This window comes from Cajanus cajan, chromosome 3 (assembly GCF_000230855.2).
Source record: "Cajanus cajan strain Asha chromosome 3, NIPB_CcT2T_4, whole genome shotgun sequence".
Classification (NCBI taxonomy): Eukaryota; Viridiplantae; Streptophyta; class Magnoliopsida; order Fabales; family Fabaceae; genus Cajanus; species Cajanus cajan.
The window spans coordinates 10,973,184-11,045,272 of record NC_138519.1 but is presented as its reverse complement, the minus strand read 5'-3'; the positions used below and the strand labels follow the sequence as shown (position 1 = coordinate 11,045,272).

General features: G+C 36.5%; 8 protein-coding genes across 12 annotated transcripts in view; 4 read left to right on the top strand and 4 right to left on the bottom strand.

Annotated features, from left to right (window-relative positions):
* The window catches only part of LOC109814585 (TMV resistance protein N), a 9,102-nt gene extending 3,705 nt beyond the window's left edge, over nucleotides 1-5,397 (top strand). For all 5 annotated transcript variants that reach the window (XM_083070383.1, XM_083070381.1, XM_083070380.1 and 2 more), the window contains 2 exons: nucleotides 585-1,409; nucleotides 4,449-5,397. In XM_083070383.1, coding sequence (XP_082926509.1) covers nucleotides 585-1,409; nucleotides 4,449-4,979 — 1,356 coding nt within the window. In that variant the 3' untranslated portion in view covers nucleotides 4,980-5,397. The remainder of the gene's footprint in view (nucleotides 1-584; nucleotides 1,410-4,448) is intronic.
* A 761-nt stretch (nucleotides 5,398-6,158) lies between these two features.
* Nucleotides 6,159-8,026, bottom strand: LOC109814573 (retrovirus-related Pol polyprotein from transposon TNT 1-94). The gene is made up of 3 exons (XM_020379032.2): nucleotides 7,841-8,026; nucleotides 7,152-7,736; nucleotides 6,159-7,082 (listed from the first exon to the last, which is right to left on the bottom strand). The coding sequence occupies exons 1-3, from the start codon at nucleotides 8,024-8,026 to the stop codon at nucleotides 6,159-6,161; spliced, it is 1,695 nt and encodes a 564-aa protein (XP_020234621.2).
* Nucleotides 8,027-8,645: 619 nt separating this feature from the next.
* LOC145956044 (uncharacterized) lies at nucleotides 8,646-9,386 on the bottom strand. Its single transcript, XM_083071599.1, has one exon. The coding sequence runs from the start codon at nucleotides 9,384-9,386 to the stop codon at nucleotides 8,646-8,648; it is 741 nt and encodes a 246-aa protein (XP_082927725.1).
* Nucleotides 9,387-19,302: 9,916 nt separating this feature from the next.
* LOC145955534 (uncharacterized) lies at nucleotides 19,303-24,602 on the top strand. Its single transcript, XM_083070386.1, has 2 exons — nucleotides 19,303-20,218; nucleotides 21,566-24,602. The coding sequence occupies exons 1-2, from the start codon at nucleotides 19,394-19,396 to the stop codon at nucleotides 22,094-22,096; spliced, it is 1,356 nt and encodes a 451-aa protein (XP_082926512.1). The 5' UTR covers nucleotides 19,303-19,393; the 3' UTR covers nucleotides 22,097-24,602.
* Nucleotides 24,603-26,218: 1,616 nt separating this feature from the next.
* LOC145956043 (uncharacterized) lies at nucleotides 26,219-26,794 on the top strand. The gene has a single exon (XM_083071598.1). The coding sequence runs from the start codon at nucleotides 26,219-26,221 to the stop codon at nucleotides 26,792-26,794; it is 576 nt and encodes a 191-aa protein (XP_082927724.1).
* A 16,957-nt stretch (nucleotides 26,795-43,751) lies between these two features.
* LOC109814586 (small ribosomal subunit protein eS27y) lies at nucleotides 43,752-45,060 on the top strand. Its single transcript, XM_020379044.3, has 4 exons — nucleotides 43,752-43,908; nucleotides 44,198-44,299; nucleotides 44,427-44,455; nucleotides 44,556-45,060. Exons 1-4 carry the CDS (start codon nucleotides 43,906-43,908, stop codon nucleotides 44,680-44,682), a joined length of 261 nt encoding a protein of 86 aa, XP_020234633.1. The 5' UTR covers nucleotides 43,752-43,905; the 3' UTR covers nucleotides 44,683-45,060.
* A 10,982-nt stretch (nucleotides 45,061-56,042) lies between these two features.
* LOC109814574 (cytochrome P450 94B3) lies at nucleotides 56,043-58,399 on the bottom strand. The gene has a single exon (XM_020379033.2). It carries the CDS (start codon nucleotides 57,869-57,871, stop codon nucleotides 56,354-56,356), a length of 1,518 nt encoding a protein of 505 aa, XP_020234622.1. The 5' UTR covers nucleotides 57,872-58,399; the 3' UTR covers nucleotides 56,043-56,353.
* An 8,391-nt stretch (nucleotides 58,400-66,790) lies between these two features.
* On the bottom strand, nucleotides 66,791-68,164 carry LOC145956042 (uncharacterized). The gene is made up of 3 exons (XM_083071597.1): nucleotides 67,744-68,164; nucleotides 66,968-67,626; nucleotides 66,791-66,853 (listed from the first exon to the last, which is right to left on the bottom strand). The coding sequence occupies exons 1-3, from the start codon at nucleotides 68,162-68,164 to the stop codon at nucleotides 66,791-66,793; spliced, it is 1,143 nt and encodes a 380-aa protein (XP_082927723.1).
* Between the last annotated feature and the right edge of the window lie 3,925 nt (nucleotides 68,165-72,089).

Below are 72,089 nucleotides of genomic sequence, written 5' to 3'. Positions count from 1 at the left end.
TGCCTCTCTACTTAAAACATCTTTCCAATATGCTCAATATAATTAGGAACTCAAGAAATTGCACCTTGCAAAAAGAATTTAGTCAAAATAGCTAGTCACTGCATATGTAGAGGAAATTACTTAGTGATTAGCTAACTACAGTTATATATAATCAGCTTCTTAGTAAAATATACGCAGACTTTATAATAAAAAAAGGGAAAGGTAAGAATTGCACTTTTGACTACTAGATTGAAGAAGTTTTAAAGAAGCTCATAAGGCTTTTGTTGTTGTTGTTGTTGATTAAAGATGTAATTTTAAAACTAAAATATATCTATCATCCCAAAATTTTAAACTCTCAATCAAATACTCATAAACAACTTTGAATACTTGATGTGATATAGATACATATAAATTAAGTCTTGGGTGAAAGATTTTGAAAGCAAAAGTAAAACTAAACAAATATATATTGGCAATAAAAAGATAACACTTCATCACTACAAATACTTCATTTCCTACTTGCAAGATTTGTGATACATTGTAATTTATTCCATTTATTTATTGTTTTATCTCTAATTTTTCTCTATGATATTTTTTTTTTCTTGCAGCTGATGGATAAACTAAAAATTCTCAATCTTAGTCATTCTCATTATTTAAGACAGACTCCAGACTTTTCAAATTTTCCTAATCTTGAAAAACTAGTACTCATAGATTGTCCAATGTTGTCTGAGGTTTCCCATACCATTGGATGTCTCAATAAAGTTCTTATAATAAACTTGAGAGATTGTATTGGCCTTCGTAACCTTCCAAGAAGTATCTATAAATTGAAATCTCTTAAGACACTCGTTCTTTCTGGATGTTTAAAGATTGACAAGTTGGAAGAAGATTTTGAACAAATGGAGTCTTTGACAACCTTTGTTGCAGATAAAACGGCAATAACAAAAGTGCCATTTTCAATAATAAGATCAAAAAACATTGGATATATTTCATTGTGCGGATATGAAGGGTTCTCCCGTGATGTGTTCCCTTCTATCATTTGGTCTTGGATGTCACCAATGAGTAGTCTCTCACCTCACATTGAAACATTTGCGGGCATGTCATCCGTCATTCCATTAGATTTGGCAATTAGTAATTCCCATCATTTATTATCTATTTCCAAGGAACTTTCAAAACTTCGAAGTCTTTGGATAGAATGCGACTCTGAACTTCAACTATCTCAAAATGCAACAAATATTTTAGATGCTTTATATAACACGACTTCTAAGGATTTGGAATCATATGCAACTTCATCACAGATATCGAATATGAATGCTTCAGCCTCGTGCATCCGGAAAATGCACTTTTCAAGATCAAAAAGTTCCATAGGATCTCTTTTATTTCAAATGGGAATGAGTTGTGAAGTGACCTGTACTCTGGAACAGAACATTTTACAGGTTTTTCTATCTCTCTTTTACTTTTAGATGTATCTAATTGTTATTTTTCTCATAAAATCATGTTTAAATATTGCTTTATCATCTTTCAGTTGAATTATTTTTCATACAAAAATAATATGTGAAAGTGTATATTATTAAGCCATCAGTATAAAATATTGAAAAATATAGACATGAAATTAATGTCAATATTGCAAGATTACTATTAAAGTGACTAGAAGATAAAATAAAGATTTAAATATATTTTCTCTCCTTTAATGAGGTATACACAATAATATAATCTAATAAATTAATATTAATTAATAGACAATATTTACCTATTTTTTTTAAAAAAAAGTAAAATAAAATAAGGTAAATATTTAAGATCAATCGCTTTGAGCAGTAGATGGTAGAGACGTGACATTTCAAGCTTGGATGGCAGGTGGAGTCACATGGAACCGTTGGATAAAGGTGGGTGTGAGATAATTGGGAGTATGGTATTCGATATTTATGTGGTGCTGCATAGGAATGTTGTTATTTATGGGGATGAAATGTGAGGTTGTTAAATGTTGGGATAGAAATAAGGTTCCACATTAGTGAAATAAGAAGAGAAATAATAATTTACAAAATATATACATATTTTGATGATTGAGAAGTCTTTTGCGTTATAATTAAAAGTAAAATTGTGAGGCTTTAGATCTAAAATGGACAATATCTCATAAAATAACCTTATAAAAATAATAAATATATAATCCTTATAAAATATCATCTTAGACAAAATTCATAAAATATCTTCTTAGACAAATATCATAAAATAACTCAACAGTGGTTAGGTTCCTTGTTTGAGGGAAGGATTAATTACTGAAAGGTCTTTTGTTTGATATCCAAAAATAAAACCATGAGGATTTAAGCCCAAACCTTTTTAAATTCAAAAGCAAAACCATGAAGGCTTAGGTCCAAAGCAGATAATATCTCATCATTATAAAGTTGTGTGAAATGACCTTATAAAAATAACAAAGTTATAACCAACAGTGGTTAGGTTGGGTCCCTTTTTTACGAAGAAGATTATTGGGATACAAATAAGATTCCACATCGATAAAATAAGAAGAAAAATAACTACTTATAAACTACGCAAATACTTCAATGATTGAGAGATTTTTTTGGGTGATAACAAAAAACAAAACCGTAAGGGCTTAAACCCAAAGTAGACACTATGAAATAACCCTTATGAAACCAAAAGCAAAATTATGAAACTTTAGGCCCAAAACGGACAATATCTCATCATTGTGAAATTGTGTCTTAAATAACTTTATAAAAATAACAAAGTTATAACCCTTATAAAATATCCCTTCAGACAAATATTATAAAATAACTCTAACAGTGAAATAACTTATAAAGTATACATATACTTCAATGATTAAGAGGCCTTTTGGGTCATAACCAAAAATAAAACTATGAGAGCTTAAGCTTAAAGGAGACAATATCTCATCATTGTGGTAAAATAATCCTTATAAAATATCCCTTCAGACAAATACTATAAAATAATCCCAACTTATAAAGTACACATATACTTCAATGATTGAGAGGTCTTTTGAGTGATAACTAAAAATAAAACTATGAGGACTTAAACCCAAAGGGATAATATCTCATCATTGTGAAGTTGTATGTATATTAACTTTTACAAAATATCTCCTCAGATAAATACCATAAAATAATCTCAACTTATAAACTACACACATATTTTAATGATTAAGAGGTTGTTTGGGTGATAACCAAAAATAAAACCGTGAGAACTTAAATCCAAAGGGGACAATATCTTATTATAGAGTAGTATGTGAAATAACCTTATAAAATATTCCCTCAGATAAATATCATAAAACAACCTAAACACCAAGATGATATGTTGGAAAACAATGAAATTGGACAAAGATGAATTTTTTGGGTGGGTGGAGGTTGAAGAGAATTTTCTTGAAGGCAAAGGGTCTTTTGAAATGTGAAGGAATTAGACAGTGGGGTTGGGGGAGGAAATTGATAGATATAAGCCTAGCTATCAACCTGTCCATGGTGAAAGTCAGTGGCATAATAGAGGTCTTTTAGTTGGTGGTGATGAAGCTTGGATTGTAGAGCTTTTAGTTGAGCAGAAATGGTATAGAGGTAATCATCCATGGAAGGTGGAGTAAGCTTATGAAAGCACCCAATAATATATTGCTAACACTACTCCTATTGAAAGTACTCTTAAGGCTACTATTAGAGAGAATAGAAGACAAAGTAAAGATTCAAATATTCCTTTCATCAATAATAACTTCTAAAAAGAAATACACTTATATAACTTAATAAATGTTGGACCAATAGATAATATTTATTTATGTATCAACATTTTATTATTTTAAAAAATGTAAAACAAAAACAAAAGAAATAATTAAGACAACCAATGTCGTCTTTTCACCATTTTAATTTCAAGATATGTTTAACCTCTTAAATCCCATCCTAACATAGCCTAAGACAATGCTTTCTCATTAATACCATAGAGTTGTCAAAGTGGGTTTCAGTTTGTTGATCAATTCGACCTACCTTGAAAACAGACTTGATTGGGCCAAAAAATAAAGAAATTTATAATTGGTCATAAAATTTAACCCAACTTACTTTTGACCTGGTCTATCCGACTGAACCCGTTGGGTGTCAAATTGTCTACCTAATCCACTTATATCCTATATCAACCTAACCCACTAACGATCCACTTAATCATTTGTTATTATATATTTATTATGTATTATTTTGAATTGGTCTAACAATCTTTATTTAAGTAATCGAAGTTAATATTTTATGCATAACCTAAAAAATTTCAATGATTTTTTTCTATAACATATTCCCATTCAGAATATTTTTTTTTCCAGAATCAAATGATCATAATTTTTTTAATTTGAAAATGAGTTATTAACTTGTTATATATTTTTTTCAATTTTTTTAAAAAGAAATTGTTATATATTTTAAGTTTTGAATTAATTATAAGGTGGTATTAATGTATTGTTAAATAAACTTCTGAGCATATTTTCATTTTTACAGAATATGTCTAGTAGTGAGCACGGTGGTTGTTTGGTCCCCGGTGATAGTTATCCAGATTGGTTAGCTTTCAGCAGTGAAGGTTCATCTGTGATTTTTGAAATCCCTCAAGTGAATAGGCATAACTTAAAGACAATGATATGTCATGTCCATTATTCTTCCCCAGACAATGTAACATCAGATGACCTAAAAAATTTGTTGGTGAAAAATCACACAAAAGCCACCATTTTCCTTTACAAGGGAGATGCATTGGCCTCCTTTGAAGATGAGGAGTGGCAGAGGGTAGTATCAAATATAGAGCCTGGTAACAAAGTGGAAATTGTTGTTGTTTTTGGGAAACGGTTGATTGTGAACAAGACAACAATTTACCTTGTATATGAGCCAATGGTTGAAAAAGTGGAGCACTGCCGTTCACCAAATGAGAATGTCATTGCTTCTAGTGATGATGAAATGAATGAGGTCAAGTCGATCTGTTCTCAAGTGGAACCCATGGATGACTTGAAGCAAAAACACAAAAGAAGAAAATTTGAGTAAAATTAAAAGATAGTGAAGATGTTTAGGTCAAAATTGATTTTTCTTGTACTGATGCAATTGTTTTTGGTGCATTGATTAGTGATTGTTTTGGGCAGTTAAGTAGTTGTTTTACATGTAGATTTGTGGCTACTAATGCTCTGGTTGCTTAAGCATAGGGTGCTTGGGAAGGTCTACTTAGCTCGGGATCTTAGCTTTTGAAGATTCCAACTTGAGCATGATTTAAAGTTGATCTTTGCCTTTGAATGCCTCCTATTCTGGTAATGATGCTATCACTTTGCTAGTTAAAGTTGTTCTGGGAGATCTTACTGTGTGCCTAGGGTTTCTTTTCTTCTTTTGGCTCATCTGAAAAGGAATGCATTTATTTGTTTTTCATTGTAAAATCACTATTTAAACAATAGTTGAATATTCATTTTCGGTACTTGTACTCGTAAAATAATTGTTGTGGAGACAATTTCTTGAACAAAATAGCTTGATGTGTGGGCTGATTATTTAGAACAGTGCGATATTTTGTTAACATTTGTTAGTTTATGAATTATCAAATAGTAAAAGCTTATTTGATTGGTAGAAAGAATGAGGAGGCAAATTTATAATAATAGGCTTAGTTGAGAGGAAAACTAGTTTAGAGGAATAATTGGAATAAATTTGAGTAGTAGAAATGGCTTACTAGTTGCTTGGTACAAATGTTGAGTACATGACCTATTTATAGGCCTCAACACATCATTCATGTTTTATGTAGAAAACTCTAGAAATATCTACTCTAGAGTTTTCTATCTATATGTAATTTTCTACATGATTTTAGAATTTGTATCTAGTAATTACTAGCATACCTATGTATTTTTCTATAAGAATCTAGATTATTCTAGAAGTTTGTATCATATTTTAATACTCCTCCTTGATACAAATTTCTCTAACTCCTATCATAGTGCGAAACTGTTCGAACCTTGCTCTCGGCAGTGCCTTTGTGAATATGTCAGCAACTTGCTCTTCGGTCTTGCAATACTCCATCTTGATTTCTCTAGTTGTTTCTGTTTCTCTGATGAAGTGATATTTAATTGCAATGTGTTTTGTCCTGCTGTGATGTACTGGATTTTTTGTCATTGCGATTGTTGATTTATTGTCGCAGTAGATTGTAGCAGGCCCATCTTGTTGTTCTCTCATTTCTGCAAGTATTCTTCGTAGTCAAATTGCTTGACTTGTAGCTTCAGTCGCTGCAACATATTCTGCCTCTGCAGTTGATTGTGCAACTGTTGCTTGCTTTTTTGATGCCCAAGAAAATATTCCTGATCCAAGTGAGAAGGCATAACCAGAAGTGCTCTTCATGTCATCTACCGATCCTGCCCAATCACTGTCGGTGTATCCGAGCAAGCTTGAGTTGGTCATTGTTTTGTACCAAATACAAAACTCCTTCGTGCCTTGTAGGTATCTTAGAATTCTTTTAGTTGCTCCAAAGTGAATTTGGCTTGGTTTTTGCATAAACCTTGATAAAAGGCTTACAGCATACATTATGTCTGGTCGTGTGGCTGTTAAATATAGTAAGCTTCCAATCAAACTTCTGTAGCGAGATGCATCAGCATCTGGTGCTCCATCATCTTTTTGTAGCTTCTCCTTTGTCACAAGCGGAGTAGTGACAGTCTTGCAACCACTCATCTTGAACTTCTTCAAGAGAGCTTTAGTGTATTTCTTTTGACAAATGAATATCCCTTTCTTCTTTTGACTTACCTCAATACCAAGGAAGTAGTTCATCAAGCCAAGGTCTGTCATTTCAAATGTCTTCATCATGTCTTCTTTGAATTCTGTCATCATCTTCATATTGTTCCCTGTGTAGATAAGATCATCTACATATAAGGAGACAATGAGAGTGTCATATTGACCTTGGGTCTTGATGTATAGTGTTGGCTCACTCTTACTCCTCCTGAATCCATGATCGGTGAAGTATTGATCTATTCTGCTATACCATGCTCGAGGAGCTTGCTTCAAACCATATAAAGCTTTTATGAGCCTTAGTACTTTGTCTTCATTGCCCTTGCTTATGAAACCTTGTGGTTGCTTTACATAGATCTCTTCTTGTAGTACTCCATTGAGAAAAGCGGACTTGACATCTAACTGGGAGATATTCCATCATTTTTCTGCTGCAAGAGCTATTAGAGCTCTAATTGTATCTAGGTGTGCTACTGGGGCAAATGTCTCGTTGTAGTCGACTCCAGGTTTTTGTGAATAGCCCTTAGCTACCAACCTTGCCTTGTGTTTTTGTATGGTGCCGTCCGGATTGAGCTTTATCTTATAAACCCATTTTACCCTAATGATATCTTTGTCTTTTGGATAGTCTACTAGATCCCATGTGTTATTTTTCTCAATCATTTTTATCTCTTCTTCCATAGCCTTGACCCATACTTGTTGCTTTGATGTTACTTCAAAGCTTTCAGGTTCAAGTATGGCCAAGTTGCAAGTTTCATATATATCCTCAAAGGATCTAACTCGTCTTGGAGTAGACTCTGGTGATGAAGTTTGTTGTTGTGGAGGAGAATGAGGCTCACCTAGGACTTCTATAGTTTCTTCTTCTGGTTTTTGAATTGAGATAAGAATGTTTTTCTCTACTTTCTCATCATTCCAATTCCAAGCTGCATTTTCATCAACTTCAATGTCTCGGCTAATAATCAGCTTCTTGGTTTGCAAGTTGTAGATGCGGTAGCCTTTTGACTGTGTGCTATATCCAAGGAAGATACCTCGTACTGTCTTGTCTTCTAACTTGTGCCTTTTCTCTTCTTGAACGTGTATGTAGCAAATAGATCCAAATACCCTTAGGTGTTTTGCTGATGGATTTTTCCCGCTCCAAGTTCAATTGGAGTCTTATCTTGGACTACCTTAGTTGGGCATCTATTAAGTATGTAGACAGCAGTATAAACTCCTTCAGCCCAAAACGTGTTTGGTAATCCATTCTCCTTGAGCATTGATCTGGCCATCTTCATTACTGTGCGGTTTTTCCTTTCAAATACTCTATTTTTGTTGTGGAGAATATGCAACTGTAAGTTGCCGCTCAATGCCTTCATCTTCACAAAATTTATCAAACTCATGGGAAGTGTATTCTTTGCCACGATCACTTCTAAATACTTTTATTTGTTTGCCACTTTGCTTTTCGACAAGGGTCTCAAACTTCTTGAAAATACCAAAGACTTCTGATTTTGCTTTTATGAAGTAGACCCAAGTCATTCTAGAAAAATCATCTATGAAGAGAATGAAATACCTGTTGTTATGGAGTGACGACGTCCGCATTGGTCCACATATATCTGTATGGATTAGCTCTAACAAGTCCTTTGCTCTCTATGCTTTGCTTGTTGAAAACGGCAGTCGATGTTGCTTGCCAAGGAGACATCCTTCACAAGCTTCACTATTCGCTTTTAGGCATGGGAGATCTCTCATCATATTTTTTTGATATAATAACTTTAAGGCATGTGTATTAAAGTGGTCAAATCTTTGATGCCACAACCAAGAGTCGTCTACTTCTGCTTTCATGGCAATGTTAGGGCCTTGTCTCAGGCTTATAGGGAAACTCCTATTCCTTTTCTCCATTTTTACTCTGCCAATTTCTAGTTTTTTACTGTCATATATTTTACATGTGTCTCCTTCGAAATGGAGAGTATAACCTTTCTCCATCATTTGGCCAATGCTCTAGAGATTTTCTTTAAGATTGGGAACTAGTAGAACATCAGTAATAAGTCTCATACCTTTCTTCGCCTCCACCATAACTGTGCCTTTGCCTTTTGATTCAACGACAGTGTCGTTCCCCATTCGGACTTTCACTTTGACAGATTCGTCAATATCCTTGAAGATGCTTGCATCTTTGGCCATATGATTGCTGCAGCCGCTATCCAAGTACCAACTTCCAGTTGTTTCACTATTGGAATCTTGGCTAGCATAGAAAAGATGTTGCTTACCATCTTTCTCTTCAGCAAAGTTTGCTTGATGCTTATTTTTGTTGCGACAATACTTCTCCACATGCCCAAATTTTTGGCAGTGGCGGCATTGTGGCTTTCCACGATATCGACAGTCTTTCTCGGCATGATTTGTCCTCTTGCAAATGCCGCATGGAGGATATTCATTCTGATAATTTCTAGAGAAATTTCTAGAATTCTCTTCATTTCTAGAAGTTTCTCCATTATTCCTTTTATCTTTATTTTGAGACCGTAATTTGAGCTTTGATTGAAAGGCATTTTCAGTTGAGTCTTCATTATGCCTATTCAACCTTTGCTCATAAGCTTCAAGTGACCCCATCAACTTTGTTACTGATAAGGTAGATAGATCTTTTGTTTGCTCAATTTTTGTCATGATTGGATCATATTTACGGGGAACACTAATTAGAATTTTCTCCACAATTTTCTTGTCAAGAACATTTTCCCCGTACGCTCTCATTTAGTTAACTATTTCTTTTATCTTAGAATAGTAGTCCTTTACGGTCTCAGATTCCTTCATATTTAACAATTCAAAGTTACGCCGTAGAGTTTGTAATTTTACAGCACGTACCTTTTCACTTCCTTCGAACTCCTCCTGCAACGTAGTCCATACTTCTTTGGCTGTTGTTGCACGCATTATTCTCGGAAAAATTGTATCGGTCACAACTTGTTGCAAAATAAATAGCGCCTTTGTATTCTCTTGTTTGTTCTCTTTCAACTCCTTTTTTTGAGTTGCAGTAAGAGATGATGTGTCTTCTGGAGTAGAAAATCCTTCTTCTATCGTGTCCCATAAATCTTGGAAGGTGAAATATGTCTTCATTTTTGTACTCCAAAAATCATAATTTTCACCATTAAAAATGAGAATAGGGATAGATGATGGTTGAATGGTGTTAGCCATGGATTAGAATTTGTTTTTTGAAAGTGGGTAGAATATTGGGAAATTTTTTTTGGAAGTAGTGGGGTAATATTTCTATGCCCAGTAGATGACCGAACGTAGCTCTGGTACCACTGTTAGTTTATGAATTATCAAATAGTAAAAACTTATTTGATTGGTAGAAAGAATGGGGAGGCAAATTTATAATGATAGGCTTAGTTGAGAGGAAAACTAGTTTAGAGGAATAGTTGGAATAAATTTGAGTAGTAGAAATGGCTTACTAGTTGCTTGGTACAAATGTTGAGTACATGACCTATTTATAGGCCTCAACACATCATTCATGTTTTATGTAAAAAACTCTAGAAATATCTACTCTAGAGTTTTCTATCTATATGTAATTTTCTACATGATTCTAGAATTTGTATCTAGTAATTACTAGCATACCTATGTATTTTTCTATAAGAATCTAGATTATTCTAGAAGTTTGTATCATATTTTATTGAATTGCAAGAGATTATTAACTAATACTGGGACCTAATTACATGAATTGTTGTTTTTCTTTTCCCTTGACCTACTCCAAGATAAATTAATTTAATTTTAAGATAATTCAATTATGAGGAAATTTAGATATATGATGTAAGGTAATAAGGCATGCATGCATGCATCTCTAATGCAAAGCATTAGAAACTTTAGACACTGTCGTATGGTAGTAGCAAAGGCTTTCAAAGAGGCAGAACCAATAGCGATGGAAAATAAATCCGTACCCGTGGGTAATACCCAAACCCGTCCTGACTTTGACGGGGAATACTCGTTTTGATCGGGTATGGGTAAAACTCGATAAATTAAACCAAGTACGGGTACGGGTATGGGTATATACATACCCGCCTTGTACCCGTACCCGATTTAATTATATTAAAAAAAATTAATATTTTATTATGTGTAATTATTTATTATAATGTAAAATATTTATAGTTGTGTAATTATTAAGAAATCTCTTGATTAAAATATGATATAAAGAAATAATCTAATTATAATTATAATATAATAGAAAAATAATTTAAAAATATTATATATTTTTTTGTAAAACAATAAAAATAATTTTTTACGGGTACGAGTATACCCGATATCTGACGGGGACGGAGATGGAGATGAAAATCACATACCCGACGGGTACGGGGATGAGTTTGTGTCACGGGGACGGGTATTATAAAACCCATACCTGACCCGCCTCGTTGCCATCCCTAAGAACCAACTCCATTTAATTTGTTGTGCCAGTTGAAAGATTTTGTAGTTGGTACAACTGATTAATCCATTGTATGCCGAGCTTTTATTGAGTATTGACCCATTTTCATTTGACAATTTCTTTGATGCAAGTTCTATTTAAAGGATACCAAGACTCTCTTATTAGGACCATTTCAATGATGCCATATGTCTATATTACTTACATGTCTCTAACCTTTTGATTTCATTATCTCTCATAAAAATATTTCTTTCTCTTCTCTCTTTATGCACCTCTCACACTTCTGCTCCATTGCACACTTACTCTGCTCCAAAACCTACTCTTTCTCTACCAAAAGCATCAAGTGAGGCGCTAATTTCATAGTCTACAACAATGGAAACTTCTTCAACTATGAAACAAGTCAACTTGGCAGACTCGACTCCTTCAAGACCTATTATGATAATCAGTGCAAAAACGACTCCCAAAATGATTTTCGTCAATACAACATGCCTCCACAAACCACAACGACACTTTCTTCAACAACGGATCCTTCGACAATGTCATAAATGACACCTTCCGCAGCTATGGTAGTGGTGCCATTGTCGACACCTCCACTTTCAATAACTACGTGGAGCCTGTTAACAACTTCAATGACCTAGAATTTGCCTCCTACTCCGACGATGTCAAAGGAAGATCCCAATCCTTTGTTAGATACATCGAGAACGATAACGATAGAGAACAATCCTTCATCGGTTACGGAAAGCGCGATAACGAAATGTAAAACACGGATGTTGGTATGAAGAAAGAGGGTAAGAGAAAGAAAATGAAGAATAAAAATAAATGAAGAATGAAATCCGAATTTGAGTTGAAATCCTTAGCTAAAAATTGTCGATGTTAGAGAGAACAAGAGAAAGAAATGTTTTTGTGAGAAATGATGGAACCAAAAGATCAGACATGTAAGTAATGTCTGACTATTCTCCCAAATGTAATAAATTAAGGAGGGACTAATTTGTAAAAACTAAAACTTATAAAATAAGAAGTTTGATAAAAATCATTCATGACATCATTTAAATAATCCTAGTCAGAGGGGACATTAGTAGGGATGGAAAAATAGGTTGTAACCCATGGGCTGGCCCGTTAGCCCACCAATCAGACTCATTATTTCAACCCGCCAACCTGCCAAACTCGCCCCGCCAAACCCGCCAGCTCGCCGGGCTAAATAACGGGTTGACCCGTCACAACCCTCCAACTCGCATACTTTAATTTTTTATAATTAATTTTTTTTTATGTTTAATTTATTTTGATGTAGAAGATGAGGATGAAGATGATCAACATAAAAATGTAGAGATAACTTCTTTCAAGGGAACTTCTAATGTTCTTGAAATAGAAAGTTAAAGTTGATTAATTGTGTTTGGACTTGTTTTGTAGACTATCAAAAATTTAGTTTATTAGTAATTTGTAAGTTTATAATTTGGTTTTGATTTTGGTGTAAGTGGACTAATTTCTATTTGATTTTGTTATAAGTTTGTAATTTGCTTTTGCTAAACATATATTATGTATAATATGTATACATTTTTAATTTCATATGCTTATATTTATTTATTTGTAGCAATTTTTTTATTTGAACATAATTTTTTTTGTGGTATGCGGGCTGGCCCGCCAATCCGCTAGCCCGTCTTTAGGCGGGACGGGCCAGCTATCCCAACCCGTTTTTTATTGACAGGCTAGGCTGGTCCGGCCTGATTTTGGTGGGTCATCGACAGGCTGGGCCAAAACGAGCCAGGCTGACCCATTTTGCCACCTATAGACATTAGTATCTTCTAAATAGAATTTGCACCAAAGGAATTGCCTTTTCATTTCCCAGAATGTTGAAGCTAGCCAAGAGTTAACTAATGATTTAGAAATCAAAGAAACAGAAGTTGTGTCAAAGAAAATATCAACTAATTCATGACATATTATTTCAAGTAATTGTAGTTTATGAGTTTATGAAGGAACCTCGTTGAGACACATTTTTAAAACAAATCTTTCGAATCCTAACACCTTTAGTGGTGTGCCTAAGCACAATTAAATTAGAGAGCCACTTAGAGTTCCATTTTTAGAGGGTACTAATTTTTTATAATTCATATGAAAATAAAAATAAAATTTACGTAACTAAATTATAAAAAAAAATATTATTATAAAAAATAAATTAATCAAGAACTATTAATCAATTGATATGTGATGTGTTTCTATTTCTTAATAAAAATCTACTTATGATTTTAGAAAAATAAATTGGTGGTGTCAAATATAAAGATGAAAGTGTAATATATATTATATATTATTGACTTATTTCTTTTAGTTTTTTATTGTTAATAAATAAGGATCATCTTAAAATTTTCTTTTTTCCTTTATACAAACACACACACACACACACACATATATATATATATATATATATATATATATATATATATATATATATATAATTCACTGTGATCTCTTATACTCTACTAGAATCTTAAAATTAAATTGAAAACTTATATTTATTAGGTACATTAAATTTCTTGGTGACATGTAGCCATTGTTATTTTTTTTTCTTTCATTACAACAAATAAATTGAGAGTTCAAGCTGAAAGTTTACAAATAAACAATTATATACTATTATTTTAAGTCATTGTCATTTACTTATTAAAGAATCATAATTTGAATAGATTATAATTTAATTTTTTTGTTTATATATTTGTCTAATTGTTTGGATTAGAACATGTTGCAAAGAGAACAATCTTCTAGTTATACTCTTGATAAATTTTTTTTATTAAACATCCTTTAATTTTTCTTCGAAATGATACAATAAACTCCAAAGCTAAAAATTTTGAGAATATAGAACTACATTAAAATAAATGAAGAGCTTGATATTTTAGTTCAAAATAGTGAAAATGAAGATAATTATTATCATAAAATTAAATATTTTAATGATAAAAATTAACATATTCATGCAACCTAGTTAGAATAGTTCATTAGATATTTACAATCTAATTACATGAAATAACTTTAGAAGTGATTTACAAGATGAATTAGTAAAAATGGTACTAAATGTGATATCTAATGTGAATTATCCTAAGAATAATTTTGATATTCTAATAATCTTGCAATAAAAAAAACAAAAAAATATTTAAATAATTGAGGACATTATGTTTTTGTTCGTCCAAGGCCTTAAGAAACTCATGGTCGGCCCTACTAACACTAATCTAATAATGATACAAGGTTAAAATATTTTTTTATTCCTTATACTTTCATTTATTTCAACTTTTAGTTTTTATAGTTTAAAACAAATCTTTTTAATCCTATACTTATCTTTTTCAATCCTTTTTAGTTCATATAGTTTAAGATAAATTTTTAAGTCCATATACTTATGGTTTTGTAATCTCTTTATTCTTTATTGTTATTTTATTTTTTAATTTTATCTATTTTGTATTGATGTCATAGAAGTCTTTAATTTTTTTGAGGGTAAAAAAAGATATTTTAACAATACGTGTTGCAAACAAGGATTTAAAAGAAATATGAAGCATATAAAAAATCTAATTTAAAGTAATTTTAACAAACTAAATTTGACATCAAACATACAAAAGTAAATTAATACATTTATCATGTCGATAAGTACAAAAGAGATAAAGTTATAAAAATTTAACGAAAAATATTAAAAAGATTAAAAAAAAACTGTAAGTACAAAGATTATAAAAATTTATTTTAAATTATATTGATTAAAAAATTTAAAAAAATATTAAGAATAAAAAAATCTATTTTAATTTATAAGAATTAAAAGATAAAGCAAGTTAAAAATATTTTAAGCATGACATATTTATGTGGCCTTATTTACCAAAGGATAGAATTTAGGAATGGAGTTGATTTTATTTTGTTAGATTTTCTAATTTTTCGTAATACGACAAGTTTTGATTCTCACAGTAATATAGAAGTTGAGGTGGTTTTAAAATAGCTTTAAGAACTGTTCATTTTTAATTGTGTTGCTTTTAGAATGTCGAGTAGGTGATGAATGCTTGTAATTTTTAAAAGTAGGATATAAACCCTGTTCGATAATTCCTTTACTATATGATGGAACTTGTTTAATGTCCGTGCTAGCGATGTTTTCTTCACTTGCTCCCTATACCACTACTTTTTCTTTAATAGGATCAGAGTTTTATTATTCTAATAAAAAATTTAGCACTACTTTTTCTTTAATGAGAACAGAGTTTGATTGTTGTAATAAAATTCCTTCTAATAAATTATACTTTTAATTTTCGAATTCAATTTGGATCCATTATTTTTAAATAATTTAAATTAAATTTAAAATTTAAAAAATATTTAATGTTATTTTTTTTATTCAAATTGACACGATGAGATTAATGAAATGAATAAAAAGGTAATATTAAATTTTTTTCAAAAATTAAAGAACTAAATTGAACTATTTAAAAATAAAATCAAATTAAGCATTCAAAAAATAGGGGGACTAAAATGAATAATAATTTATCTAACATTTTTTTTGTGTGGATAAATTTGAATTTTTATTTACTTATTTAATATATTTTTTTAGATATTTTGATAATTTTTATTCACTTTAGAAACTCTACTTTTAAAATATTCAATTTAGTCTTCTTATTTAAAAAAAATGTTTAATATTACTCTTGTATCTGAAAAAAATCTTGGATTCGAAGTCATCCGTAGAATTCAAGTTGCTCGCACTTTTTTTCCTCTTCCAAAAGTGGTGACTATACTTTTTAAAAAATTAACAACAAATTGTTAATCTAACTCATCAATTCATGATTCATTGTATGGCTCTAGTGGAGAGTGTAAGATGAATATTTTGGACTACATTAGAAGATGTATGTCTAGTAATTTATTTCCTTTTTATTTTGTTTTTTTCCTTGTTTCCCTTTAAAGGATAGTTATATACCCGTTGGTTAACTCTTGGAAGAAATTTTTTACAAAAAAAGCTAGAGATTTTACTCTAGATAGAGCATTGAACCTCAGTCCTATAGGTTTTTAAAAGGATAAATAAACCATTACACCAGGATGTTTCTAGTTGTAAAAAATGAGAAACATAATTTGTATACTATATCAATAATAGATAATATACATTCAATAATACATTGTTTTATGTAGTTCAACTAGTGATCCACTCATCAACTAACAATTCATTGATCATATCTAAGTCGATCACGAGTCTGGTTTAACACTGATTTTATCCCTTTGAGAGATGTAAGAACACCTTTGTCAAACATTCTTCATGATGAGAGATTTTGCTGCATGATATCATACAAAATTCTATGACTAAGGTAGTGGTTTAGAATTATATGTTTTATTTCGTTGTAGGTTAGATAAACATTCTTCATGAAGAAAGATTTTGCTGCCTGCTATCATATTGAGATTTGAGAGACAAAATTTTTAGTACTAAACAAGGCACACTCACCTTGACAGAGTACTTTGGGATCCTAAAAGGGTTATGGATCGAATTATACCAATACTATTATACTAGGCTTGAAGATGTGAAAAGTTAATATAGTTGCACACACAAAGTTCTTTGAACAAAGGAGAATATTTAAGTTCCTTAGTGGATAATGAACATGATCCCATTCATATACACATTCTAGGCAAGGGGAAACTTCTTTTGCTATTTGAAGTCTTCCATACTTTGCAAAGTGAAGAAACTCGGTGATCAGTTAAGCTTGATGGAGGGAATTTTGGCATAGGATCTGTTATAGTTACAGGAAAGAGTTCTAATAAAAGATCAAACCCCATCGGGAAATCCTCCACTAAGAGTAGTTGTGGGGAGTAGTATTACATGTTTTTCCACCATAAAAAGGATAGTACATGTAATGTAAATGACCAAGTCATCCCAAGGATACATGATATAATCATCCCAAGCCTCTCTTGCAGTTTTGACAGTGCTGAGATGAGTGACTACTATAGCTGTAACAAAGCAGACAATTCTATGAAGGATTAATTGATCATGTTGAACCCAGTGAGTGTATGTGTAACGAGCATAAGGCTAAGGAGGGGAACCATCCCTCAAAAGCCGGCCCAAGAGGTTGGAGAACCTCCCGCCTTATAAGGACTCCTTGGTGAGGAGACCTCCCCGATGTGGGACTTGTTACATTACCACCCCCTTCGAAAGCCAGCGTCCTCGATGGCTGCACTCCACGGTACTTCACTCACCGGCACTTCACTCGGCCTTCTTGCCGGTCAGAACCCTCTGATGGTCAGAACCCTCCATGGGTAGCCCTTCTCGATTTGGCTGGCTCTCAATGAAAGCACCATTGTAACGAGCATAAGGCTAAGGAGGGGAACCATCCCTCAAAAGCCGGCCCAAGAGGTTGGAGAACCTCCCGCCTTATAAGGACTCCTTGGTGAGGAGACCTCCCCGATGTGGGACTTGTTACAGTATGTTGGGTTGGTGACATTTGGATCAGCCACCAAATGCTTTGATGGGCAGAGTGTGCTACCATCAATATAACTAATGAGGCGATAGCCTGTTTGGAGAGCAAGAAATTGAATTTTCCAAGCAGGGTAGTTGTCACCATCAAGTTTGATGTATAGTTGAGATCCCGCATTGAGGACAATAAGTATGTCCTTGTAGGTGGATAAGGTATTGGAGGTATTTCAGATTGAGTGGTGGAAGAACTCATGATACTGATGGATCGAAAAAAGAAAGGCTGTTAAGTTATAGGGCTCTGGATACCATAAGAGGGTTTTGTATCTTATTATTCAACATCAAATTACGAGCGTTTAAATAGGCACAACAAAGCCTGAGATACAAAACTGATTCCTAGGAAATAGGAAAGAATAAGATAGAAGCTAATTCTTAAGAATTAGGAAAAGATAAAGTAACAACTTAATCTAATATAACAGCTTATCAAATATGTTATCTGTTTCTATCCATTAAAACAAAGCTCCTACTCAGAAATGGGTGAATTATACAACTTTGGATCAGGAGACCATAGTAGAAGCTCCTCTTTGTCCCAACTAGAATAAAATAGTAAACCCTTTAGTCAAGAGGAAATTATGTGTGTCCAGATCCTTCTTGACTCCATGAGTAAGCCCTCTAGATCATGTGCCTTGACCATGAAGGGTAAGAGTTCCTTTAACATTTCTGGTTTTGTTTCCCAAAGTATTTGAATCCTTGATTATGGGGAAATAAATCATAGGACTTCATTCCCACTCACTTCACATCATAGCCCAAAGTACCTAGAAAACAACTCATTACAGTTGCTTATGGAGAGCATGTCCCTAACATGACTAATAATTACTTCTACAAAATGGCTTACTCATGACTTGAATTGTTTAATAAACTTTTTTCATTCTCATTGTGTCTTTCAAGGCCTTGCCTCAAGGAAGACGATTACTAAAGGCAGGCTGGGTTGTTCTTCTTGTAGTTGAAGACAATTGATAATAACATGAGTTTGTTCCAACACCCACTAGGGAAAAAAAGACTACTTTGTGCCTCTTCCAATATCCAACTAGACCTTATCCCTTTCTTGCTTGTTTTAGGGAGTATGTTAAATGAACGTTGGGTTCCTTTTTGCTTTGATATGCCTAATATTACGAGTTTCCCAAGAAATTGAGTCCTACAGAAAGACAGTCAAAATAGTTAATCAATATGTAGGTGCAATTATTTAGTGATCAACAAACTAATGAAAATTTAATTTCTTGGAAAGGGTTATTATCTAATCAAATAAATTTTATGTTATGAATATAAATGAAAGTTCTTTTTCAACTCCAATGACCTAAGCATGTGACTGGTTAGATACCTCTTATGCAAAAAATTTAATATAACTAGTGGAAAAGAAGGCATTGCGTGTTTGTGGTATCTTTCTTTAAATACATACATGTCAGTGGAGGTAGTGTGCAGCTACTGGCAGATTCAAGGATAAAACTTTTATACAAAATTTTTTCTGTCCTTTATTAATTATTAATCATGCAATTTTTATAAATAGTTAAAATTATCAAAAATAATGTGTACATTAAAATAAGGAATCGTTTTATATATAGTTATAGATAAAAATGAAATAAGAATTGCAAATTTTACTATTCGATTAAAAAGCTGTAAATTCCAATTTCAAAACTATCTATCATCCCAAAATATTAAACTCTCATCAAAATGCTCATAAACAATTTTTAATAATTTATGTGATATATATACAATTATACATAAATGTAGCATGGGTGGAAGACTTCGAAAACAAAAGTAAAACTAAACTATTGACAATAATAAAATGACACTCCATGGGTATAAATATTTCATTTCCTAGTTCCTACTTGCAAGGACCCATTGTATTTTCTTTCATTTATTTTTCAAGTTTTATTTCTAACTTTTTTCTGTGGTATTTTTTTCTTGCAGGTGATGAAGAATATGAAAATTCTTAATCTTAGTCATTTTCATCATTTAACAAAGACTCCAGACTTTTCAAATTTGCCTAATCTTGAAAAGTTAATATTTATAGATTGCTCAAGGTTGTCTGAGGTCTCTCATACCATTGGACATCTCAATAAAGTTCTTCAAATAAATTTAAAAGATTGCATTAGCCTTTGTAACCTTCCAAGAAGTATCTATAGGTTGAAATCTCTTCAAACACTAATTCTTTCAGGATGTTTAAAGATTGACAAGTTGGAAGAGGACATGGAACAAATGGAGTCTTTGACAACCCTTGTGCCAGATAAGACAGCAATAACAACAGTGCCCTTTTCAATCATAAGATCTAAAAGCATTGGTTATATTTCTTTGTGTGGCTATGAAGGATTCTCACGTGACGTGTTTCCTTCTATAATTTGGTCTTGGATGTCACCAACCAATAGTCTCTCATCCTGCATTCAAACAAATGTGGGCATGCCATCTCTTGTTTCTTTAGATGTGCCAAATAGCAATTACCATCATCTATCAGATATCTCCGAGAACCTTCCAAAGCTTCGAAGTCTTTGGATAGAGTGCGGCTCTGAACTACAACTATCTCAAAATGCAACAAGTATTTTAGATGCTTTATATGCCACAAATTCTGAGGAACTGGAACCATGTTCAACTAAATCACTAATGCAAAATATTAATGCTTGTTCATTAATTGAATGCAACAGTCAAGTGCCCATTTTGGGATCAAAATATTTTATGCGATCTCTTTTAATACAAATGGGTTTGAGTTGCCAAGTCACCCATTCTGAACAGAGAATTTTACAGGTTTCACTCTATCTCTTTTGCTCTAACGTGTATCTAATTGTTATATTTTTACACACACATAGTATTATATTTCTTATAAAATCAGGTTTGAATATTGCTTTATCTTTTGGAAGTTGAATAATTCTTCGGAAAATGCTAACTAGAGTCTTTAGTGCATTGGTTAAAGAATCAAAAAGTAGAAAGTTTTTATTGAAAATGCATCTACACATTTTCCTGTGAAACTTAAATTTAGTTTTTAATAAAAACTTCCTACATTTTATTCTTTAACCAGTGTTCTTAGGTACTAGTTAGCAAGACTCTAATTTTTAATTTATCAACTATATGTCAAATTGTATATTATTATATGTTGTCGATATAAAATTTAAACTATAAAGATGAGATCTTAAACATGTTACTTTAAAATGACCATACACCAACATAGATGTTTTTTTACACTGTCATCATATACTTTCCTTTTAGTTGTTTACATGACTCAGCTTTTATTACATGTATAACTAACTGTATTTAATATTTTTTTAGTTTAGGAGGATACATTAAGAAATAAAAAATAAATAAAAAAGCTTTGTTGAAAAGAACTCTTGGTTAGTGATACCCTAATAAGGGAAAAAAGTTATGACACAAGTATTTAGTAATTAAAAATGTCTTTTAATCAATATTTTAATTCTAAAAAAATGATATAACCTTTTTTTTTTCCAAATTAATAACTGACTTCTAACTTAAGTTGACTTAGTATACACCAAAAAACAAAAGTATGCATCCACATATATAACATATTACATGCTCGTTGAATATAGGATTTACATTTTTCAAGTGAACATGCTTGTAATAGATATATTAACTCCTTATAGGAAATTAATATTAGTCCATCTGTCATTGTGGTAAAAACATGAAATCCATAATTCTGAATTTTACATTATTCAATTGTTGTCCTCGTAATATCATTTATACATGGTTTTTTTATCATTAACTATTACAATCTTCAAAGTGCACAATTTAATGTGAGGCATAATTCCATGATATAAATTTCAATACTAAATTGAAAATATTCTCAGTTTTTCATGTTTTTCAATTGGTATGGAATTTTGAGTTGGACCAAAGGTCTTTGTTTAAACAATCAAGAAAATATTCTGATGCATAACTTTTTTTTTTTTAGCAATTTACTTATTTTTTCTTCAAGTTATCATCATTCAGAATGGTTTTTGAGTAATCGAAAGATCATAAAAAGAATTATGAGAAAATAGAAATTGAGTTCTTACCTTGTTTTATTTTGAATTGTTGAATTGATTATAAGGTGGTATTAATTATAGTTCAATTAACTTTTGAACATATATATTTTCATTTTTACAGAATACACTTACCAATGAGTGTAGCGGTTGTTTGTTTCCTGGTGATAGTTATCCAGATTGGTTAACCTTCAATAATAATGGTTCTTCTGTTGATTTTGAAATCCCTCACGTGATAGAACGTAACTTGAAGACAATGATGTGCCATGTCCATTATTCTTCCCCTGACAATATAATGTCTGATGGCCTAAAAAATTTGTTGGTAATAAATCACACGAAGAGCACCATTCAACTTTATAAGAGAGATGCATTAGCTTCCTTTGAAGATGAGGAGTGGCAAAGATTAGCATTAAATTTAGAGCCTGGTAACAAAGTTGAAGTTGTTGTTTTTGGCAACAAAATAATTGTGAACAAGACAACAGTTTATCTCGTATATGAGCCAATGGACGAAAAAATGGAGCAGTTCCATGAACCAAATAAGAATGTCATTGTTTCTATTCATGATGAAAATTTATATGCTATCAGATCGATCTCTCCTTCGGTGGAATCAATGGGTGACTTCAAAGAAAAACAGAAAAGAAGAAAATTTGGGTAATGTTAGAAGATCGTGAAAGAATTTTTGGGTCAAACTCGATTCTTATTGTGGCTGCAAACCTTCTATTGATGCTATTGTTTGTGGTGGATTGATCAGAGATTTTGGGCACTGAATTTTGTCACCCTGATTTTAATGCTTTAAGGGGAAAAAGATAACCAAATACTTGACAATTGGTCAAAAATATATGAACAGATAGGGGGATCAACCATGTTTTCAGAGAAGTCATTAAACATGCTGATTAATTTGGCAATCTCAATTTCACTATGTTTGGCAGTTGATCTTTGCCCCGGTCATGCCTCCTATTCTGGTAATGATGTTAATGCTTTGCTGGTTAATGTTGTTATGGGAGATCTTGCTGTGTGCCTATTGTTGCTTTTCTTCTTTTGGATTTTAGTCCAGTTATCTTAAAATACATGCATTTATTGGTTTATAATTTTAAATCACTATTTAAAAAATATTTGAACATTCATTTTCATTACCAGTATTCAAACAATATGTATGGCCTAAAGTTTGAACAGTGTGATATTCAGTTAAATATTTCTTTTTTAATAAGCTACTTAAATAAAAGAGATTAGAGTCTCACATTAATTAGTCAATGCTGGGGACCTAAGTATTAGGTAGTCACAACCACTGTCCTGAAGGTAGTCTATTGGGATTGAATCATAAGTTTGTGTCATATTCGCTAGTAGATCATTAGAATCTTTAAACAATATTAAATGACTATGCTAATGTGTCCCTTATTAGGTGATGACAGTAGAAGAAGCTATGGCTTTTATAATGGCTTTACTAAATGCCCTCGGGATGGATGGTTTTATAAATAGTTTTACAAGAAATGAGTATTACAGAGGAGACGTATCATAGCTTCCTGACCATCAAATTTATTAAATTTGAACAAAGGACAAGGAGCTTAATAAAACTAATTTACAAAACATTCTAATCATGGGTTTGTGTTAAAAGCTTACTTGTCCAAAACGTATTGGTCTTTGAGGTTGGATGGGATTTCCATGAAATTAGTATACTATAATTTATTGCGTGAACTTTGTTAAATACACATTGATCTTATATAGAAAACTAAAGTGTTAATTCTATTTTCAGCTCAAGGACTAATGCTAGAATTCATTAATGATTTATCTCCACATGTTTTCATCATAGTACAACTCCTGTATTCTCTATAAACAATGTTAATACTTAGTGTTTATTAATTCATAAGTGGAAGTTTGTCTTGATCAGACTTTGGCCTCAGCCAATTCAACCAAAGGCACACCAGCCAATTGGCCATGCATTACTATCAGTGGGTGTACTGGTGGTGTGCTCTCAGGTGAAAATTATCTAGATTGGTTAACCTTGTGATGGTTCTAGTGATAGATACCCCTTAGTTAGGTTAGTTAGTCCAAGAGATACATGGGCTTATGTTAGAAAATTATATCTTGTGCTGAATTATTTTTAAAGCTGTATTAGTTAATGTATTGTTCAAAAACCGTAAGCATATTTCTTTTCTCCGGAATAAGACTGTCGATGGGTGTGATGGTGGTTTGCTCCCTGGTGACAATTATCCAAATTGGTTAACCTTCAATTGTAAATGATGGCTCTTCTTTTGAAGGCTATGGTGTGCATTATCCATTCTTTTACCCCTGACAACATAACATCAGATGGCCTTAAAAATGTGTTGGTGATAATTCACACAAATCCCACCATTCAGCTTTATAAGAGAGACACATTAGCCTCCTTTGAAGATGAGGACTGGCTGAGGGTAGTATCAAAATATCAAATATAGAACCTGGTGACAAAGTGGAGTTTGCTGTTTTTGAGAATGGATTTGTTGTGAAGAAGATAACAATTTATCTCATTTATGATGAACCAATTGACAAAAAAAATAGAGTATCGCCATGCATCTGATAAGAATGTTATTGTTTCTGGTGGCGATGAAAATGTTAGGTGGAACTCTCAAGTGGAATCTACCTATGACTTTAAACAAAAACAAAAAAGAAGAAAATTTGAATGATGATTATACCATATGGTGGCCGACTAGGCCGAATACCCGAGTTCCCGACCCGACTGACCCAATTAATTAGCCCCCGAGACCACCGACCACTCACTATCCTACCGGAACATGTCGGTGTACTCGGCCAAGTCACGGATTTATACCAAGATAATTACGGAGAGGTTAATTTACGTAATGCACCGGATTAGCCCCCTAATTTCCCGGGGCCCAGTCCCTAATCGTGGCCCAATAAGAATCACTATAAATAGGATCCCAACGAGGTACGTAACCAACTTTTAACTACCGCATTTATTACGCCGAGCACTTACTTGAGCGTTGGAGTGTCATTGCAGGCACCCCCCTCACTTCGGACTACTCGGAGAGGAACAAGAAGACCTAGACCCAAGACCGAACCCGCTACAACAAGGATAATTGAAGTGTGTATCCTAACACAGGAACATTTGGCGCCCACCGTGGGGCCGATGAGACGTTTTTAGCCCCCTTGAACTCTACGACTGAGACCGAGACATGGTAGTAACACGCAAAGGACCATCAACATCGACTCAACCGATTCCTAACCCCGAGAATAATCCCATCATGACCGGCCAAGAACGCTAGCCGTACGAAATGCCTCAGATACAACCGGAGCCTGTGATACAAGAGGTCTGGCCGAGCACCAACCGAGCCCAGCCCGACCCCCACGATGACTTGCGCGCATTGCGCGAGGAAATGGCAGTTATCCGAAGATAGAGAGAAGCCGATGCCAGGGAGTTGGCCGAACTGCGTCGGCAAAACACCGAGCTCCGAAGTCTAAGCCAAACTTACTTGTCGTCTACTCCCACACTCCTAGAGGAGTCGGCCTACAATGTACCAACTGACCATGTGACCCGAACATCGGTTACTTCTTTGGTGGGTGGCAAGGTCGACACCACTACCCACTCGTTGAGACACCCTTTCTCTCGAAGAATAATGGAGGCAACCCTTTTAGACCATTGGAAGAGCATGCCGATTGAGAAGTATGATGGATCTACCGACCCCGAGGAACACCTGAATGTTTTCCTAACATAAGCGACCCTTTCTACTCAAGATGACTCGGCCTTGTGTCGGATATTCCCCACATCATTGAAAGGGAGGGCTCTTAGTTGGTTCACGCGATTACCGAGCTCTTCCATCGACTCATTTAATGAATTGTCGTCCCAATTCACATTGCAGTTCGCGACGAGCAAACCGTACAAGACGACCCCATTAGTGCTGGCGGGGGTTCGCCAAGAGAAGAAAGAAAGCTTGAGAAGCTTCATGGACCGATTTAACAAAATTGCCATGGAGATTGGCAATCTCAACCTGGCCGTGGCGTTGGACCAGCTGAACACCGCCTTGAGGCCGGGGCCATTTGTGAACAGCTTGTGTAAGAAACTGCCCGGTGATATGAACGATCTCCGACGCCAAGCTGAGAAGTATATGCAAATGGAGGAGCTGGCGGAGACCCAAAATCAGGCTAGGGCCGAGGAGGGTTATAGCCGAAAGGAATCCGGCCGAGAGCCAATGAGAAAAACGAATGCCGAGCCCCCAAATACTCACCCCCCGAGAGGACCACGCTACGCAGCTTATACTCCTCTCAACGCGAGTAGGGCCAAGGTAATGGAGCAGGCCCTTGCATCAGAGATCCTTGTGATGCCGAAAAGGGCGAACACACCCCCGCGAGCAGACAAAGCCAAAATGTGCCGATTCCACCAAAATAGGGGGTACTTGACTGAAGAATGCTTAGCGCTGAAAGACAAGCTTGAGGACCTCATCAAGCAGGGTCACCTCAGAAGCTTTGTCACCCCCCAGGACCACCAAGCAAGGGGGAAGACCACTCTCGCGAAGCCCCACAGCCGAGAGACCGACGCCGCCGATCCCGTTCAACCGAGAGGCAGGATCGTTCGCGGCATTCCAGGGAAGACAACGATCGACCAAGGAAAGTGATCAACACAATAGCCGGAGGCTTCGCTGGGGGAGGTTCCACCTCTTCGGCATGGAAGACGCACCTCCGGGCAGTGCGATCAGTAAATAGTGTGAATCAGCCGAGGACACCGAAGATGCCAACAATTACCTTTTCTGACCGAGATTTCCGAGGTATCGATCTGGTTCAAGACGATCCCATGGTAATTTCTGTTGAAATGCACAATTGCATTGTAAAGAAAACCCTAGTTGACCAGGGGAGCTCTGCAGATATCTTGTATTGGAACACTTTTGTGCAACTTGGGATCCCGGAGGAGAGCCTGGAACCGTACCATGAACCACTGGTAGGATTCTCAGGTGAAAGAGTGATGACGAGAGGATGCATTGGTCTATACACTCACTTCGACTTCGACCAAAAATCTTCCCGCGAGATCAAAATTCGTTACATTGTGGTGCATGCGAGTACGTCATATAACATCCTGCTAGGCCGACCTTCTATCAATGCACTAGGGGCCATTGTCTTAACCCCTTACCTGTGCATGAAGTTTCCATCGAGAGATGGGCAGGTAATAACCGTTCACGCTGATCAGAAGACAGCAAGAGAGTATTACCTTTCTAGCTTGAAGGTGCAACCTATCGCCGACCCCCCGACGGCAATGAAAGGTGTGAATGTGGTTAGACAGGAGATGACGGAGGGCATTGACTTCAATCCTCGGTTAGGTGAAGAAGAGCGAATCGAGCCTGCCGAGGATCTCATTCCTTTTCAACTTGGATGAACACCCGAACAGGTCACGCACATGGGATGCCAACTAAGTGAGGCCGATGCGAACTAGGTGAAACGAGCGATTCGAGAAAACAAAGACCTATTCGCATGGACGGCATCAGACATGCCAGGAATAGATCCAAAATTCCTTTGCCACCGGCTTGCCGTATGTCGAGACGCCCGACCAGTTGCTCAAAAGAAGAGAAAAATGGGGGATGAGAAGCGGAAGGCTGCGAATGCTGAGGTGAAAAAATTGTTACAAGCCAAGTTCATAAGAGAGGTCACCTACACAACCTGGCTAGCCAACGTGGTCTTATTCAAAAAGGCGAATGGAAAGTGGAGAATCTGCACCGACTACACCGACCTCAACAAAGCCTGCCCCAAGGACGCCTATCCACTCCCCTTCATTGACTGACTTGTCAACGGCGCGTCCGGACATTCTATCTTCAGCTTCCTAGATGCCTACTCCGGCTACAACCAAATAAAGATGCACCCGGCCGACGAGGAGAAGACGACATTCATCACTAAGAATGCTAATTTTTGTTATAAAGTCATGTCGTTCGGACTGAAAAATACCAGAGCGACCTACCAAAGGTTAATGGATAAGGTGTTTCAGAGGCAGGTAAGGCGTAACATCAAAATCTACGTAGACGATATGGTGGTGAAGTCCAACTCGGTGGCCGACCACCTAGCAGACCTAGGCGAAATCTTCGGTGAGCTACGCAAGCATAATATGAGGCTCAACTTCGAAAAGTGCACTTTTGGGGTCAAAGGAGGCAAATTTCTGGGATTTATGCTATCGACCAGAGGTATAGAGGCAACCCGGGATAAATGTCGAGCTGTCTTAGACATGCAGAGTCCGAGCAATCTCAAGGAAATGCAACGACTGTCCGGAAGGTTAGTTGCATTGTCCCGATTCCTCCCTCGTCTAGCCGACAAGATCAACCTGGTGACAAAGCTTTTATGGAAGACTTCGGCCTTCTCATGGAACGAGACATGTGAAGAAGCCTTTAGAGAGTTGAAAGCAACCTTGGCATCACCGTCGATCTTGACGAGGCCCGACCCCTCACGCCCGCTTGAAGTGTACTTGGCTGTATCGGAGGAAGCGATCAGCTCGATTTTGGTACAAGAGAGAGAGGGCAGCCAAGTTCCCATATACTTTGTCAGCCGACTACTTCAGGACCCTGAAACCCAATACCAACTGATAGAAAAGGTGGCGCTAGGTTTGGTACACACTTCTTGACGCCTAAGGCATTACTTCTAGAGCCACCGAGTGATTGTACATACTGATTGCCAAATTTCTAAGGTTTTGGGCAAGCCCGAGCTAGCCGGAAGGATGATGGCTTGATCAGTTGAGTTGTCGTAGTTTGACATCACCTTCAAGCCGAAGGGACCGATTAAAGCCCAATGCCTAGCCGACTTCGTGAATGAACTTCACCCACATGGCCATTTCGAAGAACATTGGTGGATCCTCTGTGTGGACGGCTCCTCAAACTGCCAGGGGAGCGGGGCAGGAGTAATTCTAGAGGGACCCAAGGGGATAACTTTAGAACAGTCCTTGCGGTTCTGGTTCAAGGCTTCAAACAACCAAGCCGAATATGAAGCCTTGTTGGCCGGACTAAGGCTAGCCCAAGACATGGGTGCGTCAAAAATTAAATGCCTAACCGACTCCAAGGTTGTGGCAGAGCAACTGGGAGGTAACTTCCAAGTAAAAGACCACAATATGATGAAGTACTACCATGCCTATCAAAAGTTGAAGGCAAACTTTCAAGAGGTGTTGGTCTAGCACATTCCACGCGAGAATAAAACTCGAGCCGACTAGTTGGCCAGGTTGGCCAGGTTGGCCGCAACCAAGAAATCGAGTCAATTGAGAACCATAATTCAGCAAGAAATCGACCACCCCAGCGTCGAAGCGGAGATAGTAGCAAGCATCGACGCCGTTCACACCAATCAGAGCGACTCCCCAGACTGGCGATCCGGAATCAAAACATTCATACCAATGGGTATTTGTGGAATGCACTCCGGAGCGAGAACGACCGTTGCCAAACTCTTGCGAGCCGGGTACTATTGGCCGACCATGAACACTGACTGCACAACCTTTCTGAAAAAGTGTCAACCATGTCAGAAACACGACAACTTGATCCACCAACCGGCCGAGCAGCTACATTGCATTCCCCCTGCATGGTCATTCGCCACATGGGGGGTCGACATACTCGGACCTTTCCCGGTTGCAAAGGGGCAATGCAAGTTCCTCATCGTCGCTGTAGACCTCTTCACCAAGTGGATTAAAGCCAAGCCCCTGGCATGCATCTCGGCTCATCAAGTCCAAAAATTCCTGTGGAAGAATATTATTACCCGGTTCGACGTCCCATCAACCCTGGTGACCGACAATGGCCTTCAATTCATCGACCGAAAACTCAATGAGTTCCTAGCCAGCCTAGGAATACAACATAAGGTCACCTCGGTCAAGCACCCACAAGCGAACGACCAAGCCGAATCGGAGAACAAAGTCATCTTGACAGGGCTAAAGAAGCGGCTAGCAGAGGCAAAGGGAGCATGGGCCGAGCAGTTACCCGAGGTGTTGTGGGCCTATAGATGCACGCCTCAGTCGAATACACAAGAAACCCCTTTCCGCTTGGTCTATGGGTCCGATGCGATGATCCCAGTGGAAATAGGGGAACCATCCTTCCGCCGAGCCCATTTCGACGAATCAAACAAAGAAGCCAAGCTCCGAGCCAACCTGGACGTCATAGAAGAGATCCGAGACCGAGCACTAGTGGTAGCCAAGGCCTGCAAGCAACGATACAAGAGGAAATTCGATACCAAAGTACGACCAAGAGAATTCAGGGAAGGCGACCTCGTGTGGAGAGTCATAGGTGAAGCGAGAAAGGACCCGAGGCATGGAAAGCTCGCTCCAAACTGGGACGGACCCTTTCACATACGACACAACCGAAACAACGGAGCATACAAGCTAGAGTAATTATTAGGAGAACCAATTCTGAGAACTTGGAACTCCACACACTGAAAGATGTATTACAGCTGATGTAATAGTGCACTCTTTTCCTTGACCGACTCTTTTTTCCCTAAGAAGGGTTTTGGGCCGGCAAGGTTTTTAACGAGGCACTCCATTAATACAAGACATTTTTAAATATTCATTATTGCTTCATATTTTACCATGTGTAGTGTACGTACGTTTTTGTCGCGCTCATGCAGGTCTAATCTCGGATAACACACGCCAACACCGAGCAATCCTTGGCCGACCACTCAAATCGTGCACCAGAGCCCGACAGGTTTCCCTCCCGAGTACCCTCATCGGCTAAGGATGTGCCTGGGCTGAACATTACGACTCACGCATACGCCGACACTGAGCAATCCACAGCCAACCACTCAAATGTGCACTCGAGCCTGACAGGTTTCCCTCCCGAGAATCCTCCTTGGCTAAGGATGCACCTAGGCCGAGCACTATAACACACGCTGACGCCGAGCAATCCCCGACCGACCGCTCAAAACGCATTCAAGCCCAACAGGTTTCCCTCTCGAGTACCCTTCTCGGCTAAGGATGTACCTAGGCCGAGCATTACAACACGTAAACGCGCTGACACCGAGCAACAATCGGACTGCCACCTAAAACGTGCACTCGAGCCCAACAGGTTTCCCTCCCAAGTACCCTCCTCGGCTAAGGATGTACCTAGGCCGAGTACTGCAACGCACGCATACTCCTTCAAAGGAAATGCCTAGACCGAACACTATACGTCGAGACCGAGCAAAATGCTCGGCCAACCATTACACCATCAATGATCACTTCGTTTGGTCGTACACCATGATACCTGACGTGGGCAAAGTATACGTACACCTAGTGTTGGATGATCACTCCGAGGCCGAGCACGATTAGGTCGAGCGCACTCAAGCCGAGTACTCTCGCATGATCCAACACTGCATATTAAATCGCGTGATCCAACACTCTGAGGCCCTACACGCTTTGGCCGAGCACTCACATACCGAGAACTCTCGCTTAACCTAACCAAGTATCAAATCGTGGCGAATACACCTTAAATCTAACTCCCCGATCGAGCACACAGTTTGGTTAAAACTACATTTAGTCATAATTTAACATCACTAGGCTATCAACAATCAAAATGTCATTGAAATTTGGCCGACTATATACGGCTACTTACACAAAAAATTAAGAGTTTCCCGGCACCAATGGCCAAATTACAAAAGACACTAACGGCCCAGTTACAAAGCTCAAAAATAACTTATTCCTATTCTATGTCGACCCCTAAGCAACAGTCAAACCGCCCGCATCACCATCACCGACCACATCAATGACCGGCTCCTCTTCCTCCTTCCTCGGCGCGGGTACTTTAGTTTGAATAGAGATACCTCGGCGAGGGGCCTCTTCGTCAGGCTGGGCACCCTGAGGGAACTCGGCATAACTTATGAATTTATTGCCATAGAAGTCCCGACTAACATCAAACGAGAAATCAGTCGGGACCTCACAGAAATAAAAGGCCTGTCGGACAGCATGTTGAAAGCTGGCATCTTGCTGGTCGAGAATCTTCTCGATGGCTTCGGCTCTGAACTTGGCAGCGGCCTCGTTCAACCGAGCAATCTTACCGACTGCAGCGGCGACCTTGGTCTTCATCTTCTGAACCGTCAACTTCAAGTTGTCGGCCTCCTTCCTATGGGCGTCGGTGGCCCTCTTCAGCTCTTCCACCGACTCGGTTGCTTTTGCGTTGTCACTCAACGCCTCCTTCAATGTTGCTCCGGTCTCTTTAAGTTGCCCTTGGAGCCTTTCTTCTGAGACGGCGGACCTCATCATAACATGTTTAGCAATAAGAGAGGTCCGAGAATCAAGCTCACAAAAGAGCTTATATTTAGCCTCCGAGGACATGCCCTCCAAATACTGAAGCCTGCCGCCGGAGGTGAGGTCTAGGCTGACCAAGTTCTCGGGTTGGACGTTCGGTACAAGGAAGTTGGATCCGACCATGACCGCCAGGATGGCAAAAGCTCCACATCCCGACTGCTCCAAAGTCGTTTGTTTATGGCTCTTGGTCGAAGAGCTCGGTCGGTCCAGCTCTATGTCCTGCTCAGCCGGACGCACCCTAGCCGAGCTCGGTTTCTTCTTGGCATCTGTAATAGGGATCAAAACCCCTTGAGGTTTCTCCCTCTGAAGTTTCAAGGTCAACCTTGCAGGAGGCACCTTACCACTTGCCCTAGTAGCTTTTGCTTGGTTTGCGAGCATGGCGGTCACATCTAGATCGTCTCCAGCCATTAATCCTGCAACAAAACAAGTCTTAACATCAATTCAAAACACTGCTACATTACCGAAGCCTAAAACACATACCTAGTAAGGCAAACTCAAAATGTGAAGTTTCAAAAATGTCCGGGAGGCCTCGGACAGGCAGCCCTTTTGGCAACTGGTTGAGGAGCTCCACAATTTCCTTGTCCTCGGTAGGAAGCTTCGACGCAGGCATCGCCTTGAAACGCGTCGGGTGCTTCGTCTAGTAGAAAGGGAATAACGCAGATCCCTCTCAGTCGTAAAAACATTTCTTCATTTCCGACCCCAACGAACTTTGAAGAAGCCAACTCTTAAACCCTTTGTACGAGGATGTGAACGCCCGCAGAAACCCACGCTTCGGAACCCGAGCCAACGAGACCCATTTCACCGGTTTGCTCAAACGAAAAATATAATAAAAAAGGAAGGCGAGTGGTCGGGGCGTAAGGTCCAGGCAAAGACATAGGTTCCGGAACGCTTGCACGGCTGCCCAAGCATTCGGATGCAGTTGGGTCGGCGCCACGTTCAGTACTCGGAGCACCCCTATTTGAAAATCATCAAGGGTAGCTTTATGCCGAGATCCTCGAACCAGCACATGTAGGTGTAAATAATCGTCTTCATCGGGCCCCGGCTCCAAGAATACAAAGTCAGTGTCCGGCATATCATCCTCGCACGCCTCGGCAAATAAAGGTAATTCATCTTCCCCGCTCCCGAAGCACTTCTCTAAGGACACGAACGTGTCTAGTAGCCCTTGGTCAGAGAACGACGATAAGTATATGCCGACCTCCCCGTCCACCCACTTGTAACCGGGCATTTCAATCATGCCATAGTCAATTTTCACCTTCGCTCGAGTACTCGGACCACCCACGGCTTCGCCTCGGGTATTGCTGAGCACACCCACATCATCTCCACTCGCTCCAGCGTGAGGGGCCTTCTCGTTGGCGCGTGCCGAGGCCACTGCTACAGTCACAGGGGGCGACACCTCCACCACCTCATCTCCACTAATTTCTTAGTCGGTAAAATCCGAGGGGAACACCACTTCACATTGCAACGAAGGCAGCCTTGACACTTCACTCGAACCTGACCCCTCTCTCTTTGACGAAGCACCCGACACCTCTGATGACGTCCAACTCCTAGCCGAGGAGTAGCCTCTATCCATTTATTACCAGAAACTAAATAATACAAAGTTTTACCTTGATCGGTGAGTTCGGACGAATCTGAATTTCAGAGCCCTCAGGAAATTTATAGGGAGTAAATAACTACACACCCCCCTATTTATAGGCAAGGTAAATGGGGGGAGGTGAAAAGACGCCCCGAAACCGCAACCGTTCGATCTGGACCATCCAACGGTCCAGATTTAATAGCCGTTGGGCTTGTAACCGCTAGGGCCAACGTGGCAGGTTACACCCGCTGAGGTCTCGGCATCGGCTTCATCCGACTAAACACATAGTGGTCAGCAGATGCTAACCCTAGATGTCAGAACCGACGATTCTCCTCTTGTCGAGGGGTCAGCTTTACCGACTCAGCCTTAAACTTTAGGGCTCGACCACTATTACCATTACTACCTGAGGATCTTATTCTCAGCTATAGTGGTCGGAAAGGCATAGTAGCCGACGACCATAAATATGTAACATGTCCCGGTACGACCACCGAGGACAGTAAAACTAACTCCACTAGAAAGACGCACATTACTACTAGCGGTCGGGAGCAACATCTGTCATTCCACGCCGAGAACCACAACCCTACACAATTAAACTACCTTCGTCTTTCTCATCCTCGACGCTGCGGGGGTTGTATACCGTATGGTGGCCGACTAGGCCGAATACCCGAGTTCTCAACCCGACCGACCCAATTACTTACCCCCCGAGACCACCGACCACTCACTTTCTGAACGGAACGTGTCGGTGTGCTCGGCCAAGTCACAGATTTATACCAGGATAGTTACGGAGAGGTTAATTTACGTAATGCACCGGATTAGCCCCTAATTTCCCGGGGCCCAGTCCCTAATCACGACCTAATAAGAATCACTATAAATAGGAGCCCAACGAGGTACGTAACCAACTTTTAACTACTGCATTTATAACGCCGAGCACTTACTTGAGCGTTAGAGTGTCATTGCAGGCATCCCCCCTCACTTCGGACTACTCGGAGAGGAACGAGAAGACCTAGACCCAAGACCGGACCCGCTATAACAAGGATAATTGAAGTCTGTATCCTAACACAGGAACAATGATAAAAGAGGTGAAAGATAGGAGGGTAAAAGTAGCTTCTTATGGAGCCTGCAAACCTTTTGTTGGTGCTTCTGGTTATGGTGGATTGATTAGGGATAGTTGCAGACAGTGGCTATTGGCTAAAGGTTTTACATGGCTACCAATCCTCTAGTTTCTGAAGCATTGGGTCATTTGGAAAGGTCTAGTTATATTTGTGTCGGGATCTTGGTTTTAGAGGAGTCCAACTTGTGCTAGATTCTGAATCCTTGATTTTAACAATAAGCTGCTTAAGTGCCGGAACTGCAGTTTTGCATTGATTGGCTAATATTGCTGACTAAATTACTGGTTAATTTTTCACATAACTACTTTCTAAAGTTTGTGTCATTAGATTGAAGTTTTGATTTTGGTTAAGTTTGGTAAACGATCTTCAGAATCTTGAAATAATGTTGAATAATGATGGTAGTTGGAAGCTATTGTGTTTGTGTCCCTTGAAAGTTGTTGATACTAAATGTGCAGCCTTTTAGTTTGTCTTTGCTAAAAGACTAGGTATGGATGGTTTTATAGTTTTGTTTTAACTTAAATACTCGCGGTATTTTGGAAGAAATATCAATAACTTCTCTAGCCATGCAATACACAATAAAACAAATTAACAAAATATTTATAATCCTGAGTTTGCATTAAAGTTTACATGATCAAAACATGTATTTTCGAGCTTGAACAAACATAGTATAGTTAGAAGAAATTTCTGATAATTCAAAATGACTACAGTTGTTAGAAAATATGTATAGAGAACCTAGCTACGTGTTTTTATATAACAATTTTGCTAGTTGCTTCTGTCTAACAGATGAAATGAGACTAATATTAATATACACTGCTGCAGTGAGATAGAAACCTGTCATTAATGAGATAGTTTTCAACTTCATTTCATTACATTGCAGTGCATTGTTAACATTTGTAAAGCACCCCCACCCAGTAGTAACATTTGTGTGGAGCTTATGTCATTGTTTTATAAATTGCACATCTACACTTTCATATTGTGTGTGGCTTACATATTATTAGCCTTGAGAACATGACCAAGAAGTTACCCTTGTAAAAAAAAATAATTAATATATATATATATATATAGATATTAATTTACCTTTGTCATGCAATAATAGTTATGATTTGTTTTTACCTTCTTTTTTTTATGTAAAATAGTAATGACAAAGTTTAGACTTGCTATTTAAAAGGGGTTTAAGCTTAAAACTTTGTTCAATCTATCGAATCCCCTACCATTTTTCTCCGAATTTATTACAATAATTTTTTTTATGTAATTCCAATTCAAGATTAAAAAATAGTTGTGTCTAAGGATAACAATAAGTCAGAATTTAAATAAGAGTCTATGACCTGACTTGTTTAAAGTTTAACCTAACATAACTTATTTAATAAAAATGTTAGGTTTAAGTATTTTTTAGAGAAAACTATTTATTTAAATAAGCTTGGTTTAGGCTTAAAAAAATAGTTTAGTCTAATTATCTATATAATATAATTAAAAAAATAATATGGGTATTACATTATTAAAAATATAATTAAATAAATAAATTTCTAATATAAAAATCAAAATATTAATATTTTTGATATTTTTACAAACTTAATTAAATGTTTTACATTTTGTATTTATATGAAATCAAGAAATAAAAAAAAATCTAATTGTTACATCTTTGTCTACTCTTTTCCTTCATCTTCATAATTGTTTATTTAGAGTATTGTAAATGGAATATAGGAAATGTTTTAAGAAAAAAATTATAAGATTATCTTCTTTCATGACCTTGAGTGGTCCAAACACAATATCTGCAAATTCTATGTTAATCGCAGATTCTCAATAGTTAATTCTACCATGTATTATTTTTAAAATGTACAAAATCGCAACATTTCACCCTAGATGTAACGGTCTAACATTTTCTCACTACTTCTAATGAAATTGGAAATATAACATCAAGGGTTGCAATTCATATCAAAATCACAAAATCTTATTCTAATGTTATCACGCTCGACGTAGAGAGGACAACACTCTTTCTGTAACACTTGCACCTAACGTGGTCAAGGTCATGCCCAGCGTGAAATTGTGCAAGAATAGTGTTAAATGGCGTCCAATGAGACCCATTTGACACCCAACGCAATATTAGTTCGTAAGGAACCTACAAATTATGAAAATCACATAATACGACTCGAGAACTCCAAACCAGTCGATAAAAATCACAATTAAAACTTAATATTACACTATATACCATCAATTACATCCAACATCAATTTTACATAGTCATGCAATTAGCATTAATCTTCACTTTGCTATATAAATCAAGGATTTTCTACAGAAATTACAAACACTCACAGATTCTCAAACAATTCAAATTACAGGAAATTTACTATACATATAATTCAAACATCACATATAACACATATAAGAAAAGTACATAATACAAATTTGAAGTTAGATGAAAAACACATAGAAGGGGGGTTGAATATGTGTGTATGTGAACAAAGGAATTTTAAGACTATTTTCTCAAGAAGGCTTTTTTTTGTCCAGTAAAATAATATTAGTGAATGCTAAACTGGAACTTCCTAGGATTGATTCAATAAAATACTTTTGCGTCTGGGAGTTTATCGTCTACTTAAGGAAAATGTTTCTTGAACGAAAATTGTTCTTTAGGATAACAAATTAAACAAGTGTGGTTTTCGTCTGAAAATAGTTTTTAATAGATGATAAGAATTAGAAGAAGTTTTTAGTGTTTTAAAACATTCAAATAAAGGTGCGTCTGAAACATAAAGGTAGTCCAGGTATTTTTATACTAGTTCACTCAAATTGAGCTACGTCTAGTCTCCTTCAAATGAAGGGTTCCACTAGATGTTCAATGAAGTACAAGTATTGTTTGATTAGCCTCTTGAGGCTTACAGTGAGTATTATAGATCACCTAGGTCATGACCACTCCTGGTCGGTCAACTTCACTCATTGGTCCTAGTATTATTTAATCAGGCTCTTCAGGCTAGCAGTGAGTATATTTCACCAATCTTCTTCTGATGCGTTGTTGGCTTTCTTTTGATATTTGACCAATCTTCATTTGTTATTTGATTTGTTATCGTCTAGAACTTGTGTCGTTCTTCATCTATCATATGGCTTACTTTGTCTGATCTTCATGATGTGTCTTACCTTGACTATTCTTTATCTAAGTTTGACCATTTGGCTTTCTTTGATGTTTAACCCATTTTTGTTTTTTTCTTGATTTAGCCTTGTTTTTCCCTTTCATTTGATACTTCAAGACTTCGACTTGGTAGTGCGCTTCTTCTTATATTTGTTGTCTTCTCATCTGATACGCAGTTGACTTTCCTCTGATATTTAATTCATGCTTCATCTAATTTCTTACATTGCACTGGAGTTTGTCCTTGACACACCTTCGTTTGATATTAGACTCATAGTCATCTGGTGCATATATCATACTTTATCTATTCAGTTAGCTTAATTTTCTTATTCAGTTCGTCCAGACTTCGTAGATCTTGTATTTAATGCATTTGATCTTGCATTAAATGTTTGCTCGCCGAATCTGTGTTACATGAAGTCTTTTGTACTGTTTATTTACTTATATGTCTGACTTTAATCATTACCTAGGCATATCTGTATTTTCCTAGCTTTGTAGCTACAAGGATGCTATCTTTTACTAACTGGTAGGTGTACTTATTCTGACGCATGCAACTTTGACTTGTGGATAAGCGCTAGTCCATTTTTCTCTTCTCTCTTCTTCTATTTTTGATGACTTCATGTGTTCTTCTAAGAGTGTGGATGATAAGCAGTACTTCTCATTGTGACTTAGTAGAATTCAGACGCATTTCAGCATTCTTCGTTTTCATTTGAAAATTTGAGTCTTCATTTAGGATGCTTTGACTTGATTGTCCATCGTCTGTGATCTAGTATCATCTGATGCTTCATGTAGCTTTTACCCTTTATCTTGATTGCTCGTGCTCTGTGTTGGGAAGGAAGGGTTTAATTTGTTGTAATGCAAGGTTTGTAGTTTATGGGTAGCTTTGTCTGGTATATATCCTTATTTTGATCAGACTTCATCCGGTACTTAGTTCACTTTGTCTTGGTTCTGGTGTGGAAAGTGGTACTTGCATATACTCTAGTTTTCAACTTGTTTGTACTTATGTTTTTCTGAAACACTAACGCCTTCGTTAAAAATAACAATATGTATTATATTTGTCTCATTCAAAACATTACTGGGAATTACTTCGTCTGACTGAACAAAATTCATATATTACAAGACAAAATTGAAATTTCCCATGCACAACATATAAGGACAAATACGAGATCGAAGTCAATCTCACTATCCAACATATATCTCACGTCTAGAATGAGACTACTCATCCTCCTATTTACCTCAATAAGCGTTAGACGAAGGATATGGATCTTTAGCAATCTCACGCCTAGTTTTGTAACCCCACTTCTTAACTCTTAACCCCCCATTTAACCCAATAGTAAAACATTTAACTAAGGTTCACTTCTTTTCTCTCAAAATATTAAAATAAAATATATGTAATATAAAATAACACATAAAACAAAAATACATAAAGTCTTATAACTTAATTCATACTTCTCCAACAATATATATATATATATATATATATATATATATATATATATATTATATATATATATATATTAAAATATCATAAAAGCGCATATTTCTTCAATAAATATTATACAAAATAATTTTGTAAACATTTATTATTTAATTAAAAATGCTCATAATTATTAAAAATTTATAAAATATTTTATGTAATTAATTAAAACATCCTTTTAATAATTTTAGAAAACTTAGGATGTTTCAGTTAGTAAAGGGAATAACCTTCAAATGGGAACTTCATATGTCTTAACCAATTTCTTCCTTCTAATGTTTACTTTAAATCTGACAATCAATTCCTTGTTAGTTGTTGGAGGAAGGGAAAAAACTAGATTTGTAAATATATGGGTGCCCTTTTCCAGTATTGTAAAGATATATTGACTGATACAAACAATAGCTTTTTGTTACATACCAAAAGGGAAGGAAACATATTAGCTGATTGTCTTGCCAAGTTGACATTTTCTTATTTTGATCAAGTTTGGATGAAGTACTACCAATCTCAGATAGCTTCTACAGTAACCCATGATTCGGAAGTTTTGCTTCCTCTATTTCTTGAATGATACAACTTTTATTTTTTAAAAAAAAATTTAAGAAAATTTTATCATATAACTTTTGTTCATCTTCTACATATAAATACAATATATTCATTTTTAATCTAATACCATAAAATTGTAATGACCTGTCAAAATGCATAAAAAAAATTCAATTATACCAAGGTCATCATGCAAAATATTTGGACATTCATGCAATAAATATATGCATAGGATGTAGTAAACATAAAAATAGTCCTTGTCAATTTGACTTGAAAACATAAAGTTCCTTACGAGGATACAATAAAATCCTGTACATGTATATAAATATACATCAAGTACAACATATTGATAAGAAAATTCCTAACATCGATTAAACGTCTCTATACAATTGATGTGTTAGAACAACTCAACAAAAATAAACTATCTCCAAATAGCTAGCCTCCAAGCATGCTCTCTATGTAATCTTGACTTACTCTCATACTAAGTATGATCCTTGCAATCCAACAACATGGAAAACAAAGATAAGCTTGTGAAAGAAAATAACAGATATAAGAATTAAGTAACTTACAAGACTTTAAATATAAGATAGCTTTCCAACTTAAAAACATAATAACAAGAATAACAATTTCAATCATATACAACTAGAAAACAACTTTAACATCATAATATGAACTAAATCAACTTAGCAACTTCAAATACAACTGGACAACTTAACCAACTAATACATCATCACACATATCAACTTATGAAGATCTCCTACGGCTGGGGTGACCAATTTAAGTGGTTTGATCCTACTAAATCACAATGTTTGACCTGTCATCTCTAAGTCAAGTATAGACAACTTTAGGCATGATAACCTTTTTAACAACTTATTTTGGTTTGTCAAGTTTCGCCACTTACACTAAGAAAGTCTAGTACTATTATACGGGATAGAACAACTTAGGTGTGAGTCTACCATAATCTTAGCATGCATAACTAAGTCTATATGGAGTTATTCCCTGACTACTCTCTAAATAATATGCACCTTTCCAATACTTAGTTAGGAATTTTCGCCCCTAACCTTGTACCTTACTCAATGACCACTTATGGAAAATATGGTTTGACTTCCACCATATTATTTCAATTGAAAAACTTAGATGAGACAACTTAAAACAATTGCCCAATTAGGAGAAAACTTACACATTGAATGATTTTTAACTTTGGCTTCTCTAAGCATTACAAATGATATCCACACATGGGATATTTAAGTTTTCAAAAATAACTTTTATCTCCTCTAGTTTTTATGCAACTTAACTTAAAAACATGCTTCACATGTATAATACCCATGCTTAAGAGAGTCCTTAACGGATTCATGCTCGATGCTACTAATTCCACACCCAACATTATTGAGCTAGAAATCCTCTAACTTGCATTACATTGACACCATGAAGTTGTGCTCAATGCGAAGGCGATTTTTGCACCTAGTAGGATCATGATTTGGCTCAAACTACTAAAATCTTTCATCTAATCTATTATGAAACTTTCAAAACAATACATATACTACATGAGAAACTAATATTTGTTGATCAAACTCAAGATGAAGACATGGTCTTAGTTGATTTTGATGATTACAATTAAGCCTCTTGAAAAGATAAGAGTACAACTTGTAGTTTGCTTTGAGTTTTGAGCCTCTTAATAGATAAGAGTGCAAGTTGCATCTTGTTTTGTGTGTTTTAAGCTTTGTTGCTTGTGTGTTTTGTGCTTGGTAAGTAACTTAGCCTTTTATCTCTATCTAGATGATCATTGATGATTTAGATATGTGTTAGATTTGATTTGTAAAGAGAAATGGTATAAAAATCAAGATATTAAGTTTTTACTTAAAATGATCGAGTATCTTAAATAATAATCGATTATTTGCTCTATTTTTTAGTAATCCGAGAAGTAGTTGGTTTAATAATCAATTATTCAGCAAAATTATCGATTATTTTAGAAACTAGTTTATGGAATAATCACTTTTTGCTTAAAATAATCAATCAACTGTTCCTGGTTGATTTCTAGAATTGTTAAGAACAAAATAATCGATTATCCATGTAAAAAATTGATTATTTTAGTCAGGAAACTTATATATATCATTTTTCACACTTTAAACAGAGATACTTGATTCTTTGTGATACCTTTTTCGAAAATGCTCTCTAAGAAACATTTTTCTTTGTAATAAGAGGTTCTTTAACCTTTGTGATAACCTCAAGAAAGATTTCAAGAATTGAATTGATCATCATGTTCATAGAGTGAAAGGATAAGCTACTTGGTTGATTCAAGTACTCTTATATGTTTTGTACATCAAGTGAATTCGTTCCTTAAACTTCTATATTAATTGTTTTCTTAAGGAGAAATAATTTTGTAGTGGGGTACTACAAGTGAATGCTTCTTGGGGTGCAAGAAGTGGTTTCTTTAATAGTATATAAGTGTATTGCATGTGGTATTGTGATTGTATAACTTCTAATATTAAGAATTAGTAGAAAGTCTCAATCAGGTTGATTGGGGATTAGATGTAAGTCACAAGTGAATGTGGCTGAACTAATATAAAATTGATTGTGCATTTTTCTCTCTCCCTATACTTGACTTTACATTCTTACATTTTTATTTCTATGTTTGTTGTTATGTGTTGTGAGGCATAAACACTACATAAATAATCGAGTGAATTTAGACTTGCATTGAATCTGAACTAAGTATCCTATATACAACTATAGATCAATACATTTCTTTGGAAAGATTTAGAAAAGCTTATCAAAATCAAGATAGTTGTGCAAGAAATTTTTAACCAACCAATTCAATCCCCCTCTTGGTTATTCCATATTTTCTAACATTATTCATCAAGAAGAGCAACATGCAACCATCACATAATCTAAAATCACCAATTTATCTCTAAACAACTAAAAGCTAAGTAACAAGTGTTTCACTTGTCAAATCAACAACACAATCACAAAATGGGTGAATTCAAGCTGAAATCAACAATTACAATTCGACAATTATCAAGCTACAAGCTTTCCTTACCTCGAATTATTCATAAATGGGAAGAGGGAAGGAAGAACAACAAAGAATGAAGGTTCCTCAAGAGTTCACCATACAATAATCTCAACCTCTGATTCTTAACTCCCAAGTTTTGAACTACACTTGAACACCACCACTCAACTAGAGGGAAGGATTTGGATGCTTCTATGAAGTCAAAAGAAGAAAAAGACCCTCTCTAGCTCTAAAGCCTATCTCTCTAACTTCTCTCTAGATTTTCTTAGAATATGAACTTATGACATTTAAGTCTTAAGAAAACATTAAATACTTTCTCCCAAACTTGGTCAACGTGACCTCTGCTAAAATCAACCCAAAACAACTTAACTCTCAATGGACCATGGACCCTTAGAGTCTTAAAACAACAATAATCACAACTTAGTAACATTAAAAACAACATATATCACACAATTAAATAATAAAGCATATAAATCATGTAGTATTACAATTCTCTCCAACAACAAAAAATTTTAGTCCTAAAAAAACTACTTACTTAGGAAAAGATATAGTTATTGATCTCTGACCTTATCTTCTAGCTTCCATGTAACTTCACTAGTGGCCATATCCCAAACAACTTTGACAAGATTGATGGACTTACCCCTCAACTCCTTCACCCTGTGATCTTTAATTACAACTAGTCTTTTCTCATAAGTTTGGTTCTCTTTAACTTGTACTACATGAGATTCAATCACATGACTAAGGGCATGAACATGCTTCTTATAAATCTAATTTTTTTATTTATCATATTTATTTATGAATGAAATTTTAATATTTTAAAATAAATTATTAATAATTAAAATAATATATTTATTTATCTTAAATATCTAAAATATAATTTATATATTTAAAATATCTATTTATACTAATTTTAAATATAATTTATACATTCAAACATAGTATTTATTTTCATATAATTTATTATAATTTTGGTTATGTATAATAAATATTTAGTCTGTGAAATGCATAAATTAAAATACTAGTATATATGTATATTAAATAGGTCAATAATAAACTAAAATTATTCAATTAAAATTCAAAAGATCAAAATTATACAATTACAAAATTCAAGAAATTAAAATTACTCGATTAATAAAAAAATCACATATTTGCAATACTTTGGAAATAAAAAAGCACAATTAAGTGAAATATTGTTTCTTTGTTTAAAAATAAAATAATGTAATTTTGTTTATATGTTTAGTTGAAATTTATGATTTTGGTTAAAAACACAAAACCATGTCATTTGCTCACTTTGGGCCGGCCCAAATAAGAGCCTTAGTTGTGAAACCTAGGGTTAAGGGCTTTTTATTCCGTCACACTCTTCTTTCAGTCTTCGTGCTGCTGCTGCTGCAAAATCTAGGTTAAGCGTTTATCCTTTGGAGGTTCTCAGGGTTTTTGGTCTTCTCACAATGGTCAGTGTCTTAATCCTTCAATTAGTTTGAAATTGTTTCTCCAATATCTGTCGTTTCTTTTCCTTGCTTCGAGTTTATTCTTGTCTGCAATTTTTTCTTCTTTCAAAACAAAAGAGAGAAGGATCGTGTTTTTCCTTTCTTTTGAAAAATATGATTTTTAGTTGTTTTGTTTGAGAACATGGTTGAGACAATTTTTTTTTTCTTTTTTAATTTTGTGGTTTTAGTGGCCGTTGCATGTTATTATAGTTTAGATGATGGTATATCGTTTTGTTATTGTTTATATGCCCAGGTTCTTCAAAACGATATTGATTTGCTGAATCCCCCAGCTGAGCTGGAGAAGAGAAAACACAAGCTCAAGCGTCTTGTTCAGTCACCAAATTCTTTCTTCATGGTATATGATATTCATATTCTTATTTGAAATATATTTGATTAGGACACAACTTTTGCTGTTAGCTTTTTTAATTCTTTCAAAATTGTCCTATTAATATTCTTTCTAAGCTTTTGATTATTTGTTGCAGGATGTTAAGTGCCAGGGTTGCTTTAACATGTAAGTGGGATCTTTCTTTTATTATTCTTTTTAATTTGATTATTATTATGATGATTTTTTAAAATAACATGTGAATTTATTTTTGTGAATTTGGATGTAGAACCACTGTGTTTAGTCACTCTCAGACAGTTGTGGTGTGTGGTAACTGCCAGACCGTGCTTTGCCAACCAACAGGTGGTCGGGCGAGGTTAACTGAGGGTTGCTCATTTAGGAAGAAGGGAGACTAAATGGTTTGGTGACCAGGCTTTTGTTTATCAATGATTGGAGAATTTTGGTTAGGTTTTTGAGATGGAATTGATTTTAGTTATGATACATGAATTTTGTTAAGCTGTAAGACAATTTCTCTCATCCATCTGCAAGACATACTAGTACCACCCAATGTTGAATTTCTCTTTATTGAATTGGATATGGTTGAGTTTGAGGGTTTAATTTTATGTGGTTCTGTTCTGTATCTACAATATTTTAGCCATCATCTTGGCATGCAGCAATTATAATTTGGAATTATTTGGTGTGCTAGGCTGCTCTTTTGACAGAATTTTCAGCTTGGTATTTAGACTCTTGTCTATTGATTCTATTAAATACATGTAGTTTTATTCTTTTGTTTATTTATTTGTGTCCTTTCATTCTGTTGGTTAACTTCTTAGGATTCCTTCAACGTTGATTTTTGTTGTTGTTGTAGTTGTTTTTTTTTTTTTTTCATGTTTTTGTATCCATAGCTTTGATTTTTTAATGTGCCTAAGGCCGAGCGCTTCCCTCTTTAGTGAGGGGTGACATAGTATTCCACGAGACAGGGTATTCATTCTATGTGGCGCACTCATTTTAAGGTGTGTAGGGCACAAAACAATTCAATGAGGGGCTTCTTGGCCATTTTCTTGCTTTAGTTCAATTCAATGAGGGGCTTCTTGCCATTTTCTTGCTTAGTTTTTGCAGTTTAAGGGAGGGGATTTGCTTTATACATCATTGCAATTTTGCTGTAACTTGAATGGGTAATGCACTAAAACTGTTGCAATATATAATTGTTTTTTTTTTTTTTTGGTATAGGCATATAATTGTTTCATGCTGCATGACTTGTGAAAACAGCACCTTGGAACCACTGAGTACTGGTTTTTTAGAATTGTAACCTTGTGATATATAGTGTGAAGGATTGTAGTTGTGCCCATTGTGGCAGCAATCCTCTGTGAATACATTTAAATTGGGATTCGAATGCATGTAAATTCTTGGCTGGTTGGTGCGTAATAACTAATAAGTCAGTATTATTATTAGGATGAAAACAGTGGTTTTGCACTTTTGCTGCATTTTGTTACGTCTAGTGAAACTGTTGGTTCCAAATGCACGAACTCGAGTGATCAGGATCTTTAAGGACAGACAAACACCGTGGAAGAAGTTTTTTCTAGTAAATATATAAATGAAATTGGGAATACACGTGAACTACTTTTTGACCATCTGAAGCAGAATCTATCTCATAGCTGAGAATCACTGCTAAGCAAAATACTAGATCTTGCACACCACTATCTGATACTAGTCATTGAGAGCTTGTGATTTATTTTCACCCGCCCACCCTGTTGGTATTTTGTGGCATGTTAACAAATTGTAAGTCAAGTTTTTGGTGAAAGAAAAATCTGTTACCTATACTATCTTCACACTGCATGAATTATGAAGAAAATACTTTGAGATAGTTCGAAAATTAATACTGCCTAGATAGAAACGACATAAACAAAATTGTAAGTGGTCTATACTCCTAACTGTGATAATGGGTGGTCTATACTGAACTGCAATGGTCATGTGGATGTAATTATTGCAGTTTATTAAATATACAGTTTGTGTGATATTTCTAATAACGCAAGCTTCAGGTAATCAAGTGAGTCTTGAGTACCTAACGTCATGATGTTTTTAAACGCTAGTTTTTAACGAATTGAAAGATGTGAGGGACACATCATCTAAAATACATTTGTAGCTGATGCATTAGAAGAGATATAGCTTTTGTTACTACACTAACATGAGACAAATTTTTGCAAATGCCGAAACTGGGAAAATTGTTAAAACCGACTCTTACATATATCTTTGGTTCTTGAAACTCAGAAAACTGTTTCATCAGACCAAACGAATTGTGATAGCCATCAGTTTCAGCCTTATTCCCTTAAACAAAACCATTGTTTTCACTACAGAGTCTGACACAATTACTAGGACCCTCTGACTGTTTCTTCTTATAGTTAATGAAAACAAATAATTGTGAGGGTTTAGGCTTTCTTGGATTAGTAAAGTAAGAAGAAGAAAAAAAAAAAGAATGATAAAACAAAATATCCTTTTACTACAAAGGGTTATGCTAATTATGCTATCCTACCTGTATCAGGTAAATCCTTTTATTATGTAAGCCTACCAGTATCAGACTTAACACATTGCTCTTGCCACGTCTTTATTTTATTTTTTTTTATTTTTTTTACATATATCTCTTCTGTTCCTCCCCTCTCTCAAGTTGCTACCAACAAATACTGAACCTTCTGCACATTTTTAAAATAAGTAATACACTACCACCACTTAGATATCTGCTTACAACACAACCTTGCACTCCAATAATATTGAAATCATGGAATAATCTATTAATATTCTATTCTATTACAATTTATTAGTAATATAACATCCACATGTTATATGTTATTTTGTAACAACTGGTAATGTATTAAAAGACAAACTAAATTAACTGTATCTGCGAAGATTAAAAACATAATGTTAAAAGGAGGGTAAGATCATAAAAATGTTTGATTCCTTTTGGAATAGTGATTGGCTTCCAGCTGGCTCACGTTCTGTTATTAAACTAATATTTTTGTCTTCAAAGCAGCTCAAGGTAAAAGCTAAGCCTGTTAGCTAATTTAACATAGAAAAGAATGAAATTTACTTTAATAAAATCACTTAAACGAGACAGAATGTAAGCGTATACCATATAGCAACAAGAATGTTATACGTATGCTCCTTAACAAAAGTTTCATATAGTTCAAGTTTCAGTCAGGTTTCATCTCATGATAATGTAGATAAAAACTTATATATTAACAAGCTTCTAGACGTGAAAAGTACTGTTGGCTATACTTTATTTGATGTATGTAATACAGAAGCCATTCCTGTATAGTCTTTAAACCTGTTTAGCTTTCTTACTGGTTTGCTTTCTTATTTCATTTTAAGCTTAAATATATTTTGAGTGTAATTTTTTTTAATTCTTATAAAATTTTTTTTTTCATCCTTTAAAATTTAGAATTATTGTTTTTAATCCTTATTATTATGTAATTATTTTTAACTACTTGTTTGCTCATTAAAATATTAAGTGATCATATCATATGTTATTCAAACTTCTAAAAAGTTTCATATACAAGTATGAAGCGACATATATATATATATATATGTATGTATATATATATAAAGTAGTATAAAAAGAGTAGAATATAATATCTTAAGTTTATGATCATGCAACGTCTATACAAACCAACAAAAGTAATTATTCACTTCGTCGCCAACAACATGGTCTTGCAATAACTCCAAAGATCCACTCTAGGTAACCCTTTCCTATTCTCATGAAAAACATGACCATTGCAATCTAAATCAATTGGAAAAGATATAGATAAGTTAGATTTCAATAACATGCAAGTATAGAAAGAAAATATCTATACTATTCACATCATTCACATGTTAGCCAACTCTAAATACCTCATGGTTTACACTAGTCACCAATTTATAAAGCAACTAACATGTTTGAAAGCTAAATACCCAAGCAATTCAAACATTCAACATAATCATACCATACAATAAGGTATTTATTCAGTGCAAATGAAAAAAATTAACTCACATCACATCACATGCACACACCACAACTAATGTGTTGCTACGCATTCACCTATAGAGATCTTCTAATATACCTTAACAGTCTAAGTGACTTAATCTTATCGAACCAACTCGATTGTTTTCATGTCTAATGCATCCACTAGATTGACAACTAAAATGAGATATTGTTCCCTCCTCTGATTTCTCAAGTGTCGCCACCTACATTAGGGAAGTTCGGTACCACCGTTAGGACTAGTGTAGCTAGGTATAAGTTTATTACGACCTTGACATGTATTACCGAGTCACTTATGGAATGAGCCCACTAACTATCCTCAAGAAAGTATGCAACCTTTCCAATAATCAATTAAGGGTTGTAACCCTCGACTTCATACTTTATTCCAATATTAACTAGGGACTTGAATGAAACTCAACAAAATCCACTCCAAGAGTTTCACACCTATTATTTTTTAACTAGAGCACCACAACAAGTGTTAAATATTATTGAAATTGAAATTACAAAATAGTTTGATATGTGATGGTAAATAATTTCATGTGAGGTGTAATGCTCATGTCTTAAATATTATTGTTCAAGAGGGTTGAAGGGTAGCTTCTGATACTTTGCATAAGATTAGAATATCAAGTATGTGAAAGCATCAAAGGCTAGAAAAATTACATTTAAAGAATATGTTATTTAAGTAAGGGATATTGATACTAAGGTAAGTTTGAGGATGGATGTTACTACTAGATGAAATTCTATCTATGTTATGCTTGAAAGTACAATTAAATATCTACATGCCTTTGAAAGTTTGGCTATTTGTTATAGAGCTTATGTTTATTTTCCATCAAATGATGAATGGAAAAGGATCGAAAAAATGCGAGTTCTGGAGCCCATCTTATGTCATGACTAATTTAATTTCAAACTCATCTTATCCAACTTCTAATTGTTACTTCATGCAAGTTTGGAAAAATGAATGTTTGCTATGAAAAAATACCAAAAGTGATATCAAATGATTAAACATATGATAAAAAAGTTTAGTAAATATTGATATTAATCTTTTCACATTCTTATTATTGGGACTATTCTTAAACCATGAATAAAGTTTGAAGCAATTCAGTTTTGCTCTTCAAAGTTTGATCTTTCTACTTGTGAAGAAAAGATTAATAATTAATGATTAAAGAATATTGGCAATTAAATTCATATGAGTCCATGATTTCATGTTGTCATATTTCTCCTCCAACATAACACATTTCTTATACTAATGACAAGCAAGTGATGGATGCATTTGATGTATGTTTTTAATTTTAAAGCACTTTTATTATTTTCTTTTTATTTACTTGTTATTTATTACTTATAATTAATTATTTATTTAATGTACCCTATAATGTCTTTGGAATCTGTTGATTATTTAAGCTAACATATTTGACACTGGAAGGTTTGAATTAGATCTTTATTTAGATGAAAAGAATCTTGATTCAATTTTTTTTATAAGTTGGATGTGTTGTGTTATTGGAATGATCTTTGAGACCGTTATCCAAACCTTTCTAAGATGGTTTGTGATGTGCTAAACATTCAAATCATTGCAGTTGCTAGTGAATCTACTTTTATCCTTGGTTCTTTTGTGTTAACTAAATATCGTTCTTCCATTTTTCTAGACAATGTTGAAACACCTATTTAACTCAAAATTGGTGGCATGATTTTAAAGATATTGATAACTTGTATAACTTATTATTGCTACTTTGTAATTAATTTAATTTATTTCTTAATCTTTCATTATTATTAGTTAACTTTTTTTTTTTTATTGTAGATGGAGATAAATGAGATGTTAGAAGTAATGAAGATGTTATAGATTTATCCTTTCAAGACTTATGTTATCAGTGGACAAGGACAACAATGATTTTCTAATGGATTGTATTTTTATTTTTTAGGATTATATTTATTTACATGTTATGTACTTATGTTGTTATTCAGACTTTAGATGGTTTATATAGATTTTATTTGGAGTTTAAAATGATTTATTTAGATTTTTTTAAACTTGTCAATTGTAGTTGTTTTAGATAATTTAGATTTTATTTGGATGTTATCATTTAGAGTTTATTTTATTATGTGGAAAAGTAAATAAAACCCTACTCAAGGGATTTTTTTTTAATAAGTGGAAACAAGAAAGGTAAACATGACTAATCTCTATTACTAATATGTTAAAAAAAATTGCTCTAGAATATTTTTCTTTTAAATAGATTTTTTAAGCAAATTAATATTTGAAATTAGTCAAAAACATATTTTTTTAAATAGCTTTTATTTTTAGTTTGACATGAGTATTTTTAAGAAAAAAAATTAATATATACATTACTTTTTTAAATTAAAGTGAAGTAACTCGTTTAACCAATCAATCCATGGTGGCTAGATTAGACTAATTTTTTTAAGCTCACTAGAAATGGGTCGAGTTGAATAGGTCAACCTAAAATGATGAGTTGATGATTTGTTGGTTACATTACTATTTATTGTATTACTAGTTCTTGATCTAACTAGTTCAACCAATTGATCCAAGCCGATTTTAATAACATTGTTTTCACATAATATTTATCATTTTACAAATGTGTTAAACCATTAAAATACTACATTTTAATATAAATTCTTTGATGGTTTGCCTTATTTTATTGATAATATTTTGATAATACTTCACTTTTTTACTAAAGTGTTTAACAAACAGTAAAATTGTAAAGAAAATAAAATCTACACAATTAAAGGAGAAAATGTTGAAAAATTAAAGTATAAAGGTATGCATAGTCGTGCTTATTTGATGCACGGTTGTGTTTCACATGAAACATGTCCCACATGAACGACGTAACGACCCGCCATAGGCTGTCACATCAATAATCAATATGACAACTAAAATAAAATAATATATAATAAAGAAAATAGAGCAAAGACCAGCTACACTAGAGTGTATATCTACAACAACGTATAAATTGTTTCCATAATATAAAACATAATTTTATAAAAGAGTCATCATTCGTAAGGTTATACAATCATCCAAAAAGATAATGAATATACAACGTCATGAAGACATCAAAATAAGACATCCTAGATGCTGGTCAAACTCTAAGCCTAGCCACTTCTCAAAGCAGCTACCAAAAGACTCCTTGCGATCCCAAAGCCTCATACCCGATCTGCTCCCCCACATAGTGAGATCATCACATTCCACATCATGGAAAATAAGGGTTAGCATGTATAAAACCAACCATAGTACAACATAATGAAATATCATTAAACTAGATATTCATCAACAGTATGTATCCATACCAAGGGAATGACAACATTATAACAAGTCATTTCCGTGCCAAATATAAACCAATCCAAAGTCCAATGTATACACATCCATGCCAATGCATACATATTCTATGATAATAAAGAATCCATACCAATGTATACAATCCATACCAAATGCATACATATTCCACATCTAAACCAAAGTCACACCACTGTATAATTCCATGAAGTAGCCAACACATCCAAACCAAATGTTGACCTCAACACATCCAAACCAAGTGTTGAATTTGTGAACATGTCACCTGTCCATGTCACAAACCTAACCTCTCATGGGAAATATACAGTTGGGTTACGTCGTCACATAACCCTGGTGATCGCGGCCACTTCATCCATCGGTATGACTCGGCCTTGCTCCCATACTGGTAGCAAATAGAATACTTAGAGGAGTACTTCAGAATCCACCTGACATCTGAAGTGGTTTATTATATAATCTTTGGAAAAGTTCTATATTGGAATCCTCACCATGGGACTCCCAAATTCCATATTTTTCCAAAGATTATATCCTGATCTCACCAAGAGATCTCCCAATCCATACCATAACCTTACTCCTCTAAGTCCTATTAGCTTTCCAAACCAAACACACATAGCATATTTCATAATTACATACAAACTTTTCCATAACCATGCCAAATTACTCAATATAACAACATAAATAATTAAACACCCAAAACAACTATCAACTTAACCAAATTACCCTTTGTGAAATGATAATCTTCACATAAAATAGCATATTAAGAGTTATACTACTCCTATAATGCTCATACTTATCTCATATGAAAGATAAGAAGATTTCCTACAACTCTTATGAAGACATCAAGTCATAATTCCATCATCTACTTTGTTAAAAATTCTAGAAACCGCAACAGCTATAACCAATGCTGGCAGCTTGACCCCTGTTCACTAAAATAGTCATATCTGGAGTTCTAGGCCTTGTTTTTGGGTGATTCCAACTCCATTGGAAAGCTAACATCCAAGGCTACAACTTTCATGAAGACTTCAATACCAACATACTCACGCCTAGCGCACTAATATTCTGCCCAGCGCAAAACTCAAACAGAGACCTCAATTTTAAATTGCACCCGGCGGGACTAGCCTCGCGCCCGGCGTGATTTGGCAATGATGGTCTCTGATGAATTCACGCCTGACGCCAAGAACTGCGCCTGGCGCATTCTGCAACCAGAAACCTTCGAAAATCTTGAAAATTCCTTCCAATCATGAATCCAATCCAAATTACATGAGTTTGAACCATTATAAAGCATAAACAATATCCAAAAACAACATTTTAAGCAATAAAATCAAGTTTTAACCATTAATCCATGGAAATCATGAAGAAATCATGAAGAACCCTAATCAAACCCTCTCCAGCCTCAATCATGCGTAAAACATGGAATCAATGTGATATTTCAACTTATTATATACTAGATTAAGTCTTATAAGTACTACCCTTACCTTAGAAACCTCATAAATGCAAGATTTGGACAAACCCTCAAATCCCAACTCAAACTTCAATCTCGCTTTTCAAGCTTCTATCTAGAGGCTAAATCTCTTAATACTCTAGTTGTGAAGATTGATCCTAGCTTGATAAGCTTCCCAAATATGTCCTCAGCTTCCCTCCAGACCAGAGCCCCTCTCTCTATTTTCTCTCTCTAGAACTGTCCCTGTCTGACAAATGAGACCCTCCGGTCCTAAATCCCTATATATAGCCATTTTCCAAAATTTCCAAATTTCACCCTTAGTACCTATTCACCTCAAATATCCTATTCCTTGAAGTATTTCAACTCTCTAAGCTCTAAAACAACCTCAAATTCACTCAGAAAGATCATATTTATCTTATGTTCCTATCCTTCAATCTCCTGTCCATCCTATTCCATTCCATGCAATACTCACAACTTACCACCATATGAAATGTAACATGTATCAACACACAAACAAATATCACTTTCTGATACATATTCTTGGAATAATGGGTTGCATGCCATAATACTTCAGTTAACCAAGATGAAAAGGAAGGTGATCAATCTTCTTCCTTCTTAGTACCAATTTAGTATAATGGTGTACAATGCATCATTCACCAAATTCATGCACACACATGCCTATATAAACCTCTCAAAACATCAACCTCTCATCTCATACTATAATAAAATCACTACCATGCTTAAACAACTAATCAAAACCACATCAACATACAACATGCACAGAGGTAAGTACATTTCAAACCCACATCTCCATAATCCAATCCAAATCCATATAAACAACATATACATACATGCATACATACATACTTATATATATATATATATATATATATATAGAGAGAGAGAGAGAGAGAGACAGTATATCTACCAAATAACTCGGTATTTCCATGGCGTTACACACGGCCATGGTAAGCATGACCATGTTCAAAAATATGCACATGCACGGCCATGGTAAGCATGACCATGTTCAAAAATATGCACGATTGTATTCCCTTTCGGATGTTCAAAAATATGCACGACCATGAATGAAGTATGCTTATGTCAAATGCCTACACTAAAGCATGGTCGTGTTCACTCTTATGCACGATCGTGCTTATCATGTGCAGGACTGTACTTACTCACATGCATGATCATGCTTATGTGTCTGTCCCGAATTTTATTGTGTATAAATAAGGATGTCCTCAATCATTGTAGGCATCCAGTTTTTTATCAAATTTTCTCTATAGTTAGTTTTTTTCTTGTATTTTTTATTAAGGTTCTATAAGAGGTAAAGTGTCAAACCCTCGGTAAAGGATTCTTCCAATTATGGTTAATTCTTCTCTCTATTTAATGGATTCTAGTATCATGCGTGGCTAGTTCTCTCATTTTAGGGTTGTGATGTAATTGTTCCTTGAGAACCCCCAATGATGAATTCATGAATTTTGTGTTGTTTAAATTGCTGTATAATTTAATTGCTCCCAATTTTTATTCTAGTTAATTAAAAGTTGCATGACCAAACTCTTTTGATTAATAGAACCGTAAAGTAATAGAATTATTGTAAAATTAGCATGATCAAGCTATTTTTATAATTTCCAATTAAATTAAATTATTAATTTGTTTCTACATGCAAATGATTAATTTTTAGAATAAATCACTTACGATCAATTTAGATTTTTCTTAAACTAAAATTTGTTAGCTGTTTGGAACCATATGGTTGTTAATAATTTCAAATATGTATAATTGTCAACAATGATTTGTAATTCATAAATTTTATCTTTGGGGGTAATAAGGAATAGTAAATCACAACCCCCAAGACTTTTTACCTTTAAATTTTCAATAATAATCCTTCTACTTTTGTCCATAATCACTAAATTCTATCAATCAATCTCTACTTATTCAAACTGCTAAAAATCAATAGTAATTTGATAATTGTTTGAACCTAGTTCTTTAAGTTCGTTATTTGGAATCTTTCCATTGTTATTATTGTTATGAGATACGCTTGCCTCGAGTGTATTTTACAGCAACAAAATACTTCTTTCATATTATTTTATAATTTATAACTCTTTTAATTAAATGCATAGAAGCAACTTATTAACGAAAACAAGAGATCAAAACATGTATTTGTATTTATTGTTGCAACATAGAGATTAGAAATAATTGTAAGCTTGATCTTATTCCTATATGCCAGAATTAAAATTTTAGCAGCTTATATATACTTTTGTAACCTTCCATATTGTATATACAATAAAACAAATTCCTTCCCATTTATTTATGGTATTGGAGCACCGATCTTAGTGACTCTATAAAACCTAAATTCACCTTTCGCAATTACCATAAACAAAAATACCTAACAACGAAGAAGTTATGGATGAAAATCTACTCATGTTGCACAACTTAAGTCTCATCTTAGTCTCTAAACTCCTTGGGACACATAATTATGGACAATGTGACAGCGTAAAAATAACTAATAATAATTGTTAGATTATAATAAATATCTTGTATTAAAAGATTATAAACAAAGTTATCACATATTATTATTGTTGTAATTTTCTTTATTATTATTGTCCTCATCATCGTTATTTCAACTGTTGCAACTGTTGTCACCCCATTACATAGTTTCCACCTCACCACCATAGCTGCTGCAGTCAACACTATCCCCACCGTTAAAGGCGGTGGTGGCAGTGGTTGTATTGAAAGCGCTAACGATAGTGTTAGTAGTAGGGACAATACTGAAAGTGCTAACGATGGTGTTCCTTTTGAAAATCAATTAGAAAGATCTTTCCATGTGGTTGTAACGTTGTTGTGTCCATGTAGATAACGCTAGAAGCAATTTTTGGCTAATCAAATTCAATATCAAGGACAACACCTTATTATATTGCAGCATTTCCAGGAATGGAAATCTTTGTTTGTGGACCTTATTAGGGTTTAGGGACCTCATAAAATAAATTCTCATACTGGAGAAAAATATTTTCTCGCTATTGTTGATGATTTTACATGATTTACATGGGTTCACCTAATGACATTTAAATCGGAAGATTAATCTTTATTGATAATTTTTTTTTTCATGGGTCAAAACTCAATATAATTGTGGGGTTAAAATTTTTTTGTTAAAATATTTTTTTTATATATATACGGTAAAATAGATTCCTTCTTACTTATTTATACCTTATTATAACTCACATCACATTAAACAATATAAGATTACATTAACTAGAACATGATTTTGGTCCAAGCATGCGTGTTAACGAACACCACAATTTGCAACAACTAAACCAAAGAAGCTAACTATGCTAGGCTCCCATCACGGCTTCACTCTAACTTCTCAGTCTCCGTTCCACTAGTTGATCTGTTGTGGACCCTCACTTTGAAACCCCCAGCCATATGAGCCGTCAGAAGAGGAACAAAACGAGGGTGCTCATCAGAAACCGGCGAAATAACAAACGATTTAAGAATAGAAGCGACCACATACTCCATCTGAATGAAAGCCATTTCCCTCCCAAGACACACTCTAGGACCCGCCTGAAACACCGCGAACATGTAAGGATTCACACACTTGACAATTCCATTATCAACATTATCTTCATGGAACCACCGTTGGGGTTTGAACTCCAAACAATCCTTCCCCCACAGAGCCTCCATTCTCCCCATGCCATACGGAAAATAAGTAACCCTATCCCCTTTCCCCACGCGAGTCCCATCGGGTAACACGTCAGCACCAATCGCATGCTTCGAGTCCCACGCAACCGGAGGGTACAGCCTCATGGACTCGCACAAACACGCCTTCAGAAACCTCATCTCTTTCAACCACTCGTAGTCCAAACGCAAACCCTTCTCACTCACCTCTTTCACTATCATCTCCTCTTCCTCTCGCTGCTTCGATAGCAACCAAAACAGCCACGTCATCGCCGCCGAAGTCGTGTCCCTCCCCGCCATTATCATGCTTATAACCATGTCTCTTACCAACGTTTCCGATTGCCCCGCCTCCAACAACCGAACAAGTAAATCCATGCTTTTTTTCCCTTTCTTTATTTCCTTCTTTTTTGTTGCTATAATCTCCGTCACCGACTCGTGCACCAGCTTCACCGCTTCCTTCAGCGACTTCTCCGACCCCATGTCAAACATCCTCTTCATCTTCCACACCACAAACACCGGCGCGGCGGCGCGCGCCGCGCTAATCTCCGAAGCCGTGTCAAACGCCGTCAAGAGAGGCGGCAAGGGCTTCGACAAATCCAAACAACAGGGGTCGTACCCTAACGACACCTTGCACACCGTATCAAAGGTGAGTCTCCGCAGGACGTCTTGAAGGTCGATCACGTGGCCCCCACGTGCGGCCCAATCCAAGAGTGGGAGAAGCCTATTGTGAACCTCTTCGTTGAGGGTTTTGACGATGAAGTCTCTGAGGGAGCGCGTGGTGAACTCGTGGCTGGCTAACTTGCGCTGCGCGTGCCACAACTCGCCGTCGACGTTGAATATGCCGCAGCCGAGAAGGTCGCCGAGGATTTCGGTGAAGGGTTTGCCTTTGGGGAAGTTGCCGAAGTTGGTCTTCAGGATGTACTCCACGTTGTGGGGGTTCGCCGTCACCACCGTGCGGCGCGCGCCGAGGCGGCGTACGACGATGGTTTGCGTGGGGGATTGGGCCAAGTGGTGGGTGTACCAATCGAGGAGACGGTGGCGGTTTTGGTAAAAGGAAACGAGGCATCCAATGATGGGGTGTGAAGGAGGTGCATGGTTATGATAACGTTGTTGTTGTTGTGGCTCGTTGAAGAGGAAGAGAAACCCCAAGCCTAAGCTGAAGGACCCGAGAAAAACAAAGAAGAAAATAAGCATGGCTTGTGAGTGTTTGTTTGACAAACTGTACTCAAATGATTGAATTCAGTTAGAGTTGTGGAATTCAAGTGGAATGCTTAGGGTTATATATATATATATATGTGTGTGTGTGTGTAGTGTGTGGACTGTGAAGTGTGTGTGTGTGTTTTAGTGTTAGTGTGTTACCGAAGACAGACATATCAGTAAAGAAAGGCGCCGCAAATTAGTGAGAGTTGTCACTAAGACAAGAGAAGTTTGAGCACGTGCTTCATAAGTCAAAAAGAAAAAAAGAAATGGATAACTAAGATTTTTTTTTTTTTTTTTTTTTTTGTGGACGGTAAGAGAAAAAGAACAAAAAGGGAGCAAACTAGCTAACAAACACTACGCCCGAAGGTAAGAGTAACATTATGTATTTTTGTTTGGTACAGTGACGTTATGTATTTAATGTTGAAAACAAATTTATTTATAATTTAAATTTTAAATTCAATGTATTGTTTTTAATTAATTTTGTTTTAATGTCTGTCAACAAAAAGTTCAAGGTTATAAAAAAAAATTAAAGTTTGTTATGTTTTTTCTTATTTTAATATTTCTTTGACCAAGTCGTTTACTGATTAGTTATCGTGGTCGTAGCAATTATCTCTATATATTTCTACTTATTAAGCAAAAGTGATAAATATCATCTATTATTTATTAAAATTATCTTTTTACACCTATTAAAAATAATTATGCTGCTACTAAAAGTATTTGATATTATTTGATTTGGGACCAGTAATGCTGCATAGGATTGATTTAGCATATTGACGTATAAGAAGAGAAGAATGATTATATTTAAAATATTAGTACAGAAAAAAGGTATTTTTTTTTTATTTTAAAAAAAGTCTGTTGTGTGTTTCTATTAGGATGATAATGGATAGTATCTAAGTAGACTATTATGGTATTTGCTCTCATATCTCACGTTTGAAAAAAAAAAATACATGTAATCATTCTATATTTGTATGAATAACAACTTTAATTCACATTTATGTACTCGCTCAATACCGCTACTGTAAAGGAGTTTAGTTTTGAAAATATAAATTCCCTAGCCTGTCGCCATGCAGTAACTTGTGCTCAATTTAAGTGTTTTTTTTTTTTTAATGAAATCATTTGTTTATAATAATAATAATTTTTATTTACAAAAATATATAAATTTTATTATCTAAGTTAATAATACTATAAAATAATTAATTTAATTATTATACAATTAAGATAATTACGTGTAATTATTATTACTATTTTCTATTTCTATTTTGTTGAAGAATTTAAGATAGCAATATTCCAAATGTAAATAGATACGAGCATAAAAAAGCACGTGGCAATTAGACCTATGTTTTTTATGCACATGTTGCAAACCGACCACTTTCACAATTTCTTTTCATGTATGGATGTGTAATGTAAGGTTTATTCATGGCTTATTTGTTGTCAGCAGATTTCACTTTAGCACTACAGTTTTCCACTCCTTTGACTTTTATTCACTAAAACTGGAACTTCGGTTACGAACCGATATCCATCAACTCCTTCCTTCACCATCGGCTCCCAACGTATTTACGGAGGGATTTATTTACTTTTACAGTAATTTTTTTTTATAAATTTATTTCATTCAACATCTTATTTTTATATTACATTTTAATTATTTTATAATTAGATTAAAAAGTTTAATAAATAGATTTTATTTGCAAAGTTTTTATAAAACTTAAAAATTATTTTACATATTATTATATAAATTTAAATTAATGCATAATATGTGTTTTCAAATAACTGTTAATTTGAATTAACATAATAAAGTATTAAAATATTTTTAAACTTTTTAAAATTTATAAATTTTGATTTATTTATTAAAATTTATTTAGTAATTGAATCGTTGAAATTAAATATAAAATATAAGTTATTAAATAAAATAATTTTAAAAAAATTACTTTTAATATATATATATATATATATATATATATATATATATTATTTTTGGAGGAGTTCTAGCGCTATCTGTTTTCAGCCCAAAAATATTTATATGAATATAAAAAGTAATAAGTTGTTTTATTTTAAGTTATTAGCGTGAGTAATATTGTTAATTAAAGTTTTGGATTAGAGTTTTATAAATGAATAAAACGATTAAAGAATCTACTAACAGTAATTAGCTAGATTATCCAACTAGAACTAGTTATTAAAAAAAAGAGCACAAAAATAAATAAAATAAACACGTGGCTAATAGTTCTAGATATATACTATTATTTGTTTATGCACATGTAGCACACCGACCACTTTCCTATTTGTTTTGTTCTCTTGTTTATTACGGATATGTAACCATGGCTTGTTAATTAATTAGTTTGTGAGGGGATTCAACTTAACACTTAAGCACTGCAGCTTTCTAGTCCTCTGACTTTTGGACCACTAAAACTTTGGGATGTGGATTTCTGCGGTCACGTCTGTGAACGCACGAAATATTAGCCGCAAAAAATAATAATTAAATGATAAAAATATAACTAAAATAGTTGAAATATTGTATCATGCATGACTACATCACCTCCAATAATTACTTTTCAACTATATAGGAATGAAGGAATCTTGTTTAAAAAATTAGAAACTTTGTCGGTCTCTTTTGCACAAGCAAATTAGGCTTATATAGGAATTTAGATCCTCTCTTGCAATTTTTTTTCTCTAGCATTTTTTCTACAATATTAATAGTCATATAGATATATCTAATGACTCAAATTTAATTATTTAAAAAGATATTAATTATAAAATTAAATTTGAGCTATTAGATATATCTAATGACTATTAATGTTGTAGGAGAGAGACTGGAGAGAGAAAATTGCGGGAGAGGATCTAAATTGCTTAGATAGCCTTCGATACAACAATTATATAAATATATTATTTTATTTTTATGCTTTTTTATTTTTCATTAATTAAATCACTTATGTACATTTTTTTTATATCTTTCACAACAAAAAATTGCTTTGTAATGATGCACATTATAGTCACATAATACTTGTGATTTAAAATTTGTTTAATTATTCACAATTATATTTTCAAGAGCTTCAAAGTTTTCCTCACCACTCCACCAATCTTTCAGAGGTCGGATGATCACTCCGACCTCCTCCTCTATCTGGCCGTGACAGAAGGTGCAATCAGCGCGGTAATAGTACAAGAGCACCACAGAATGCAAACATCCATTTACTTCATCAGCCGAGTCCTTCAAGACACGGAGAAGCGATATCAAACGATCGAGAAGCTGGCATTAGCACTCATCACTGTAGCTCGGCAGCTCCGACCTTACTTCCAAAGTCACCAGGTGGTCGTGAAAACTGACTACCCGATTAAGCAGATACTGAGAAAACCAAAATTCGCTGGGCGGATGATAACATGGTCAGTAGAGCTATCTGAGTTCGGCATCCAATATGAAAGCCGAGGCCCCTTGAAAGCTCAATGCTTAGCAGACTTCGTGGTTGAACTCACCCCAACCTCGACAGAAGAAAAACAGGTATGGACTCTATACATTGATGGATCTTCTAACTCTAAGGGTGGTGGTGCATGTATTATTTTGGAAGGACCAAACGGAGTCACAATAGAGCAGTCCCTCAAGTTCGGTTTCAAAGTCACTAATAACCAGGCAGAGTGCGAAGCTTTACTAGCAGGGCTGAGGTTGGCCCACGGCCTCGGAGCACAAAGAGTGAGTTGCAACAGTGACTCAAATCTCATGGTGGAGCAACTTAGTGGGGCATACCAGACCAAGGACACCCTACTGTAGAGGTACTTCCATGCAGCATCCCAGAGGATCTCATCCTTTGACGAGCTCACCATACACCATGTACCCCGAGAGTAGAATGTCAAAGCCGACCTCCTGTCCAAGCTCGCCAGTACAAAGCGCCCCGGGCAACACCGAACCATCATCCAAGAGACGCTGAATTCGCCCAGTCTAGACGATAAATTCATCAATACCAATGACAGTGCAAACCAAGGATGGATGACAGGTATATAGAGTTATTTAAAGGAGGGAACTCTACCCAAGGATAAAGATGAAGCTCGGAAGGTGAGGGTAAGGTCATGCAAGTTCGTCATCATTGCAGACAAGCTGTTCAAGCGTGACATCTCCACTTCTTTGTTGAAATGCTTGACAAAGTCCCAAGCCAACTACGTCATCGAGGAGATCCACCGAGGGATATGTGGTATGCACTCCAGGGCACGCTCGATGGCGACCAGGGTGCTCTGTGTAAAGACCTGACTGGTCCCTACACACAACACAGTACAACAGAAACACTACACAGAAAAGAGCAAGTATATACATATGGTATCTAGAATATATATATATATATACAAGGTCCAAATCTGGATAGAGTTAGAGTGTACAAAATACATCCAGCAATGCTATACACGACAGCTAAAAATAACAAAAATAATCAAACTCCATCTGCCAGCTGCAGATCCTCCTCAGCATACCAACCTAACCCTACTTTGCTCCCATACATAGTATGATCATCGCAGTCCAAACCACATGGAAACAACAAAGGGTAAGCTAGTGAAAGAATCAACATACAAATATAAATATATGAATGGTAAACAGTTACAACTATCAGCACATCAATTAGCTTAACAACATGAGCCTATAATATAGCACAACATTCAACAATAACAGCACCGCATAGTGGCAATAACAGCACCGACTTAGCGGCTATAACAGCACCGACTTAGCGGCTATACAGCATACAGCTCAACACAACACATCAATATCAGCATCCAGTACAGCTAAACACTTACAACACAACAATATACATCAAATACAACTTAACATCATAACGCAGCATAAACATCTCACAGCTCAACAACATTCATCATTAATAGCTTAAATCATTCTAATTCAGCAGTAACATCTAACAGCACAGTATATTCATCAATTTCAGCTCAGTTCATCATATATCTACATTTATCAGCAAATTTTAGCACATAAGTCATCATCTCATCCGCGCCCAGTGCACTCATGGTCGCGCCCAGCTTCGCACAACCAGAGAGCATCAGGGATCATCGCGCCCGACGCGATTCCTACCTCAACAGATCTCATATGCCCGGCGTACTCATCCCGCGCTCGGCGCAAGAAAGCAAAGACCTCCCCATGGTCTCACGCCCGGCACAATATAAATTGCGCCCGGCGCCACCTCTGGCAGAGACTCCCAAGGAGTCTCCAAGCCCGGTGAGACATGGTCACGCCCGGCGCCACATCAGAAACCACAAATCATTGTTACTTACTGATATCACGCCCAGAGCGATCTCAACCACGCCTGGCATGGGCCATCTAGGGCTCACACTTTCAAGCTCGCCCGGCGCGTACACAATTGCGCCCGGCGAGCTTGCCCAAATGAAGCCCTCTGATGGTCACGCGCCCGGCGTGATACTCAACAGCAACTCACCAATTTTGAAAATTTCTTCAAAAACTTGCATAACCAGCCAGAAAATCCACATGCAATCGGCGCTAAACATCACATTTTCATCAATAGCCCCAAAAATTCCAGCTTTTTCAACATGCAACATTAAACAAAGAAAAACCCAAATTTCACCCAAAAACCCCGAAAGCCCGAAAACGAATCTTCTTCCATCTCAGCCACAATTCATTCATCATCAAGCATCTAATGAGCTCCTAGAACTCATTTACAACCAAAAATCTGCAGAACCTATCTTCCCTTACCTCGGCGCAAGAAATTCGAGCTTCCGGGAAAGAGAAATGGAGAAGAAGCTTGAACGACGAAGGAGGAGAAAAGAAAACTCCAAATACTCAGCTAGCCACCCGAATCTACTCCACACCACCACCTTGAGATAGCAAGAAATTGAGGAGAAGAACAAAGGGAATGAGAGAGTGAGATATGCAAGTGAGGGTAAGTGTCTAGAGAGAAAGAGAGAGTTAGGGGAAAAGTCCGTACGGGGTCTCACAACCACCCCAACAACAGGAGTTTTCATCCCCGAAAATAGACTTACTTGGGAATAGGAACGAATACCGCTCCCTGCACTGCTTCTCCACCTCCCAAGTAGCCTCACCAGTAGCTGCATCCCACAACACCTTCACCAGAGCAATGGACTTGCCCCTCAGCTCCTTCAGCTTATGATCAACCACAACTACTGGCAACTTCTCAAAAGTCAGATTCTCTTTCACCCTCACATCATCTAGCTCCACCACATGACTAGGGTCATGAATATACTTCCTTAGCTAGGATACATGAAATACATCATGTAGGTTTGAGAGGTTCGGTGGCAAAGCCAACCGATAAGCAACCGGACCCACACGCTGTATTATCTGATAAGGACAAACAAATCTCGGTGTCAACTTCCTTGCCTTCAGCGCTCTACCCACACCAAAAGTCGGGGTCACCTTCAGAAACACATGTTCCCCTTCAGCAAACTCCAAAGGCTTTCACCTTTTATCAACATATGATTTCTGCCTACTCGAAGCAGTCTTCATCCTCTCCTGAATCAGCTTCACCTTCTCAGTAGTCTGTAGGATCAACTTCGGTCCCATAACCACTGACTCACCATCTTGATACCAGCACAGAGGAGTCCTACATCTTCTGCCATACAAGGCTTCAAACGGCACCATCCCAATACTAGCATGAAAGTTATTATTGTACGTGAACTCAACCAGCGGTAGGACCTCCTCCTAGCTTCCCAAGTGGTCTAACACACAAGCCCTCAGCAAATCCTCCAAGGACTGGATTGTCCTCTCTGACTGACCATCCGTCTGTAGATGATAAGTAGAACTCAGCTTCAGCTTCGTGCCCAAGGCTTGGTGTAGACTCTGCCAAAATTGAGAAGTGAACCTCGGATCTCTGTCTGAAATAATATTGGAAGGCACCCCGTGCAACCGTACTATTTCCCTCACATACAACTGCGTTAGCTTCTCTAAGGACCACTTGATGTTGACAGGAAAGAAATGTGCACACTTGGTCAACCGATCAACAATCACCCAGATAACATCACTATTCCTAGCTGACCTAGGCAACCCGACGATGAAGTCCATAGTGATACTATCCCACTTCCATTCCAGAATCTCCATCTGCTGCATCAACCCACTCGGCTTCTGATGCTCCACCTTTGCCTTTTGACATGTCAAACAGGCCGCCATATATTCAGTTATCTCCCTCTTCATACCAGACCACCAGAAAGTCTTCTTGAGGTCTTGGTACATCTTAGTCATACCAGGATGTATGCTAAGTCTGCTCTTGTGGCCTTTCTCCAACATAGCTCTCTTCAGCTCAACATCCTGAGGGAGGCAAATTCTGCCCTTGAACCTCAAGATTCCATCTTCACCCAACTCAAAACCAAGAGCCTTCTCAGTACCCAGCAAACCAAGAAGCTTCACCAGTTCAACATCTTGCAACTGCTTATGTCTAACCTGCCTCAAGAACTCACTAGTTATGGTAAGCATCCCACAACTAATGTGATCCTGAGCTAACTCCACACAGAGGTTTAGATCTCTGAACTCCTCAACCAGCTCCAGCTCTTTCACCATCATACTAGACATGTGGATGAATTTCCTACTCAGCGCATCCGCCACAACTTTGGCTTTACCAGGATGATACATTAACTGGAAATCATAATCCTTCAGAAACTCCATCCATCGCCTCTGCCTTATGTTCAGCTCCTTCTGATCAAACAGGTACTTCAGACTCTTGTGATCACTGAAGACGCTGAATCGAGCCCCATATAAATAATGTCTCCATATCTTCAAGGCAAACACAACAGCTGCTAACTCCAAGTCATGAGTGGGATAATTCCTCTCGTGGTTCTTCAGTTGCCTTGAAGCATATGCCACCACTTTCCTGTTCTACATCAGCACACACCCCAAACCCTGGTGAGAAGCATCACAATACACATTAAAAGGTTCACCAGAGTCGGGCAACACCAGCACAGGAGAAGTAGTCAACCTCCTCTTCAGCTCCTCAAAACTTCATTCACAGGCATCAGTCCAAATGAACGGCTGCTCCTTCCTTGTCAACTGGGTTAGAGGCGCTACTATCTTGGAGAATCCCTCAATGAACCTTCGATAGTAACCCGCTAGACCCACAAAACTCGGAATGTCAGTGACAGTTCTTGGACCCTCCCATGCAACACCGACTCTACCTTAGCCAGATCAACAGCAATCCCCTCAGCTGAGATCACATGCCCCAAGAAATTCACCTCATTCAACCAGAACTCACATTTTGAAAGCTTAGCGTACAGCTGCTTCGCCTTCAAAATCTCCAGTACTATCCTCAAGTGCTCTCCATGCTCCTCTGGGGTCCTTGAATAAATCAGGATGTCATCAATAAACACCACCACAAATTTATCCAAGAACGACCGGAAAATCCTATTCATGTAATCCATGAACACTACCGGGGTGTTGGTCACACCAAACGGCATCACAACATACTCGTAGTGACCATACCTAGTCCTAAAAGCAGTCTTCGGTATGTCACCCTCCTTCACCCTGATTTGGTGATAGTCTGACCTCAAGTCAATCTTGGAAAATACAGATGCTCCCCTCAGTTGATTCATTAAGTCATCTATCCGGGGAAGCGGATATTTGTTCTTAATGGTCAACTTATTCAACTGCCTGTAATCCACACAAAGTCGACTACCTTCATCCTTCTTCTTAACCAACAACACAGGGGCACCCCACGACGATACACTCGGTCGTACTAACTGCTTCTCCAATAGATCCTCCAACTAACCTTTCAGCTCAACCAGTTCAGCAGGAGCCATCCTATAGGGAGCCACCGACACTGGCCCCGCACCTGGAACCAAGTCAATACTGAACTCCATCTCCCTAATAGGAGGCAACCCAGGCACCTCATGAGGGAACACCTCAGCGAAATCCCTCACTACATCAATCTCAGCAATGACCCTTTCGGTCTCCACACTCATAGCAGCAAGCAGAAGACAACACTATGCTCCATCTCTCAGCAATGATTCAGCTTGACCAGCTGAAATCAACAGCTCCTTCTCCACCTAAGGAAAGATCAACTGTCTATTGGCACAATCTATAAGGATGCGATTGGCAGACAACCAATCCATCCCTAAAATTATGTCAATATCCACCAAAGGCAAACAAATCAAGTTCACCTTATACCTCTTCTCATTCACCTCAATTGGACAACCAGCACACAGCTCAGAAGCAACTACCGAAGCAGAAACGGGCGTCGACACTAGCAGTCTCAACCCCAAATCACACACTGGCACACCCAGCATAGCAACACAAACATAAGATATAAATGAATGAGAAGCACCAGAGTCGAAAAGAATTATCACATCCTTACCAGTAGCTCTACCCTTCCCTTTCACAAGATCTGAGGAAGTAGAAGCTTCAGCCCCAGTCAAAGCGAACACTCTACCAGCTGTAGTGGGTCTGTCACCCTTCTGAGCATCGCCTCTCTGAGCACCACTCTTCTGAGCATCACCCCTCTCCAGTCCGCTTCTGATGGGACAGTGGGTCAACTCATGACCCATCTGATGGCACTTGAAACACCGGTTCTCCGTGTGTGGACAATCCCTGACAAAATGGGGCCCAGCACACCTATAACATCTGAGAGTGGCACCTCCACCCTGTCTCCCTCCACTAGTAGCACCAGAAGGTTGCCTAATGACAGGACCCCCTTGTTGTGGTTGGGGACGATTATATGGCTTCCTCTGATTTCTTCCTCTCTTGGACCCAGCTGGTCCCTCAACAGTCTTAGTCACACGGTTGCCACCTTCCAACCGCTCAACAACCTTTGCCTTCTCCACTAAGGCCGAAAACTCAGTGATGGCCATAGGCACCACCACCCTCTTCAGCTCATGCTTTAGACCCTCAATAAACTTTCTGCATTTCCAGGCCTCAAATATAGCTTGCGAATAGAAACGAGCTAGATGCTCAAATCTCATCGCATACTCAGATACTGTCATCCCTCCCTGGTGCAACCGCATAAACTCAGCCTCCTTGGCGTGCCTCACGTTCTCAAGGAAGTACTTCTCCAAGAACACCCTCCTGAAGCACTCCCAATCAACAGCAACTCCTCTAGCAGTCAGCATATGGTGAGTAACCCTCCACCAATGCTCAGCCTCTCCCACTAGCATGTACACAACATATGCCAACCTCTTCTCCTGAGAACATCCCAACACTGTGAAGATCTTCTCCAGCTCGCAGATCCAGTGGTCAGCTACCTCTAGGTTTGCATTTCCCTTGAATTGTGGAGGATGACATTTCTGGAACTCAGCAAGATCCCGACTCTCCTGTGACCCCGTGGGCCTTGCTGCACCAGCTGCAGCTCTATCAGCATCCATTCGAGCAAAATAGGCATTTTACTGCTGCATAGCCATAACCATCATCTCCATGACACGGACTATCTGCTCATTGGTTCTAGTCATTCTCTACAAAAGTAACAGCATCTTCAGTATACAATAACTAAACCAAACAATAATCAACAGCACAATAATCAACCAATAAATAAGCACAGTAAAACAACACAACAAAGCAACACAACACAGAGTCCAGCACAACAAAAGCCTAAAGGGATCACCCAGACAGAGTGTCCACTAGACTCGAACTGCTATAATACCACTAAAGTGTAATGACCCGACTGGTCCCTACACATAGCACAGTACAACAGAAACACTATACAGAAAAGAGCAAGTATATACATATGGTGTCTAGAATATATATATATATATATACAAGGTCCAAATCTGGATAGAGTCAGAGTGTACAAAATACATCCAGCAATGCTATACACGACAGCTAAAAACAACAAAAATAATCAAACTCCATCTGCCAGCTGCAGATCCTCCTCAGCATACCAACCTAACCCTGCTCTGCTCCCATACATAGTATGATCATCCCAGTCTAAACCACATGGAAACAACAAAGGGTAAGCTAGTGAAAGAATCAACATACATATATAATTATATGAATGGTAAACAGCTACAGCTATCAGCACATCAATCAACTTAACAACATCAGCCTATAATATATCACAGCATTCAGCAATAACAGCACCGCATAGCGGCTATAACAGCATCGACTTAGCGGCTATAACAGCACCGACTTAGCAGCTATAACAGCACCGACATAGCGACTATAACAACACCGACTTAGCAGCTATAACAGCTCCAACTTAGCGGCTATAATAGCACCGACTTAGTGGCTATACAACATACATCTTAGCACAACACAACAATATCAGCATCCAGTACAGCTAAACACTTACAACACAGCAATATACATCAAATACAGCTTAACATCATAACGCAGCATAAACATCTCACAACTCAACAACATTGATCATTAACAGCTTAAATCATTCTAATTCAGCAGTAACATCTAACAGCATGGCATATTCATCAATTTTAGCTCAGTTCAGCATATATCTACATTTATCAGCAAATTTCAACACATAAGTCATCATCTCATCCGCGCCCGACACACTCATGGTCATGCCCGGCTTGGCACAACCAGAGAGCATCAGGGATCATCGCGCCCGACACAATTCCTATTGCGCCTGGCGTGATAGGAGGTAGAGACCTCAACAGATCTCATAAGCCCGACGTACTCATCCCGCGCTCGGTGCAAGAAAGTAGAGACCTCCTCAAGATCTCACGCCCGGTGCAATATAAATTGCGCCCGGTGCCACCTCTGGCAGAGACTCCCAAGGAGTCTCCACGCCCGGTGAGACATGGTCATGCCCGGCGCCACATCAGAAACCACAAATCATTGTTACTGATATCACGTCCAACGCGATCTCAACCACGCCCGACGTGGGCCATCCAGGGCTCACACTCTCAAGCTCGCCCGGCGCGTACACCATTGTGCCCGGCGAGCTTGCCCAAATGAAGCCCTCTGATGGTCACGCGCCCGGCGCGAAGAATTGCGCCCAGCGTGATACTCAGCAGCAACTCACCAAGTTCAAAAATTTCTTCAAAAACCTGCATAACCAACCAGAAAATCCACATGGAATCGGCCCAAAACATCAATTTTCATCAATAGCCCCAAAAATCCTAGCTTTTTCAACATGCAACATCAAACAAAGAAAAACCTAAATTTCACCCAAAAACCTCGAAAGCCCGAAAATGAATCTTCTTCCATCTCAGCCACAATTCATTCATCATCAAGCATCTAATGAGCTCCTAGAACTCATTTACAACCAAAAATCAGCAGAACCTAGCTTCCTTTACCTTGGTGCAAGAAATCCGAGCTTCCGGGAAGGAGAAATGGAGAAGAAGCTTGAACGACGAAGGAGGAGAAAAGAAAATTCCAAATACTCAGCTAGCCACTCGAATCTACTCCACACCAAGAAATTGAGGAGAAGAACAAAGGGAATGAGAGAGTGAGATATGCAAGTGAGGGTGAGTGTCTAGAGAGAAAGAGAGAGTTGGGGGAAAAGTCCGTACGGTGTCTCACTCCGGGCTGGGTACTACTGGCCCACACTAAAGTCAGATTGTTAAGACTATGTACAAAGGTGCAAGGAATGCCAGTAGTTCAGCAACACACATCGACAACCACTTGAAGTCCTCCACAAAATGAGGTCGTCGTGGCCCTTCGCCTAGTGGGGAATGGACATCCTTAGACCATTTCCCCCCGCGAAAAGGCAACTGAAGTTCCTCCTTGTGGCAGTCGACTACTTCACCAAGTGGATTGAGGCGTGCCCAGTTGCAAAAATTACCGCCGAGAACGTCCAAAAGTTCACCTGGAAAAACATTATTTGCAGGTTTGGCATCCCACACTCCCTTGTCACCGATAACGACAGGCAATTCACTGTGCAAAGGTTCGAGAGCTTCCTCCGAGAACTCGGGATCAAGCACCTTCCAACCTCGGTGGAACACCCCCAAACCAATGGCCAAGCCAAAGCCACGAATAAGGTAATCCTCCGAGAACTCAAAAAGCGGCTGGGGAGCGACAAAGGACAATGGGTTGACGAGCTCCCCAACATTCTCTGGGCATATCAATGCACCCCTCAATCAACAACGCAAGAGCCACCTTACAAACTGACCTACGGAGCCGATGCCATGATCCTAGTTGAGGTCGGCGAGATGTCTCATCGGCATCATACCTTTGACAGCAAACAAAACGATCAAGAAATGGCAGTCAATCTTGACCTGATCGACGAGCTCAGAGAGGAGGCTCGGATTCACGAAGAAGCTTGCAAACTCTGAGCTTCCAGAAGATACAACACACGAGTCCAACCTCGCTCTTTCTGGGAAGGTGACCTAGTATGGGGACTACAAAGTGAAGCACGAAGAGACCCATCAGAAGGGAAACTCACACCTAACTGGGATGGCCCATTTCGAGTTACAAAAGACTTAGAAAATGGGGCATACCGACTAGAAGAGCTCGGTGGTAAAACCATCCTGCGAACTTGGAATGCCACGCATCTCAAGTTTTACTTCAGTTGAAATGTACAAAGGAGTTGTGCACTCTTTTCCCAACTCAGTCTTTTGTCCCAAAAAACAAAAAAAAAATGGGTTTTGGCTGGGAGGGTTTGTAACGAGGCACACCCACAACATTAATAAAAATGACTCATTCCACTCATATCTTCTCAATTTTACACCGCATTGGTACGAATTATATTATATCATGTTAAGCCAAGGTCGAATTCAAACCTTGGTACGAATTATATTATGTTATGTTAAGCCATGGTCGAATTCGAACCTTGTTACGAATTATATGGTATCATGTTAAGCCAAGGTCGAATTCGAACCTTGGTACGAATTATATTATATCATGTTAAACCAAGGTCGAATTCGAACCTTGGTACGAATTATATTATATCATGTTAAGCCAAGGTCGAATTCGAACCTTGGTACGAATTATATTATATCATGTTAAGCCAAGGTCGAATTTGAACCTTGGTACGAATTATATTATATCATGTTAAGCCAAGGTCAAATTCGAACTTTGGTATGAATTATATTATATCATGTTAAACCAAGATCTAGTTCGAACCTTGGTACGAATTATATTGTATCATGTTAAGCCAAGGTCGAATTCGAACCTTGGTACGAATTATATTATATCATGTTAAGCCAAGATCGAATTCGAACCTTGGTACAAATTATATTATGTCATGTTAAGCCAAGGTCAAGTTCGAACCTTGGTACGAATTATATTATGTTATGTTAAGCCAAGGTCGAATTCGAACCTTGGTACGAATTATATTATATCATGTTAAGCCAAGATCGAATTCGAATCTTGGTACGAATTACATTATGTCAT

What these genes read in the sequence shown, in the direction of transcription:
- LOC109814573 (XM_020379032.2), bottom strand. Translation starts at nt 8,026, where the DNA reads ATGAAGGCATTGAGCGGCAACTTACAGTTGCATATTCTCCACAACAAA. An exon ending in TTAATAGATGCCCAACTAAG is followed by an intron (nt 7,737 to 7,840) that starts GTAGTCCAAGAT and finishes GTTCAAGAAGAG; the next exon opens with AAAAGGCACAAGTTAGAAGA. An exon ending in ACAACGAGACATTTGCCCCA is followed by an intron (nt 7,083 to 7,151) that starts GTAGCACACCTA and finishes AATATCTCCCAG; the next exon opens with TTAGATGTCAAGTCCGCTTT.
- LOC145956044 (XM_083071599.1), bottom strand. Translation starts at nt 9,386, where the DNA reads ATGAGAGCGTACGGGGAAAATGTTCTTGACAAGAAAATTGTGGAGAAA.
- LOC145955534 (XM_083070386.1), top strand. Translation starts at nt 19,394, where the DNA reads ATGAAGAATATGAAAATTCTTAATCTTAGTCATTTTCATCATTTAACA. An exon ending in CTGAACAGAGAATTTTACAG is followed by an intron (nt 20,219 to 21,565) that starts GTTTCACTCTAT and finishes TCATTTTTACAG; the next exon opens with AATACACTTACCAATGAGTG.
- LOC145956043 (XM_083071598.1), top strand. Translation starts at nt 26,219, where the DNA reads ATGGTAATTTCTGTTGAAATGCACAATTGCATTGTAAAGAAAACCCTA.
- LOC109814586 (XM_020379044.3), top strand. An exon ending in CACCAAATTCTTTCTTCATG is followed by an intron (nt 44,300 to 44,426) that starts GTATATGATATT and finishes TATTTGTTGCAG; the next exon opens with GATGTTAAGTGCCAGGGTTG. An exon ending in TGCCAGGGTTGCTTTAACAT is followed by an intron (nt 44,456 to 44,555) that starts GTAAGTGGGATC and finishes ATTTGGATGTAG; the next exon opens with AACCACTGTGTTTAGTCACT.
- LOC109814574 (XM_020379033.2), bottom strand. Translation starts at nt 57,871, where the DNA reads ATGCTTATTTTCTTCTTTGTTTTTCTCGGGTCCTTCAGCTTAGGCTTG.
- LOC145956042 (XM_083071597.1), bottom strand. Translation starts at nt 68,164, where the DNA reads ATGGATGCTGATAGAGCTGCAGCTGGTGCAGCAAGGCCCACGGGGTCA. An exon ending in GAGATTTGAGCATCTAGCTC is followed by an intron (nt 67,627 to 67,743) that starts GTTTCTATTCGC and finishes TTTCGGCCTTAG; the next exon opens with TGGAGAAGGCAAAGGTTGTT. An exon ending in TGAATGAGAAGAGGTATAAG is followed by an intron (nt 66,854 to 66,967) that starts GTGAACTTGATT and finishes ATCTTTCCTTAG; the next exon opens with GTGGAGAAGGAGCTGTTGAT.